At 34.8% G+C, this 72,089-nt stretch overlaps 1 protein-coding gene and 1 long non-coding RNA gene across 2 annotated transcripts; both read right to left on the bottom strand.

The window, feature by feature from the left end:
- Positions 1 to 27,810: 27,810 nt before the first annotated feature.
- On the bottom strand, positions 27,811 to 41,297 carry LOC150107677 (uncharacterized). The gene is made up of 2 exons (XR_016548210.1): positions 41,272 to 41,297; positions 27,811 to 28,211 (listed from the first exon to the last, which is right to left on the bottom strand). It is a non-coding gene; the product is annotated as an uncharacterized LOC150107677 (long non-coding RNA).
- A 10,509-nt stretch (positions 41,298 to 51,806) lies between these two features.
- LOC150107676 (adult-specific rigid cuticular protein 11.9-like) lies at positions 51,807 to 54,716 on the bottom strand. Its single transcript, XM_090391461.1, has 2 exons — positions 54,691 to 54,716; positions 51,807 to 52,286 (listed from the first exon to the last, which is right to left on the bottom strand). Exons 1-2 carry the CDS (start codon positions 54,697 to 54,699, stop codon positions 51,852 to 51,854), a joined length of 444 nt encoding a protein of 147 aa, XP_090247587.1. The 5' UTR covers positions 54,700 to 54,716; the 3' UTR covers positions 51,807 to 51,851.
- Between the last annotated feature and the right edge of the window lie 17,373 nt (positions 54,717 to 72,089).

Below are 72,089 nucleotides of genomic sequence, written 5' to 3'. Positions count from 1 at the left end.
CTGTTTCAGTTGAAACCATAAATAATATCAAAGGTGGGGGGGATAAAGGTCATAAATTCACGTATTTCTCAGTGAACAATTCTTACCTATAAAATATAATATTTTGGTAAATCATTACAATGTCTATCCGTAAACTGGAGAAACTATGCTTTTTATTTTAGAATCTGTCGATTTTAAATTACAATGAAAAAGCATTTTGCATTATTTTATTTATTATTTTCCTAAGGTCTAGTTTAATAAATAGATTTATTTCAGGAAAATTTTAAAACGTGATCTGATATAATAATTAAAAAAAAAAACAAATAATATATACACGCGTGAGTGTGTGGTGTGTGTGTGTGAGTGAGATAAGATAATGACAACAAGAGATACTGCAAGAAATGACATTTAATTGGTCAAATCTACTATAACAGCACATCAAAATTCTCTATTTTGATTGTTCGTAGGCTAATATTGATTATGTCGTCTCCTGTGGTAATAAACATATGCATGACTTAAGTTTTTAGATAAAGATCCAAACAAGAGACTACAATTCGAACAGAAAATAGGAAGTTTATTTACTTTACGTAAGTATTTGTTTCAATAATTCCAACCAGTCCTATCAAAATATGATCATAAATAATAACACTATCTTATCTGCGTATTCTGTTCACTTGGACTAAATTCAATCTGCAATGTTCGTTTTTTTGTTCTTAATATAAGTCGAGCAAAGATTTAATTACAAATGGATTGATTTTGCGCTACCTTTAAGGTGAATAGATTTCGCATGTCCTGCATGATGAACTCCGGTAGAATAACTGAAGGATTTGAAAGCAGGGCCTTCGATGACAGCACTATTAGCACCGCTCACTGCAGCTGCTTCCACTACACCAACGGGAGCATCGATTGCCACTGGACCTCCAGAAAAAACAGCTGCTGGACCAGCATGCCTTACTTCTGAAGAATAGGAAATAGATTTGGCTGGAACACCGGCTACAACTTCCACTGCGGGAGACCCAGCAAAGACACCTACAGCAGCTGGACCACCGTGCACAACTTCAGAAGAGTATGAAACAGACTTAACAGGGGCACCAGCTACTACACCAACTGCAGGAGCTCCGGCAACAACACCTACGGCAGAAGGACCGCCGTGCACTACCTGAGAAGAATACGAAACTGACTTGCCTGGGCCACCGGCTAGCACTTCAAGAGCAGGAGCTCCAGCAACAACTCCTACAGCAGGACCACCGTGTACTACCTCAGAAGAATAGGAAACAGATTTTGCAGGTGCACCAGCTACTACTCCAAATGCTGGAGCTCCAACAACTCCTACACCTGGACCACCGTGTACTACTCCAGAAGAATAGGAAACAGATTTTGCAGGTGCACCAGCTACTACTCCAAATGCTGGAGCTCCAACAACTCCTACACCTGGACCACCGTGTACTACCTCAGAAGAATAGGAAACAGATTTTGCAGGTGCACCAGCTACTACTCCAAATGCTGGAGCTCCAACAACTCCTACACCTGGACCACCGTGTACTACTCCAGAAGAATAGGACACAGATTTTGCAGGTGCACCAGCTACTACTCCAAATGCTGGAGCTCCAACAACTCCTACACCTGGACCACCGTGTAATACCTCAGAAGAATAGGAAACAGATTTTGCAGGTGCACCAGCTACTACTCCAAATGCTGGAGCTCCAACAACTCCTACACCTGGACCACCGTGTACTACCTCAGAAGAATAGGAAACAGATTTTGCAGGTGCACCAGCTACCACTCCAAATGCTGGAGCTGCAAAAACTCCTACACCTGGACCACCGTGTACAACCTCAGAAGAATACGAAATAGACTTTGCAGGTGCACCAGCTACTACTCCAAGTGCAGGAGCTCCAGCAACAACATCTACACCAGCAAATCCATCATCTACAACCCCCGAGGAATAAGAAATAGACTTGGCAGGACCACCAGCTACGAATCCAACTGCAGCAGGTGCACCATGATGTACCTGAGAAGAGTATGAAAAAGCTTTTCCAACAGGTCCTTCGGCAACATCAACAGTAGCAGGACCACTATGCACAAATTCAGAAGTGTACCCAACAGCAGGTGCTCCACCTAATACTCCAACTGCCGGAGCTCCAGCAACTACACCTACAGCAGGACCGCCATGAACCACTTGAGAGGAATATGCAATAGATTTTGCTGGAGCACCACCTACTACTCCCACTGCAGGTACACCTGCAACAACACCTACACCAAAAGCGCCATCATGTACTACCTCTGAAGAATAAGCAATTGACTTGGAGCCAGGAACTCCAGCAACTACTCCCACTCCTGGAGCTACTACACCAACGGCAGGAGCTGCAGCATGATTTACTTGGGAGGCATATGAAAAGGCTTTGATTTCTGAGCCGTCATCAAGAGCATCTACAGCAACAGGTGCTTCAGCAGGACCACCATGAACAACTTCGGAAGAATATGCAACCGATTTACCAGGAGATCCAGCTACAAAGCCAAGTGCAGGTGCCCCAGCCAAAACACCTACAGCAGCAGGACCTCCATGTACCACCTGAGAAGAGTATGAAACAGATTTGGCAGGTGCACCAGCGATAACTCCAAGTGTAGGAGCTCCAGCAACAAAGCCCACACCAGCAGGACCTCCCTGAACCACTTCAGAAGAATAAGAAATTGACCTGGCAGGAGCACCTGCTACCACTCCAACTGCGGGACCGCCGACAACACCTACAGCTGCAGGACCACCGTGTATCACCTCAGAACTGTATGAAATTGATTTTGCAGGAGCGCCAGCTACAACTCCTACTGCAGGGGTTCCAGCAACGACGCCTACAGCAGCAGGACCATGTACCACCTCAGAAGAATAAGAAACGGACTTAGCAGGTCCACCAGCTACCACTCCCACTGCAGGCACTCCAGCGACCACTCCTACAGCAGCAGGTCCTCCATGTATTACCTCAGAAGAGTATGAAACAGATTTGGCAGGAGCACCAGCCACTAATCCCACTGCAGGCACTCCAGCAGCAAAACCTAAAGCGGCAGGACCACCGTGTACAACTTCAGAGGAATAAGCAACTGACTTAACGGGGGCTCCAGCTACAACACCAACACCCGCAGGACCTGCTACAGGAACAGCACCATGCAGGAGTCCTGAAGAATAAGTGATGGATTTGGGGGGTCCAACAGCTACCCCTACTGCGGGAGCTGCGGCATGGCTCACTGATGATGAATAAGAACCGTACTTCGCAGGAGCGCCAACAATGCTTGGGCCAGCATGCCTAACTTCAGATGAATAGGAGACAGACTGTACGGCAGGACCGACAACTCCCAGAGCTGCAGGAGCTGCAACACCAAATGCAGGAGCGACGACCCCGTTGTGAGCTACTTGAGAAGAATAGGAGTGGGCGGTGTATCCTTTGACATTGCTATGGTGATCAGTAGAGAGAACGGATAAGCCGTCGAAGTGGGTAGGGGCTGAGGTACATAGCCCACAAAACAAGACGATCAGACCCTGAAAGGGAAATGGAAATGAGTTATATGACAAACTGAGGAACGTGATGTTGATCTAATTTCATATTATGAACCTTTAATTCGTTTTGCTAATGCCATTTTCAAACATAAAACTTAAATATTTGTTGTTTTTTTTATGATGACTATAATTTTCGTAATAACTTTCGTAATAACTTTAGTTTCTGATTTTTGGCATTCTTCTACATAATAAAAACGAGAAGTATAATATCCAATCTGATGTATTTAAACAACAGATTTCAAAATGTCTAAATGTGTTTTAAATTTTTAATAAAAATGTAGAGCTCAAAATGTAAATGCCAAATCCGAAAACAAATACTGTTCCCAACAGACGAATAAAACTCAAGTCGAAGATTCTAAAAAATAAATGAAAGTGGAAGGAAAATAAATAATTTACTAATTACATTAATTATATACAAGCCGACGTTTCACCAGCTGAAAAGATAGCATTATCAAGGGCAGCTTAAAAATGCATACTCGGCAAAGACTGACACTGAAATGACCTCTAGAACTATAACACCACATGCATGAAGGTGGTAGTGGCGCTCTGTGTAGTACGTTTCTGTAATAATAATAATAATAATAATAATAATCGTATGATGATACACGGCCGTGAGTCCCCTTTACGGGGAGGAATGGCACCATCTCAGTCCCCCCAAATTTTATCCAGGCTCCGGAACTGGCATAGCTAACGAATCAGACCTATGGCTGGGTCAGTATTCCTGACTGTAATTCGTGTGTGTTCACTGGACCGGTTTGCCTGTTTGCGGGATGAAAACCCCCAGATAAACCGGTGGAAAAACCCTGCTGTCCACGCCCAAGACCGGCTATCTTGGCTATGGCTGAGGAAGATCCTCAAGCTCCTGGCGTCGTCGACAGGAATCGAACCTAGGACACTCCTTCCCCAGGCATATGATTGCGAAGCGCAGAGCCACTAGACTAACCGCGCGGACTACGTTTCTGTGATTATTGCTGACGGAAAGGCAATGAAGTGTCTAAAAATGTTGCGAAGGATAACCATCAGTTCTATTGAAGGTAATCGTTATTCCTTAAACCAAACTATACATACACTACATCTCTAACTTACATCAAAGATAGAATTTACTCATTCGTTCTTAAAACAACATAGAATTAGAATAGTCTACAAACCGCGGAACAAAGTTTCCATCGTCCTCAGAAAATCAAGGATTGCCAGAATCTCTTCCTTTCAGGTATTTTTTTTTTTACAGCATCACCTGCTAATATAGGACTCAGTATTTAGACAGACAAGAAGGTAACTTGGTCAGAAAAAATAGACATACCTTGGATGAAGACATTTATTCAGGTATTAGAAAGCCACAATTTAAATCACAAGACGGTTTCGAAAGTTGGATCGAACTGGTTAACTGCAATAGAACTGATGGCGCGATCCTACACAAATTTTATCTCACCATCATATCTTCTCTTCTCGTCAATAATCATAAGGATACCACGAAGAGCTCCACTGTCATCACTTTCCATGCACTTCACACCTCTTAAAGAAAAGGACTTGACTGTCCTTGTTTTTTAGAGATCATTTCATTCTCAATCTTCGCTAATTATGTATCTTTAAAGTGCCCTTGATAATGTCACCTTAAGCTGGCGAAACGTCGGTTTAATTTAATTGGTAATTTATTAATAACTTTGTTGATTTATTTTCACTCCAGTTTCACATAGTTTCGGTTCAATAAAATGCACCAATGACGTAACTGATCAATTACAGCTATATAGAAATAAACCTTTTTTTATTACTTCATATTAAATATGATATATTTATATTTAATATAACCATTGTAATAGTAAATTCATTTTCAACGTTTACTGAATAACTTATTTCATTAAGCTAATTAAGTTGAATCCTATGAAATACAGAGATTATTGTTTCATTAGTTTTATTCAGAAAATCTAATCAATATTTGTTTCGTTCGTAAATTCTAATTAAATTATTTTAAGCAGCACAGTGCATTGCTAAATAAATTTTAGAAAAATAAAATTGGCAACATGAAATGAATGACACTCTTTTTTTATTTTTATTTATTTTAATTTTAAATATTTTATGTGTAGAAGACTACCGATAGATAATGCTGTTCACAGTCAGATGGGTAAACAGGTGAAAATTTAACATTTATTTAAGATACAGATACAAAAGCCAGTACTTACCAATCGATACATTTCTTATTACACTCTCTGTTTGAATAAATGCGGCCGACTTTTCTTCTATGCCTCCTATTTATAGGGGCGGAGTTTATTCCATTCTGTTACGGACACAAATGAATGGAAAGGGAAAAAAAAACAAAAACGAACGAACTTCTACCATCAGCCTTTTCCAGATTGTCGAAAGGTCGACCGCGAGAGGGACATAATTGGACTACGATCTGGGTCAAGAACAGGCCATTTCCCCGCCCGCCCTGCTAGTCCGATGCAGCAGACACCCCACGTCTTCCGTAAATCGCCTATTGTAGTGTAAAAATCTTCGGTGAAACCACAGATCTGTCATATGGGTCAAAGCCACTAGAGAAAGGAACGAAACTTGCACCCCCCCCACTCTTCCCCCGCCTTCTCACAATTGTCGCCACACCCCAAAAAAATCCTACACCGATATCTTGTCTGAGTGATCCGCTAGCGAACCTGTTACAGTTACAGATAACAACACCGTGATGTCATTTGGAGCATCGATTGCAGTATTCAGATATTTTGATGGCTGGATAAACTTGTTACAGTTAGGAAAGTGAATTCCGTATGCAATTATAGTAGAACGTTTTCGATGGGTGGTGTCTGGTGAAATTGCTCACTATCTCTATTGTTATTATTTTTAAAAATTTTTTTTATTTAAATAATCGAGATCTAATAAGTATTGATCTAAAATGCCAGAATTTGTTCTTGTAGGCTCCTGCCCCTTCGAAGTGGCTTCTAGAGTTGGAATACCGGATTATCTAAATAACGGAACTCCTGTGTTACCAGTTTACAATCTCAAACTTTCATGTGAAGGATTGACTTAAAAATTATTTCATAAAGGACCAAATGAAAAATATTTCATTGGAAGTAATCGAGTGAGAATATATAAGCCATAATTATGATATTTCGGATTATATTATCACTAAGACAACGAATTATTATTTATTCATTAATATATATAAAGAATTATTTATTTATTTATTTTCAAGTACAATACAATATTTAGTATGATCATGGAAACATTATCTCAAATTTTTGTATTATATACTGAAACATATTTTTTAATTAGATATTTTGATAAAATATAACTTCCTTATATTTTCATAAAATATATTTAACTAATTTCTATTATTACATGATATCTCCAAGGAATCTAAGGAGTCACTAATGGGAGGGCACTCCACTCCATCCACTCCATGTCTCCACTACTCAAATTGTTCATTTACACACTATTGCGCTGCCCACTATCAACACACACATCACGCTATCTATAATCTAACAATCATCGCTCACTAATAATTTGTATGTAAATTGTGTGAGTTCTCTGGTCGATTTCCCTGTATGCTTGATAAAAATATCTGAGTTTCCGGGAAGGAGAAGCTCTGCTACTTCCATATGAGATGGGCTTACTCGCCTTAAGTGGAAAACACTCATATAAAGATTCCTCTCGTCACTACAAGTATCAAAATTGGGCCTCTTCCAATCGAAGGGCATGTAATCCGTTGTTTCTTCCAGTTGCACGCTAAGGAGAGGCACTAAGTCACTTTTATGTAAACAGTTTCTGTTATTTTCATCTTTCATAAATATATTTAATAAAATATCATTTTAATCAATAAACTTACAAAATGTATTTTGTTATGTTTTCGATGTTTTATTTTGCATTCCAGGGGTGAATGCTGGTCTTGAAATTCACGCTTGCTCTTGTTATCATTCAGGGAATGATAACAAGAGAAGATTCATTAGCAGAATAATGAATTACTGACCATTTAAAACTATGTACTGTATTTAGAAATTTATGTACATTTTATCATACAAATACAACGTTTATTTTACAAATGATATTCTATCTTTTTTCAATTTAGCTACTTGAATACAAATTCTACCCAACGGTTCTTCTTTATGAACTGGTCAATAACATCGTCATAAAAAGTTGATTGTAACTTAATTTTCCCAAGCAACACGCACACTTGTAAAGGCTGGCTGAAGCTCACTGGCTACAGCTACGTTGACTGCGTATGGCTTGTGGTTTAAGCAACAGAGTGAGATGACGTGAGGGAGCGGAAATAGCTATGCGCGCGCATGAAATCACAGTGCTGAAGCAAGGACCGGGAGCATCCTGGTCCTTGCTGAAGCAAGGACCAGGATGCTCCCACAACCGAGCAAGCCAAAGTAGCTTGACTAGCGTCGGCCTTCGATACACAACGCAAAACTCAATTATTGCCGCTCAAGCTTAAAACGTCTTCTGTCTACAAAAATAAAAGCCTAAATGGAATGCTTATAAAATCATGCATTTATTAACAAATAAATATTATTTCTTTCTCAATTAATGAGCTTGCGCAGCAAGCATAGCAAGCATGGAGAATTCGCCACTGTTGCATTCTGATTAAATTATGGATATAAAACGAGGCACATTTTTTTAAATTAAGTAGAAAATTATTTCATGTTTTTTTTTTTTTTGTTTTCAAATAATATAATAGATATAAGTAAGGGTCTAAAATCGAAGTTTAAAATTATTAGAATAAATCGATAAAATAAAAAAAAAAAACTATTTTCTATGTTGGTTTAGATCAGTGGTTCTCAATCACAGATAACAAAAATCTACATCATAGTACAATGTGCAGATAAAACAGGTAGAACGGAAAAACTGATGGCAAAAAATAGAAATAAAATGAAATAAAATAAAATAATATAATATAATATAAATACAATAAAATAGAATTAAATAAAAATAAAATAAAATAAATAATTAATTAATTAAAACAGAAAAAAAAACATTGTTTGAAATATCCCGCAGGGGAGTTGGAGGAGTGGTCAACTTATCCACTCTCCAAGCAAGAGCCGGAGATGGACTTCATCGCTCGCTATCCCTGCTTATCTGAGGTCTGACTTGGCTTGATCTCTACAGAAGGATTTCAAAATAATAATTAAATAAATAAATCGGTCTTATAAACAGCAAAATTTTGATTTTTTTTTTCTTATTTACTTCATGTATTAAAATCATTTTATAGTAAATTCATTTCAGCAATTACTCGAAAGACAATCGATTATTAAATCGTCTTAGATTCACAATATTAAGTCGATGCATAAGGGGGAAAAAAGTATTATATTGGCACGTGTGTCCTGCTCTCAAAAAAAGGTCTAGTGAAGCTCTGTTAGTAACATGTATCACTTTCCTAGATCCGAGGGACAGTACAGAGCAAGGCACAGATTGATACCTATTTTAATCAGATGACCTTCATTTCAAAGGCGAAAAAAAAAATGAAAACTAAGCCACCTGTTCCGCCTAGGTCTTCGTAGACATTTGGAGGTTACGGTTTTTAGCGACGCTTTCCTTTTAAGATTGACTAATTATTTCAGACTTAAACATGTAGATTATAACTATTGCACTAATAAGGATTTTTTCCCGTAGAAAAATACGATATTAAGCTTACATAAAAAATTCAAAAATGTATAAAGATATATGTAGAATTTGCACAAAAAATTTATTCCAAGTAATTTTCTATTTTTTCTGAAGGAAACTATTTCAGGATTAATTTGAATATCGCATGGCAGCTCTGTCAATGCTAAATAAAGAAATTTGATTTGAAGTGATATATGTTACTGTATAACAATAGCAAATACTACAACAATTTTTTTTTTGGGGGGGGGGGGAGATGGACTGAGTCCTTGACTCTTTATCCCTTCATCTGATTGAAGAAAATGTGTCGATGGGGTGTTATTTAGCTATTTGATTCGAAGTGTATATGTTACTGTATAACAATAGCAAATGCTACAACATTTTTTTTTGGGGGGGGGGGATGGACTGAGTCCTTGATTCTTTATCCCATCATTTGATTGAAGAAAAAAAAAAGTTTTTTTTTTTGGGGGGGGAGGGAGATAGACTGAGTCCGTGACTCTTTATCCCTTCATTTGATTGAAGAAAATGTGTGTGTTTGTGGATGTGGTGTTTGGCTACGGCATTGCCATCCGTTACCCTGGATTATCTTGTACTTCTACAATACCGCTACAAAATTATTCTAATAACATAGTTTAAATAATAAAAGAATGGTAAAAAGAAATAAGGTGTTTGAATTTATTTCTATTTATCATACTTAATGAATTAGATTTTTAAATTTAAATTCAATTTTAAGATTTAATTTATAAATTGCTATTGTTTTCATAAGAATTTATGTATTATTTATTTAAAAATTAAGGTATTATTTTGCATTTTTCCTTTTCCGTTTCATTACCGAATTTCGTGCCTTTGTGAATTCATATCAATTAATAATATGAAATTATGTTTGTCAGTGTGCAGTGCGTTTACTCACTGCACACTGACATTTAGATACATGACTATGAGGTTTTGATTTTGTTCTACTCCTTGTCATCAATAACACTAAGTAGTCCACTCAGCCGTCACTGTTGGAAAAACCAGTTAAATTTCTAGAAGTTCGCTGCTGGTATGCGAAAGAGAATACGAACTGAAATACCTATGACTCATAGAACTAATGCTGTACGAAAGACGGATGGCGAGAAGTCGAAGTGGACGACAGGATAGTTAATCAAGTATGCTGCACTAATTGTCAAAAGTAACTGAACACCTGTGCATAAGTACATACGTATGCAAAATATCGACTTCAGTAATGACGGAAGGGAAATCTGCAATCGCTTGGGTATAAATGAGGGTACACCATGCACCCCATTCATTTTATATTGAAAATAACACGAGATAGTGGGAGTTTAGCGAATTCAACAAATATAAAATAAATGCATGGCTAAAGAACGAATCTTCCCTACGTACACTTGAATATACTTTGGATACACACAGCGATAAATGCGTTATATGAAGATAATTTCCATGGAATTTGAATTGCTGTTTTGGTTGATGGCATAATAACAATCATACATTTTACATACATACGAACATCTATCGCAAATGCTTCTCTTTTCTCCATATTAATGCCACCAGTGAAGTATTTTCCTAACACGCTGAAAATGGCCTCTCTGAGTTTTCTCGATAAACCATTAAATCTTCGAATAGACGTTCGAATAGTTAATTAATGAATTAAAATAACATATATTAAAATCTGCCTCTCGAAACGAATAGTTGTACAGGTTTTCTACTTGATAATTAAGTACAAAAACCGGGACTTGATGATTTCAAGGCTTAAATAAAAAACCATGTTTGCCCTATACAGTAGTTCCGGATTACTAACTTTTATTACAGCCATGTAACGTGGGTGTAATAAGAATTAGTAATCTAGTAAGTTCGAAATGTGACTAGCAGCTTCTTTTGTGAGCAAGACTCGTCTAAAAAAAAAAAAAAGAAATGGGATCCTTATTTGCATAGTTTGCAGCCATGTTATATAACAAGATCTAATGCTTCCGGGATCATGGTTAACTATCCGTTCCCATCAGTTAAACAATAATTTTAAAAAGGCAATTAAATGTTTGAAGAATAAAGAATTACAGAATACAAACTGGGATCATAACAAACATTAAGGGTATTAATAATAAACAATGAAATCTTTCCCACTCCTTTCTTTTTCCTTCTCTAACACACGTAGGAACTTTCAGTTCGGATTAGAGTGACGACACAAAGCATTCTTTTACTTGCGGAAATTGTCCTTGAGGATTAGCCTGATGCAAATACTTGATAACGTCGGATAAAGACATTGTTTTAAGTAAAGTAAACGATGTGTTTGTCCTTGTTTTCTAGGCTCAAATAAAAGCTGAGCTTCTCGGGATGCCATGTATTGATGTATGAAAATTGTCTTTACCTTCTGGTGAAAGAGTGTTACAGTTATTGTTAATGGAGACCGGTTTTACAACTATAGGAGACATTACAAATTGCATGTGTCACTTGCGTAATAAACTTTTAAGAGATGTGAAGAAAATCGAAGCTACGAAACTATGAATTCCTGTTCTTAAACCAGTTTACGGAATTTTGTTCGAGAAATGGGGAGGATAACAGTAAAAGTAATAAATAATGTAAAAGCAGGAAATTCACATGAATTCCAAGAACCCGACTTTTTGAGTTGTGAAATAAAAAATAGATTTTTTATGAAATTAAAATAGGTCGATCCAAGCTGAGTCTGACGTTTACTTGTAGATAATGTATGAAAACTAAGGGATACAACTGCAATATAGTTAAGGCAGTGAACATTGTAAACTAATTTTTGATTCCAGTAATGGCAATAGCATTTTCTGAATGTTATGTTTCTGAAGAAATTACGTTTCCATGGTAACTATAGTCGCATAATTTGAAAGTCAATATTATGTCCGTTCTTTGCCGCAGGACAATATACACTACTTGCAGTCTCTCTTTCATTTATTCATACACGCCTTGTAAATTAAATAAATATTTAGGTTAAATTTTAAGTTAATATATTTTAGGAAATTAAAAATTAAGGTTTATAATTATTTATGAAAGTTATTTAATGAAAAGATTCCTAACAGAAAAAGTCCCTATATAAAGTTTGGAAACCAATGGCTACAGTGTTATCTACACACCTAGTACGTTTGCTAAGACGAATACCTAAAATGTGTATTTTTTACTATATGCACGGTGAAAATCGACCGTGAGATGCGGTGATTAATACCCTTGGAGGGTAATGGATGGCAATGCTGTTGCCAATGAAGTTTTAAATGAGGTTCGGCTATTGCTGTTACCCTCCTGCCATGATCAGAGCTTTAATAGCTCAATAACACCTTATCCCTACACTGTCCTCTACAGATAACGGGGAAGATGAAAAGCATTCTTGCTTCGCCCCTTTAAGCCAGTCCTTATAAGGATGCACCAGGCTGAGGAATAGAGTCTTTGATCATTTCGAATAGATCTTTATCGAGCTAATACCAAACCAATCATCATCTGATCATAAATAAGTTCGTAGTGAAAATTTAGTGGGGTTTAAAGCTTACAACCACACGTTTGTCATCACACCAGTAATTGTTAGTAACATCTGCACAGTCACTGATAAATTCTTACATAAATTATTAATAGATCAAAACGCAAATAGATTATTAAATCAACAATCCAGTGAATTCCAACATTCCGGTTTCATTCGATAGTCGAATCACAGAAAATATTCACGCAGCTGAAATTTATCACAAACATATCAGTAATTAATGCCTGTATTTCAATGATCAATAAGCAAGTGATTTGTTACCCGAGCCGTTTGTTGATATACATTAGCTAAAGGGCAAAGCACGATTGTCAGTGTCCCTCTGGTCTTGATTAAGTCAATGATTGATTATCAACTTTACTCGAAATGGCGCCAGGAACACAGACAAAAAAATAGAGAATATGTGGTGTCAGAAAAATAGCGACAGTTTATGTTATTTGATGATGATAATAAAGAATTCAGAATGTATAAACACACACCATCCATCTCACTGGTGGTCTACCTCTTTTTCAGGAATTTATCTTCTATTACTGTTTTGAGAATTTCTCCTTCCATTCTTTCAATGCCAGTTTATTTGAGCTTTCTTATCTCAATATCCTTAAGGAATCTTAAAGTTTTACCAAGCTTTTCTAGCACCCATCTGTTTGTCCTCCTTTCAATTGATGAGATCCTCAACAGTCTTCTGTAACACCACATCTCAAATGCAGCTTTTTTAGGTTTCAAGTTTCACATCCGTAAGTAGTTATTGGGAAAACAGCTGCATCCAGGATCCTTAGCTTTGTTCCTGTTGATCTATATTTCCAGATTTTAGATAAGTCCCTGACTTTTTTCATTCCAAATCTTCTTCTGATGTCTCTGAAAAGTAATTCCTCATATTAATGATGGATCTTAGATACACGAATTTGCTTTCTTCCTCAGTTATTTCTCCGTTAAGGTATACTCAGGAGCTTCCCAGTCTATATTTCCTTCAAAAACAATAATCTTTATCTTGCTAGTGTTGAGTTTTTTTGTCTTCTGTTGGTGTCGATTCTCATTAATTCTGTTAAGGATTTGTCCTAGTTCTTTCTTGTCATTAAAAAGGAGTACTGTATGATCAGCGTACTTCAGATTTCTGACGAACCTGCCACCTATACTAATACCTTAAGCTCATTCAATGCATCATGATGTCCTCAGCATACTAAACAGGTGAGGAGAGTAGCATCCCCTGCCTACCTGAAGCCAATCAGTTAATCCAACATCTGTTCTTACCGCGGCTTCTCGCTCACTATAAAGTTAGCTATGAACCTGATGACGTGTTGAGGAAAACCTATTATTTCATTATCTCCCAGTTTCACACGCTGAACATAGTCGAAAGCTTTGGAATAGTCTATTTGGAGAAACCACATTACCAGAAGGTGTCTAAACTCATTATACTTCTCAATCGCAAATGATCTGATCTCTGGTACCCTTGTCTTTCCTGAAACCTGTTTTGTCTTCAGTTATCTCCGCCACGATTTTGGTCTCAATCCCATTTAGAATTATCTTTAATAAAATCTTGCTTGCATGACAGATTAAATTAATAGTTCTATACTTCTTGCTATCCTTCATATCTCTCTTCTTGTGCAGTGGTATGAATACCAACCTCTTCCAGTCTCTAGGCCATAATCCTATCTTCCATATCCTTATAATGAATCTATGAAACTCACTTATCTCTCCATCCCTGTGGCCTTTCTTAATTCTATCAGGACACTATCTTCCCCTGGAGCCTTATTATTGTTAAGCTCTTAACTGCTCTTTCAAGAGATTTTCGGAGATTTTCTTTATCCTCTCTCTCCTGTGCTGTTTTCCTCAGAATGCTCTTTCTCTGTTTTTGATTTTCATTTCTTCTGTTAGTACTGCAACATTCAATTTGGACTTAAGCTAAAGATCACTAATCCAAACATACTTTTATAATTGTGCCTCCTTATCTAGAACCTATTTCCCTTTGTTTCTTCACTACCTCCTTTGATCTGATCCCCATGTTGAATCAAAGATCCATAGTAGGTCTTGGTTTTCTAATTGGGACTAGTTTCTTCTTGGCTGTATCCTTGTACCTTGACTCCTTCCCAGAACATTTCAGGTGCGTATTCCTCACGAGTCTCCAAAAGATCACGTAATTTTGATTTTGTGTTTTCTGTGAATCCACTAGGGATTACTCTGATATCCAGATGACTAGTGGGATGGGTCTGACTTGGAAGGTTTCAGAGTCTCAGTCTTACTTTGGCTCTTATTAGCTGATGGTCTGTGCCACAGTCTACTGCGGGACAAACATGCCCATCAAAGATGCTTGACTTCCATCGTTGGAGTGTCAAGATGTAATCAGTCTCGTGCCTTGACATATCAATATTTGATGTCAAAGTATAGGTGAGCCCTGGCCTGGGTGTTTCTGAATAAAAACTAATCTGTTAATATGGACATTTCTAACAGTCTTTCACTACAGACGTTACGTTCCCGCAGAGAAACCTTGTCACATTCAGGCCTAACTGTCATACTCTTTCCCACTTTTGAATTTAGATTCCCTGAGATGAAAAGAACATCTTTCCGTAAGCAGTCCAAAACAGTATGTAGGTTTTCATAGAACTCCTCACTCTCTTCATTCGGTCTATCAGTGTGGGATGTATAAACAACCACGATTGCAACATTTGTAGGATAAGCCTTAAGTCTAATAAAAAGTATCCCGTCATAAACGGTATATATAACGAAGAAAAACTCTCTAGATCTTTCCTCAGTATCATAGCTACCCCTTTACGGTTTGAATCACTTTCTGAATAAACAGAATCTCTGTAAGGATCAATTCTATACCTCTCAATCCATGTGGTTATGTAAAGTTGAACTTTAAGATAAATTCCATCTCTGCCGTGTTGTGTTGTATACCGTAATGTACTTCTCGTACAGAACCATCTGCCTACCTGAACGACTTAAGTTATTTTGCGCGACGGATGATACAGCATAAGATTCGTAATAAGGCACAACCACTGCAAGAAAAAAGTGGTAGGATTGCAAAGGCTCTTTTCCCGTAATGGATAGAACACCCATTGATCCCATTACGTTCTACGCCAGTAAAAATCTCTAGTTAAGTAACTCGCTTTCGTGAACAATCTAGAACTTAATGATAAGAAATAGTTTCCTACAAATGCCTACTTGGTTGGCCGAAGAAATGACGTCTTCAATCTACAGGCAGCGCATTTGAAGCCACCATCTGTGAGATGGATCCTTGGGAATGTTTTTTTTTTAAGTAGAAAACTGCGTTCATAATACTTGAGGCTCCTTATTGGAAATCTGTTGAGGTTTCCAACTGTTCAGAAAAATATTTAGTTTCTGTTGTGTGCCAATTATCCGACAGTTAGCCCATTCGGAGTAGAATTATGATAAAAATATTATGCATGTTAAGGAAAAGAAAATTAGAATACTTATTTCAAATATACAGGGAACTACCCAAAAGTTCTGGATTGTCCACAAAGGTGAGTATGCTACTAGATATTGTTGTACTACTTCATTTTAGGTACATTTGTTGAGTGTCGTCATTACAGCGTGCTCTGTTTTCATGTAAATGCAATTTAATTGCTTGACTGTTTTCAGTGTTCTGAAATTTTCGAAATGTATGAATAAAAGAACAGAAAGTGATGAGTTTTATTTTAGGCTCAGTCAAACTGCTTCAGGAGCCTTTCCAAATGTAGCGAACAGTCATCATCACTGCATCCAAAGAAAGTTAATCTGGTTTTATCAAATACAAGAGCATGATGAGATTGATTTTCTTTAGCTCTGAAGTTATACATTGGGAACTTGTTCCAGAAGGCCAAACGGTCACAATCAAAGTAGTCTTTAAGAATCCTTAGTTGTTTTAGGGAAGATATTTCCCTAAATCGTCTAGAAAAGTAGCACACTCAGAGCTGGTTGCTTCGTTACGAAATGTCCCAACTTACACTGTGTTGTGTGCCAAAGTTTTTGGCTAAAAATATTATGGAGGGCATAATATTTTTACTTTGTCCTCCACCCAGCTTTTATGAAGCACTTACTTCGTATTTAAATGAGTTTTAGAAGTACAAACGGGTTCGAAAGGCATTACTTCTCTCATCTCCATTAAAATGGAGAAACCTAAGGAGATCCCTTAACGTTTTAACCTGCTTTATCTGCCTTTGTGTTATCTTCAAACAATATGACACAATGCAGCTTTGGTTTTCATCCTGCAAAACAAACTAGCCAGAACACGCGCAACTTAAAAGAAATAATACTTTAGCCTCATTGCATTAGTTGATTAGGCCTGAATTCCTAAGAATGCAACCTAACGAAACTTGAGACTACTGTAGGTTCTCAGTTGCTACAGAAATGTGGGGGTATTGATCACAATAACATCATTAGTTATCTCAACTATATATGAAACTCACACTTGCTTTTACCTTCAGTAAAACTATTACAAAAACGTTTTATTAAAAAATAATAAATAAAGAAACTAACGGAGTAGGGTCCTTGCTGCTTAACAGCAAAAAAATCCCCTTATTATTTATACTGACTGCAACACGGTACAAAAAGAACAAGCAAAAGTAGTATTGTAGTTGTTTCATTCTCCAACTTTGGCCAGTTTCCATTATTTCTTGTAGGATGTTGGCCAACAGGATGTTGGCAGCCCAAAGCTTCACGTTTGTTTACGGGCGTTGTCTCACAAATCAACTGAAAATCTATCAGTAGATATAAAGAGATCCTGGATTGTTCTCTGATAACCAGGATTCAAAATAGCCGAATGCCGTTCCATTTCGTCATACGAATCGATAACATCGTTTCTTCTTTTCACAAATTTAGTTTAAACTCTTTAAACTGTTATTATTCGTTATGTTAATAAAACGATTGCCTTCCGATTCCTGCATGGATGAAAGCCAATTACGTTGGCCCAGAATAACTTAATGTTATCCTAAAAAACACGCAAGCTTGTAATCAGTTGATGATGTGAAAGTTATAATTTAAAAGGACACCATTTATGAATGATTGTAGAAATGAGTCTAAACTTAAATTTTATAGAAATATGCACGCACTTCATCAATTATTTCTATACATATTTTTAACACATTAAAAGTATCTAATAAAAGTAACTGTGATTACTGCTATCCAATTATATTCTTATGTTATGATATTTACAAATTTTTTTTTTTTTTTTCATTTTTAGACTTGATAAATAGTTAACTTACGAAAGAACTCAATATATATTGTGGGGCTGCAGCCCCACTGTAGCCCATGCATGTCGTACGAAGCGACTAAAATGGGTACCCAGGGAGGGTAATGGATGGCAGTGTTGTAGCCAATGAGGTTTTAACTGAGGCTCGGTTATTGCTGTTACTCTCTTGCCATGATCAGAGCTTATAGCTCTATATTACTCTATCCATACATTTTCCTCTACAGATAACGGGGAATATGAAAATCATTCTTGCTTCACCTAACTAAATATATATATTTAACAACATTAAAATAAGATTTTGGATTGTTTCAATGAACCAAGTTTATTATTAGTTTCAGTGATTAGTTTTGAGAATATTTTGCAAAGTTTGCGGCATATGCGGCACTTGTACGCAGCTGTACGACAGGACAGCTGCGTACAAGTCTTTCCAGCCTCTGTATTTCATGCTAATCATTAAGAAATCCGTTAAAAATGATAACTGTTGGAATGAATTCCTCATTTTCAGATATCTTCCACCTGTTGTCACTCTCCAAATATTTAGAGCACTTAGTAGAAGATGGACGATTTTTCAGTGATGTCATCTGTCTGATTATTAGCACTACTCCCGGTTAGTCATCAAACCACTTTCGTAGGAGTTCCGTAACATAAGATTATAACAGTTAATTATTATTCTAGTGAGAGGAGTACCTAAAGGCTCATGATAACCGGAATTGGATGTATCAGCAGAATAATAAGGGTGTGGATCACGATAGATGTTTTTTTACTTCACTTGGCCGGTGAAGGTCGCCACATTTGCAAGGAGTTGTACAAGGATGCCTGTTCGTTAGGCAACAGAAGAGGGAGGGGAATACAAGGATGGAAGAAATGAAAGTATCAGGTGTTATCTTCCTGCTCCTGTCCCTCCGCTCGCCTTTCGGACATAGAAAAGTGGGTCAAGAACGCCACGAAGCGGAGCTTCCCCCCCATCCCTTTTCGACTTGTTTTGGGTGGAGACGACATCCTTGCTATTTTTCTGAGTGATCAGACGGAAAAGGGAATTCAAACTTCAACTCATATAAAGAATGGACGACTAAACTACACGTAGTTAGTTAAATAGTTCGACGTTGAACAGATTAACATTTCGATATGCGAAAGACAATGGCAGCTTAAGACAGACAGGTTTTTGTTTGTTCGATGGTTTGTCCGTGGAGTTAGCATACCTAAACAAAACAAAACAAAGGAAAATTCTGTATATGGAATAAGAGATTACTAAAGAGAATTTTAATTCATATTCATAACAGTGTACTGAAGATTAACAGAATGTTAATCTTCAGTACATTTAGTTTAATTTATTTGGATATTCATTTGTAAATACCAAACTGCCATTGCTATTTTTTTAAAAGGATGACGCATCGAAAGATATTGAAATATTCAGAGCTTAAATAATTTCATTGTTTTAATATTTTAAAATTGTTTACAAAATAACAGTCCATTTTAGGAAAGTGTTTTTGAACACATAGCGTCTTTTTCCTCAACAACGATTTATAAATATTAATAATAGTAAGTGAACATTGCATATTGTGTCTACTGAGTAACTCCTTGTGTTTTAAGAACAAAACGAAAAGATTTCTCTGTGGCTTGACTGTCGCAGAAAGATACCGCAACAGACAGGAGTTGTCTTCACCTAGATGATCTATCCCGAGTACATAAACAGTTAACAATTCGATGCCTGGGGAAATTTTTCTATCTGGAGTCAGTCTATCGTCTCCACCCCAAAACGAGTGATATTTCAATGAAATAACCTTCTTTGGTCAACTCTGCCCAAAAGGGCAAAGGTAACCAGTCAGTCTTCAAGCCCACCCACCAGCTGAAAGCTAAAATCACGTATTTCGTGTGGTAGTGCGATCATAAACCATCAACATGCTGAACTTCAGTCCCTCAAAATAAGCACAAACAAGGCCACATGATCTTTTTCAGCAAATGTCGTAGCCACATGAGTTACACGTAAATCACCAAGCTCTAGGAAATTAGAGCATTTTTCGGGTATACTTCGCAGAAACAACACCTTACATTCTTAAAGTGAAAGAAAGAAAAAGAAAAACAAAATAGAGCAAAGTCACGAGACACGCTTCACTCATCGTATGTATTCACTCATCGTGACAAACAAAAATAATATATAAAACCCGTTATATTATTGATGTAATGTATGACGCGTGCACATCCGGATTCCCTATCCAGAAGAGAATCCGGATACAGTTAAACAAGCACTTATCTATTCATTAAATGAGTGTTTAAGACAAATGTCATTGGAATAAGAATTTTGCGTTCCTTAAAACAGAAAAAAAAGTACTCTTTCTTTCTTTTCTTTTTTTTTTCCGTTTTTTTTTCTTTTCTAATTACTCTCGCATATTCATTATTATAACCATTCAAAAGATATTCTCGTTCTCTTGAAATATTATATTAAAATCTATGGCACCATTCACAGATATATTTATTTTTACTATTATTTATTTAATATTTGTTTTTATTTTTGTTCCCATAAACAGGAGACATTTTTCACACACAAGTAGACGGTAATCATATAAATGATGTATTCCTAATAGGATAAGACTAATAGTAGCCGAAAAGCAACACCAGATTTTTTTTTTCCACCAGAGGGTTTAGCATCTTAAACCCTATTTCGAAATGTTCCTGTTGTTTACTAAAAAAACTCTGATGGAATAAATTTCTAAAAGAAATTTAATTTAATGTAATAAAATCTTCTGCGAAAGTGCAGTTTTCTTCAGATTAGTTCGAAAATTTAATTATAATTTTTGGAATTTTAAAAAAATCTTTATTTTATATTCTACACCTTTTTTAGTTTTGTATTTAATTATTCATAAAACAATGTGGTAGCTTGTATAGAGTTGTAATTCTAAGATCGCAGATAGCAGTCAATTCGTAAGTCAATTCGTATGTTGACTTACTTATATCCACTTCTGCGTGTTGGTAAGGCTTCAGATCTAAAACGTTTGCTGAATCAAGGTCTTTTTTTTTGCAACATTCTCTTTAATGTCTTGAATTTTTTTTTTTTTTTAATATAAGGGGAAATACAGCAGGACCCATTTGCGCTTATCTTTACTTTTCAACTCGACAACTTATTCTGTGGAATAATAATTATCCTATGAAATCGCCAACCAAATATTTTTTTCCGCATGCCTAGTAACCAGAAGACTCCATCGACAGAATGATGATTCTGAACTATATATAAGATTGCAGTCTGTGGTCCACGAGATATCCTGTTTTCACTAAAAATTCCTGATCTCGTAGAGTAATTCTTGAATTTCTTAAATTTCAGTGCGCTGATTAAAGTCATATGTTTATATCAAGAGAGTAGAGTTGATGTTCTGATGCATCATAATTTGTTAATTCAGAGTAGTCTGGCGTATCGAACACATAACTTAAGTTGTCATGTAGTTTATGTCGCCAATGGTCTTGATGTAATAAGAAGAAATGATATGCAGTATTTCTGTGCACTGCTATGAAAAAGCACGCGGAAGAATTTCTTGCGGCCTCTTTGACAGAGTGGTCAACGTACATATCCATTCGCCAAAACAACAGGCAGGGGATTCGAACCAATTGTGAGGATAAATGTTTGTGAATATCTTTAGGTTTTGTCGCTAGAGCAGTTTTTGGATTCTTTAGCACTTACATTTATATAATTATATAGAAAATTTAAATAGAATGTCAGTGTAAATTTGCACATTTTCTATAATACCTGCTAATATCTAGTTTATTTTTTCAAAGTGTGGCATCACAGGGGAGCAGCCTAAGGTGCTCTTAGGCTGCCGTCCGAATTATGTGATTCTGTGTTTACTCGTTTGCTTACTCTCCTCTCGCTCACTGGATGAAATTCAATAATTTGTTATGTAGTGGCTGCTGTGGTCATCACTATTCAGTCTTTATTTCAATGATAAATGGATGTACTAAGGTTCAGTTGTTTGCAGAATATGAGAACCTTGGAAAGGATATTTGGAGCACTGATAGTGGCTTCTCTTCCTGAGGATTTGAATAGACTGAAAAAGATGGAAAAATGTGTAAGAGAAGGTACATTAATGTAGCTTAGTATAAGGTTTGAAACTTTGGGATCCAGAGATGTAAAACTCTATATTCGTTGGTGATTATATTGCAGAAAGTAAGAGATGTTGAGATGATAACAGATAGGTAGTTGACATTCAGAATATACACTGAAAACTTAGTTAAGCTCTTCAAGAAAATAGCTCATCATTCTTTAAATAACTAGAGAATAGCTTCAGTAGGGAAAAGGACATTGGCCAGAAGAGATAATCTTGGTGGTTCACTCCTGATATAGATCCCTGAAATCACATTTGTGAAAGGCTCTGTGCACAGATTTTGTTGCGATAGATTTCTAGTGAGAAACATCAGAGGAGTGTCGCCGATATGACTGGAACGATCATTCTAAGGACAGAATGAGAGCATATAATCAGCAAAGTCTGGTAAAGAAAAAAAATGATACACGATATTTTATGTGAATATCATCCAGGAAATGTTGCAAACTCATGCATCAGTAACATGGATGAATAAGAGATAGATAATCCGGATATCTTGCTCTAGAGATGAAACATGGAATTTTTTCAAGCCACTTCAGGTCATAAACACGCTGTTCTCACACAGAGCGATGAAAATCATCTTCATCCTGAACACATTCCAAGTCATCCATGTACACAATGGAATTCGATCGTACAGTGAAAACGCTGTCCACTCCGAATGAATGAAATATAAATTAGTGAGACGTATTTACTTGATTTACATCTAGGAAGATATTCCAAAGGAGAGAATAAGAGGCCATCCCTGAATTTTTGCAAAGAAATGAGAAGAAAGTTCTTTGTATTATGAGTGGCAGAATCGTAAAGTGCATTATTGGAGAGGGTGACTTAATACAGACAGTGAAGAAAATAAACGGTGCAGTAGACGATGTACTGCCTAGACGACCTCGCGATGTTCTTGACTCCACAGAAGTCAGATATAATATTTTTTTTTAATATAATATATTTTATTGATTGCTAAAATATTTATACATACAATAAACATCTTGTGTGACATTGCACCTTATAATTTTACAGAGTTCAGCACTGAGTGCTGCAATTCCTACATTGGATTTCAATTAAAATTTTTAATAATACTTTTTTGACTTTATATTATGTATTTACAACACATGTTCTTCTAATATTAACAATGAAGATTATACAGAATTTTTTGTATAATTTTTTTATTTTTTTATTTTATTTTTATTTTATTTTATTTTTTTTTTAAGTTTGAGAAAGAATGATTATACATACAAATTTCTGCATTTTCTTATAAAGATTATTTGTAGATGAGTGAGGCAAGTTAATCCCACCTACTTCGAAGCTTGGGCTAGCTTTTATGAAGAGAGTGGGATTTAGCCTTCACTATTTGTGTTGTTGCTACTGTTTATATATAATTGTATTGCATATTGCTGTTACTCGTGAAAGCCCTGGGTCCTTTTCCTATTAGTGTTTCGAAGTGCTACATTGTAAACGCTTTGAATAACAACATTGACAAGTGCCATCTTTAAATTTTGAAGCTATTGCTTACTTCTGTGCATATCATCTGCAAACGGCGAGGGAGAAAAAAAACTATCTCGTATAAAGAAGCAAGAAGGCTGATCTGTTATAAATGATAATATCAAACTTACAGAAGTGTGCTGAGAAATTCTCCATCTGTAGGATCCGGACCATTATAACGTTTCATTCGTTTGAATGATTAATTCCTCGAATTGCTTCGTCATCCAATGCAGTTTTTTAAAGCGATGTTTTCAACCGGCATCGTTTATAATCAAATGTTTCACAATTTATCATCATTTCTTTTATCGTGAATTTTAATTGGTAATTTTTTTTAATCGTTTGACAAAAATAACTTTAAACTAACTCCAAGATTTCAAGTCATATAGAGTTGATTTTCTGAAAGCTCTTTAATAAACTTTTTCTGAAAGAAAGAAAAAAAAAAGGGAATAAACAGGATAATTTCTTTCCAGTTTCTTTTAAATAAGGAAATGATTTGATAGCATCATATCCAAAGTGCCTTTCATAACTAACGTTCATCCTATTTAGTGACTCAGCATTAAGAACCGTATTGATGAATCCATAACCTTGACAGCAAATACACACAGGGAATCCCCGTACTCTATTTTGACGTCACTATGGAAGGGAAACGTCATTGAAGCCCATGAAAAACATCACTATAAATCATGACGTCATTTTAGACGTCGTGTAAGATATTCCTGAGTAAATTAAAGTAATAATACCTTTGTTTGATGCATTTGTCGGGTGCATTTTTCGTATTCGTATAAAGAGATACACAGAAACTGGATGAATTTTGGTGAAATTTGCTAGGTATCAATTTCTTTAAAATTGCACCTTTTTTTTAATGTGAATAAATATGAAAGAATTCGACACTGATTTTGTTGGCTTTTATACTTACGTATTATGGAAAAAAACGCAATCACCCTTCCCCTTTTTACAGGGGCATATAATTTTCGCTTCGCACTGAAAGTTTTGTGGGTGTGTTTTATTGCCGACTAGCCGGCGTATCTGTTCTCCAAATAATGGCTATCGGTTCAAATCACGGCGTGATTATGGATGTTAGGGAATGTCTTTAGGTGGAAGATGAATTTAAACCCCTCCCCCGCTCCACTGGTGGCAGATCATCATCCTACTTATTGGAGCCTGAAATGGTCTGATTACAGTTATATGTTTTGTATGTAGAGCATGGTTTCCAGATTATGTAAAAAACATAAAATTAATAAAATTAAAAAGTATTTACCCACTGGTTTTAGAGTTTCTGAGGAGTTGATATTGATCCAGTCATTGTCATCGTCATCATCATTTTCTGATATGTACACCAAAGACGTGTAGGATATTATAATAGTATTGCATAATTAAGTTTGCATTATTCTTAGCTATAATACGATGCATTTATAATTTGAATGTACTGATTTTGCAGCAGATATAACAGAAAAATAAAATCGCTATGTGATGGATAAATGCTAAAGACTAAATAGTTTGGTTATTAAGTACAATACATAAAAAATGTTTATATATCGTTTAAATAAAATTACCAATAAAAAAAAATGAAAAGCATCCTGCTTCATTTTTTTAAAGTGTCAAATGACATATAATATAAACATAAATTATCTGATTTTAATAATTTTATCTATATTTTCTAAATAAAAATTTTGTTGAAAAATTCTATTACTTTATAATAATTTGAATACTTAATTTAATAAATATTTAATTATACAAATTAAAATATTTTTATATATTTTAATAAAATAAAATTAATTATGAAAAAATAAATATTAATTTCATTATATTCACATTCTTAAAACTTATAATAAAAATATTTTGTTATATTAATTTTGCAAAAAAAAAAAATCTAATATCTTTAATGATAACTATGTAGAAAATAAAACCTCATTATTTTATTTATTGTATTTTATATTTATTCCGCATAAATTTCAGAGTTGAGTATCCTGGAAAGATTTTTTTAAGTATTTCAGGAAATTATGTTATAATTACCAGCATGTTATTACTATTGTCATTTATGAATTATGTAAATAAGGGTCAAACACGTGTGCAGAAATTATAAAAAAAAAAAAAAAAAAACAGCTAACGCCTTTTTATTCCCGTATACGGGGAGTAGGCGAGGCCATTTAGCCCTATCTAACTTTTGGAGACTGAGTGGGCAGTTCAATCTCCACTGGTACCAATCAGAGATAGATGGCCCAAGGCTATCACTAATTAAGCGGTACTCAGTGAAGAGAGACGGCTCAAATGTGCCGTCATCTCGTGGTGCCTAACCCTAACACAATATATTTAATGTCTGAAATAATGTGGGTTCTACGGTCGATTTTCTTGAGTTTACAGGACGAAAAACTCGAGTTTCCGGGAGGAAAAACCTGCTTGCCCATGCCAGAGATCGACTAACTCGGGAACCGGTCGAAAAAAGGCTTAGAAAAATTTCCTCTAGTCGCCGACTAGACTCGAAACCAAGTCTTCCTTCGTGCGACCAAGCGCCGTGGTTGGCAAACGCCACATCCACTGAGCTACACAGGCTCGTGCAGAAATTATAAGATTTTTAAATCAGTAAAGGATATAATATGCCAATTAACAATTGGACTTATCATGTGCTTAAAACTTCCCAAAGATTCATATAATTCTTAATCATTGCATTTGAACAATAAAACCATAAATATGCGAAATGGAGAAACTTTATTATACCATTTGATTTGTTTGAGAAGACTATTTTTTGAATTTTTCTCCTTAAATTCTTACATTAAGTTATCACTACTACCATAAAAGAAGTTTCCAAGTAAATTATAATTGAAAATTGCTATTTGTTATGCTGTTGCAGAAATATTGATACATAGAGAAACGCGTGAAATCTGTCTGCTCAATTTCATAATACTTTTTGTTTTATACTGGAACTTCCGGTATAAATTAATACATACACATTGCGCATGTGCAGCTATTAAATGACAATCAATTTTATTTGTTTTGTCATTAAATATGTTGTAAGGAACATGTTTATGAAGTGATCAATTCGCATTTATTTTGACTTCCAATTCCGTTTTTTTTTTTTTTTAAATTAGAATTCAACCAAAACAACTATAGCTTCAAGGCCAGTGTATTATATTTGTTAATTGTCTGTGTTCGTCTGACTGGTGTACCTGTTTTGTAGAATTAAAAATTCGGTTTCCGACGGGGAAAAAACTGTTTCACCTTTGTATGAGATGGAGGGGTTTCTACCCATCTCTTTCAAACAAATGATACAGATACAGACTGAGCTACGAAGCGTTTACTTATGGAGTGTCGGATGTTCATGTTTTCGGAATTCGAAAAATTTATCACCGTAACTCAAATTACTGTAGATAATAAAGTCGATTTGGCAAATATAGGGAACAAACCCCAAATATTATTTTCAAACATGATTTTGAATGTTATTTACTTGTTGGTTAATTAAGATTATTTCGAAGACTCTGGTTATGTATGAGCTGAGTGTAGTATATCTGTTAATTGCTTATCCGTGAGTTAACCCGCTAGTTTATCTGACACCTGCGTATCAGATTAAAAAAAATGCAAATCAAGAAATATTTTGAAATTTCATTGGAGCTATTAGTCAATTCCGTTGAAGATCCCCATTCAAACATCAGAAAACGATGTGCCTACAGAGAAACCAAAATATTGTCTGCCACTATTTAATTACTTAAAATAAATTCTTATTAAATATAAATTATATAATTTTCATGTAAAATAAGATTGATTTTTATTTCTTTAATAATTTAAAATTATTTTCTATAAAACTCAGAAATCTGCAGTAAGAAAAAATACACCTATTTTTATTTATCATGTTTAAAATATAATTGATTGTTGAAGCAACTTTTAATTTGTTTTGTTAATTAATTTATTATCATTTCATCTGGATTCATATTTTAATTCGTTTTGTTAATTTATTATCATTTCATCTGGACTCATAGTTCGTAATGCTGCTGAGATTATGGCTCTGCTTGGTGGTGTGGTGAGCCTACCACTGGGTAGAACCAATGCTGAGAAGTTCTTCTCGGTGAGACGTTGTTCCACTCAGTGACAAGTGGGCCTGTCACTGAGTGGAAGATCTAGAACTTTGACTCCTACATGGAACTTTTAAGCTCCTTAACCTGATGATGCATTTCCATTCGGAGATCTAAAATACTCGTAGAAGCAGCATCATGCTTATATGATGTGCGTCACGATATTGTGGTTTGCTTTGTAGATGCTTATTGTATTCCACTTTTATATCTTGTAAGTCGAGGTCACAGGAACATTAAAATGTCCAGAAATTTGTTATTTTCTTTTCTTTATATTTCTGCAATACATATAATCACGAACTTTTTTGATTTTGTCTCTTTTATTATTTTCAGTACCTTGAAGTTTTTACAAATTAGAAGTGAGAACGTATTTCATCTCAGTAACCATCTACTAAAACGTGTCCAATAAGTTTATTTCATTACATGGGTAATAATTACATTAGTGCAATGTAAATAATAAAACTACGATATCTGATTGCAGTGACAATGCATGTAAGTGAATCTCATTTAATTAAAATTAAAAATCAAGAGCGATCTACTCCTTCTTCTCTTCCTTCTTTTCTTCTGCCTTCTCTTCAGTCTTCAGACCAACTACTGTAGTGAAAGGATGGAAACCGTAGTTATAAAATTGAAGACCAAGTGGATGACGGTGGTAACTGGGAATGATATAATATGGCACCACATTGTCGATCTTTTCCACTTTGTCAACATTGGCAATTTTGATAGTTGGAACGTGAGGAGAGAATAGTAGAGGCATCAGCTGAGCCGAAGCCACAGCCACAAGGAGAGCAAGAACGATCTGAAACAATAATAAGATATTTTAGTTCATATCCTCACGAAACAAAGTCAATATGTGTAAACCGGTTAAAATATATTATTATCACTTTATGAAATTTGTAATAACATGATACTTTCATATATTAAAAAAATAAATAATTAAATTAGCATTATTTTCGGAAAGTCCTCGTAGTTGAGGCACTTGAGAGTTCAACCTAATTTGTTCACCTTGTAATTTAATAAAAATCATATAATTACAACTGAATCCCTGGGATCGAATCTCGTCTAAGACTCCAAGGAACTTTATAATGGCTTTTCAACTGACGTTTCAACTGAGTTAACCGATATCATAGGGATGAGGTAGGATTTTCTTCCCGAAAGTAGACAACAAGCAATTTTCTGACATCATATACGCCTCATGGCCTTCATTGTTTGGTGCGTAATTCCATCCAAACTAAACCAAGCAGTTAACACCATAGTCTTTGTGCTTTTCTGCTAAAGTGTTTTAGCAGTTGTTTGACCTCAAATACGGTATCATCCATTAAAAACATAGATAATATTCTACACCAGTCTCTTCTTTTTTTCGTATTGAAGAAGCATCCTCTCTTCACATGCCATTTCTGTATGTATACTGGATGACGGAGAAGTTCAATGTACAGTTTCTTGATTTTTTTTTCGAGTTTAATCTTCATTATCGATGCCTTCTTTTGGAATAAATTCCTTGGTGGATTCCGAATGACTAGTGATCGGTAGGATGCATGCAGAAAAGTATGCGCACACACCGTAAGTTAAAATAGATGTCGGAGTTGATGGCACGCCCTTCTGAAATCGAAAGCGGTTACGCCTATGAAACTACACTGGAAGCATATCATAACCTAGTACCGGAGATGATTTTTAATTGGAATCAGAAATGCTGCTTCACCCAGGTACTCAACTGATTTTTGGGCGTTGGAATTGTTGGTCCACTTTTCATTGTAAGGTAACAAACAGTTCTGGTATTAAAAATCAGGTGACTATGTCTATAAATGATCACTGGATAATCCTTTGAAATCTGCACGTGATGTTGTGCTGATCGGAATCGTTTTGCATATTTATTTTCACTAATTCCAATTAGCGGAGATGATGTTAGAGTTTCCCTTGGATTACTGAGTTTGGTGTGTCATTCACAAAAGCGTATGGCCAAATTGGATTCGATGGCTTTAAGTAGTGTCTCAAAGTATTATCAGTTATTGTTTTAAAATTCACATACAGTATCTGATTTTATCCATATAACCTTTGGCTAGTAAGAGGAAACTGTTTAATGGTGTATATACGACCAATATTATAATTACTTATCATTACACAACACCAAACGAGAAAATGCATTATAAAGATATAAATTTCGAGAAAACGTTTGGATCATCCTTGTAAAACCAACTTTTAAATGCACAGTAAGAAATAAAATTACTTGATACAGAACAAACCTCAGTGATACACACATTCCCAGGTTCTAACAAGTGTGTATCATTGGGTAATCAATGTTTCTGAACTCAGAAACATTACTAACAAATGTTTATTTATTTTTTAACTTTTACCACCGGATATAATTCTACGAATTATATTACTAGAACATAAACAGTTAATGATTTGTATCTTACAAATCATTAACTGTTTTGTTATCTTTAGTATTGTTCATCTAGTTGAACTTTTCTCTACTTATTAACAGAACAAAATAAAAATAAAAAAACTTTCCATATACGAGATATTTTCTTTTTTAGTTTGTCATAGCTTTGAGTTAATGTAATGAATATAGCAATAAAATTGGTTTTGAGAAGGCATTTAATTGCCCACCGATCGGCAATTGAGAAAGACTGCTCCACATAGGAGTTTCTCAATAGCTAGCCTGGGGATTATTGTTAGCCTCAGACAGTTAATATGATGCCTCTCGCAATTGGCTTGAAGCTAAGAACAATCACGTGTATCGCTATTCTCAACATATTAGTAGCTAAAATTCAACAAAAAAAAGCAAACACGTGCAGATTAATTTTTTAAATTATTTCTACTGTTCCTTGAAAGAAATAAAATGCTACACATATGTGTAGCGTTTTATTTCATATACAAAATAATTTTCACACCTTGAAATGGTGTTTACTGTTGACAGTCATTCCTTTAATGTAGTGAATGTCTGAAGGCTATTTTTTGTATCCAAATCTTTAAGATAAGTGTATGTTTTGACTATAGCCCTGCAGCATTTTATTGCAAGGTCAGACTGTGATAAAAATAAATAATAATTTAGTAAAAATAAAATTTGTGATGTTTACTTTCCGATAATTAAACTGACGTTACTGTAGATAAATAATCCCTAGAGCTACATGATTAAGGATTAATCAACTCGCCGCCTGGATTAAGTATTGTGGAAATATTCAAAACGACGTCTATTAACCATATTTTTAAAACAATACTGAATTTATTAAATAAAAATACACCGCACACATTTCTTTAAGTAATCTTTTAGATAAAATGTAGAACCCATACTCAATAAATTATGCTAACTTAATCTATTGATGGATTCGAACTTACTGTGCATTGGATTTGAACCCTTGACAAGGACGGTTATAAGAACACCACGTGCTTATTGGATGCCTGAAGTAGCTACAGACATGTTTAGTCACTGTATTAGATTTCTGGATTATCATATACTTGGATAAGTTACTGTGCTAATGTACTACAGGTTAACATCCTTTTGAGTGGAATGTACATTAATAAACAAAAATCTACAGTCAGTGCAATAATGAGAACTATACGCCGTTTCTTGGATGGAATTAACATAAAAATTAAATATATAAAAATGTACAGAGTTAAAGGAAACAAATATATATATATATTTCATCCTTTCATTTAACATATATAATCTAGAACAGCGATTACCGATCGACTCGGAACCATTGCAGTGGAATGTTTCATTCTTTCTGCATGGGCATAACTCGTTTGGGATCCAATGAATGAAGGAACGCCTACGTAGTACACTAATCATTTTGTCAACTCTCCCAAGTTTGAACCAATGAATTACTTCAATAAATCTTCGGTCCTCACTGCCTCAAGTGGAAAATTGGTTCGCAAGTATCTTTCGCTTCTCCCCTCCAATAGAAGTAACTTTTCTCTGCGTTCTATATGACTGGTCTCTCTCCCTCTCTCTCTCTCTCTCTCTCTCTCTCTCTCTCTCTCTCTCTCTCTCTCTCTCTCTCTCTCTCTCTCTCTCTCTCTCGCTCTTTCTTTCTCGCCAATCTGATCGGTGTTAACTACTAATTTGATGGTCATGTGCTATGTGAATTTTCAAGGCTTATCAAGAAAGCAAAATCTATTAATACAGTGGTTCTCATCCACAAAACTTGAAAAAAACATCTTCCAATTTGTCAGTAAGCTTGTCAGAAAAACTACAGGATTCGTTTTCGCGAAAGGCCGATGTTCAAATCTCATCTTGGATACAAAGAAAATTTATAAGAGAGTTACAGTTGAAAGTGAGTTAACCAGTTTTTATATTTCAGGAACATTTTTCCCTCTCTAGATACATAAGAAACGACTGTAGAACATACTCAGTTAACATACACAATAACTGTGAGTTGTTGGGTGTCCAATTTGGTAGCTTAATTCAAGAAAGATAGAAATAAGTAAAAAGACGAGACGTTGCTCTGTGGATACGGTATTCCAGAGGCAAATGTATTCATATTTTTCATAGAGAGGCAAATATATCCTTGCCTAAAAGCACAAATATTACGTATAAATATACCAATGGCTATACAAAGGGCTCATAGCTGGGAGCTAAAGGTTTAAGGGACGAAGAATTTTATTTCTATCCTCTGGAGATAGAAATAAAAATCTTGTTGAATCAGCATAATAACTTAATACCATCTTGCTACGATTTCTTTATTATCTTCCTTGTTTCTGAATACCTAAAATGAAGTTCGTTTCTAGGGATTGGAAGGGAATAGTTACAGTATTTGATCCGTTATCATGGTATGTTCAAGATACTAGAGAGCTTGTCTCATGAATATCAAGCTGATGGACTTGTGCTGTTTAATTGCAACATGAGAAAGAACGCAATCTCATGTTGCAATTAAACAGCACAAGTTAAAGTATTTGTTTTGCTAGTGTGTGTGTGTGTGTGTGTGTGTGCGCGTGCGTTGCTATCCGGACCCATTTAACTAAATCCCTGCATGGTCTGCCAAAAATGGCCTCTTTGTGACGGATAGCATATGTATCACAAAGGGGATGCTCGTGCATAGGCACTGCGGAACAGCAGCACGCCCAATTTTTCTCGACATATAAATATATTTATTAATTTATTTATATTTGTTGTAATATTTAATTTCATCATCAACTATCCTATGCAATTCTCTTATTATGTATAAAAAATAATAAAAATCCATCTTGTACCACTTAGGAGGGCGAAGGACGCTAGCAGCATTTTGTTTACCACAGTGTCATATTGCTACGCGCGCAAGCATATGCACGTCATAGTGAGACAGGAGCTATTACCGTAATGTGGCACTATCCGTCGCGCAGTTCCACTGTTGTGTATATACAGTTTGCGGAAGTAGTAGAGTGTTCGTAGTGCTTATCGTGTTTACTCCGTCGCTTTAAATATTTGGACATTACAATTAAACACATAACATTTGTTATAAGTTTTTATTTTAGAAACATTATTAGGATTATGATAATGGATTTTATTTTTAAGTAATTTTGAATGAAACCAAACTGTATAATTTTAACGATAATTAACAATATTTTTTCATGTTTAATTTTTTTAAATTTTACCATAATTTTGATATTTTATCCAAACACGTATACACTGTACTTACAGTGTGTATGTACATTTCGAAAGTTGCAGCACCCCCACGATTTCAAGCCACGAGCCGTCACTGGTACCACAGTAAATTCCTGAAACACTCTGTTTGTTGTACCAAACTAAATACTTTAAAATTAATGATGTTATTAACCATATTGCAGTCAGTAGTTGCTACTTCATTCTTGTAAGAATGAAAAAGCCTGCTACCGTCGTGAGGTAGCACGCTGGATGTAATCATCTATCCCTTACAACGGCAAAAAAAAACTTAATAAAAAGATATGGGATTTGGATTTGTCTGTTTTTATTTGTATGGTTTTTACAATTTTGCAGGAAATAAAATTATGGAACGGATAGTTCGTGTCCTCTCTTGCAACGATGGAAGTTAGAGGAAATCTGGAATTCCCCCCCCCCCCCCCTGCTACTGACATCGCCAAACAGTACTGTAAAGGCTGTGCAGAGAGCTTTCTCTCCTGACCGAATCGGTATTGATTTTATGATGCTGATGACATATAAATATGTTAAATGGAGAACTGTGCGTAGCACTGTTGCTTTACTTAAATATAATTTCATTTAGATTTGAAAATCCTGCAAAATTTCCAAATCTTTCTTCTTGAAAGAGTTTGTGTTTGGGAATTAGAATGAAAACTTGAATGAGAGTAGAGTAGAGGTTCTCTTAAGGACCTGAAGCCAAATAGAATAACCTTATTGTATCAGTGTTCATGGTCTTAGTTTCAAGAAATTTTTCAGTCCGATGGTTGCTGCGTTCTAACTACCTATCCACCATTATCAGCTGATGTCTATCGCAATGCTGCTTTCATATACACCAACATGCTATCACATCATATCAAACTTAATTTTTTATAGAGTTACTATGTAATAAGTCCTGGAATCAAGGCCAGCTACATCTTTTACGATCATTTATTTCCGCCAACACCCTTTATTCCCTTATAGGAAGTAGACAAGGTCATTTAGCCCTTGTAAGTTGAGGGAGAGGTTCAATCCATCGGTAGGCAACCAGAGATAGCTAGCCCAAGATTATCACTAACTATAAACAGCATCCGGCAGACAATGCTGTCATCTTGTGAACCTTAACCCTAACACAATATATTTATTGTTAGAAATAGTGTGGAGTCTACGCTAGATTTCGTTGAGTTTATAAGACAAAAAACACCCCTTGCCCATGCCACAGATCGACTAACTAGGGAACCAGTCGAAGGAACGATAAGAAAAAGTTCTTCTAGTCAGAGACTAGATTTGAACTGAGAACCTGCTTTCTTTGGGCGGCCTAGCACTAGGTGCAAACGCGGGCCTTATCATTTATTTTTACCTCTTAGTTATTTAATAAATTTACATTACTTCACAACTAACTTATATTTAGATAGATTTTTTATAGTTAAAAATCTGTCAATCCATATAGAAGGAAATTATTGCGATAAAGGAACAGTTTAGTTTTTTTTTTTTTTACACTTTTCTGTTGAATAGAATAACTTTGTGAATTGGACTGGGAAAAAATCATCTGGAAAAAACGCAAAAAAAAAGAAAAGAAAATGGAAAAAAAAATTGTGCTGGACAAGAAATTTTCTTGTCTAGCACAATCTGAGTCGCGTTCCTCTCTAAACAAAGAAGCTGGTTATTAAGGAAGTTTTAAAATTTAGCTTCTTTTTCAAAGAGAAAATTTTTATTTTAGTGTTCGTGAAAAGTTTATTTATTTTTTTTAGTCGCCTCATTCCAATTATTTGTATACGAGTTTTAAGGATGACGATTACAAAACATATTAAAAGTTAAAGAGTCATTTAATTTGTGGTTTGAGCGAAGTAAGTAGAGAATTCGATATATTGGCCTTTCACTAAAAACTATTCGACGTATATGAATTTCGGACTTTATGAACATTTTAAAAATCTTCTCATGTTTAATGGCAACCATAACTCCCTTGCAACAGATATTTTCCTTATAAGAGATTCCGTTATCCTTAGAAACTTACCCGAGACTTTTTTTGGCATGTTTTCGCCAGTTTCTATAATTCCAATGCTGTTTCGAATTTTCAAGAGGTTTTCTAGAACGAATTTTATTCTTTGATGTAAGTTGAAAATCACTTTTAACGCAGCCCACACACACACACATGCGCGCCTGTGCGGGATGTTTTCATATCCCTGTAATCAATTTTTAAGGCCAATTCTACATATCAAAACTGATTAAATGATCTCAATAAACATAGATCGAAAAACCTCACATTTCCGAAATATAGCCCTTTGTAGTTTTAAGGACGAATAGGACGAATGCGAACAGTCTGTAGTGCAGATAGTAGGCAAAATATAAAGAAATAAGGGCATAAATCTCTCGGTAAACTGGCAAAAAAAAAGAAAGCACAGTAGGATAATCGTACTTAGTTGGCATTCAAAATGATCATCTCCGTTTCTAGAAATGCAGCTGCTGAGACACCCCACCATTAGCCAGACTTGCTCAGAAGTTTCTTCCTATGACAATCAATTCATATTCAACACGCTCACAGTTCATACTCTGAAGTACTCCAAAGGTTTCAAATAATCCCGTAAATAAAATTCACAGGGTTTGGAAAAGGTGACAGAGAAAGTCACGTAAATTAGCCTATCTAAGTAAATTCTTCTTTGAGATGATCTTTGATCGTACTCTCGGGCCTTACGATTGTAGTGTGTTGCAGCTCCATCCTGCAGGAATTACGTTTCACCTCTACGCCAAAAAGAAATTCATTGAGAATAATGGAAAAAAGTTTCTACCAGATTTTGGCCTGGTTGGCAAAATATGACGCCTTGTCAATTAAGACATAAACAGAATTGCTGCTGATGTGTAAATGAATAACTGCATGTGGATTTTGATTGACCCGCATGGGACTCGCGTGATTATTATAAAAATTACCATCTTCGGTGAACACCGCGTGTCTTTTAAAAACACACAAGAGAAAATTGTTGGTTTGACTGTTGCAGAACTATAACAAAGCACTAATCTTGAGCAAAAATGTTGAACTGGCTAGAAATGGGTCTTTTAAGCCAGTTGCAGAAACTTTCACATAGAAATGGGTCTTTTAAGCCAGTTGCAGAAATTTTCACATAACTGCTCGGGTGTCATCCTCTTGCTGCAGTCCCCCGTGTGCTAGAGAATGTATTTCGAGTGCAGCGAGACACATGTTTTATTCAGTTTCCGGTAGTACCCTATAGATCTTTGTACCACTTCTTCATTTCGTGGTGCAGAAATTATGCCAAGTTCACAAAGGCCATGGAATCTGATAACTTCACAAAGTCTTTCGATAAAGCCGTCGCTTCATGTGCTATTCGTTGGAACATCCATAATAAAGGTGTATTAGTCAATTCAGTAAACTTGACCTCGTTTTCCATTGCAAAACACTGATGTTTGAACCTAGAAACACTGAAACAAATTCTTCTCTACGCTCGTCTTTCAGAGTCTGGTTGTTTACAATAAAGTGATTCATTGAGTTGCTTCTGTCTGCTTTCATGTTGTTGTACATGTATACATATTAGCTGTATAACTATATACAGAACACATAGGCAGTAGTCTATATGATAGTAGTCTTCTACTACCTGAAGACTGTCACCAACGTCTTATGTTCGGATTCGAGCCAAAGATGTGTACTATCCACTAATGCAAATTGGTTGGTAGATGGTTTAATATTCAGAGTTTAAAAATTAAATGTAGCTAATAAATAATTAAATATTTAAAGTTGGAAAATCCAAAATAGGTAATGAATAATCATCTAACATTCAGAGTTGGAACGATGAAAATCAATTTTTATTTTCATTTACACAAGAAACGTGTAAATATTAACGAATTTTTACTCAAAGAATCTCGCTGATTTCTTCCTGAACTTTTCAAAGCATAAATCTAAAATTTATGAGTTTAACCCTTTCAGAAAACAATAAATAAACACACATCGTGCTCATTTCCCAGATCATTAGATATAATATTAAAGATTAATCTTCTAAATTAATGTAAACTCAAATAACTTTAAAAGAAATAGTGTATGAATCCAATACTAATATTTTCGAAGTAATTACCAATTAAAAATAAAAGTTTAATTAAAAATCATAACTTATTTATAAAGCTTGAATTTTTATAATAAAGAGATAAAATATTGAATAAATTTATATTTTATAAGTTTTATTTTTATTTTTTAATCATTAAAAGTATTCCCTAGGTTTATACATTATAGATTTAGTGTCATGATACCGAAGTCTATGAAACATGGGGTTTTGATGATCAATAGTGTCTACCTGAGAATGATTGGTTGGTTTACATTACACCAAAGCAACTAGGACTGTGATACAAGTATGGTATAATTTCTATAATATGTGTGTATGTACGAGTATATTCTCTGGTCAGTTGCAGTTTAAAAAACCAGTACATGTATGCATAGATCCATTTCCCTCCATTGAAAATCTTGTAGCAATCCAAGTCGTGTCTATCAAAAAATAAAATAAAATAAAGGCTTCGCTGAAATCGACTCAACTACTCACTGTCTTTATTATTAGGCTCTCTCATTGAAGTGAGTGATATATTTTGCCAAAGCAGACAAGAATAAGATTTATTTTTGCCGTTATGTTTTAGACATATCGTTTATATAATGAAAGGTCATCTATTAGCTTTACTTCGAATATCAAGAACAGTCGTAAATTTAAGAGTATATCGAAAATAAATAATAAATACGTTGTATAAAGTCTTCCTTCTACTGTTTTCCTTCTACAAGTTCCTTCTTTCTTCTTAACAACTTTCTCATGCACATCACTGATGTGCTAGACGTTTGCAATTTCTTGTCTAGGTCTTTGTTTCATGTTTCGTTGATGCGGAGTATTTCGGTATTCTTTATCTGTGCCTTGATAACAGCATCGTACCTGTGTCATATTTCCTTTATTTTCACTCACTTGACAGATTTTGATGCAACCTTTTAAGGTGAATTCTTACTAAAATTTATTTTTCAAGCTGAATATTGATTTAAATTTCAATTTGATATTCTATATCACAGAATCCCATTATATATATATATATATATATATATATATATATATATATATATATATATATATATATATATATATATATATATATATATATATATATATATATATATATATATATATATATATATATATATATATAGCGTTTTCATTATTGATTAAATGCAATGCAATTTTTTACTTTTAGATGTATTTACTCAGTTTTCTAGCTTGGTAACTTAGTGTTAATGGTTAAAATGAATAATTTATTGAAATAGGACAGTTTCATCTTTCTGTTTCACTCAAATATTACGAAGGTGCCACTGCTATTTTTTTGAAAACTGAAATTTTTGCACTTTTATTGCCAGATAGACTTGCTCGTATTTCAAGCCGAGCCACAATTGTCCTTATAAGGACTGGCTTGAAGGAGCGAAGCAAGAATGCTTTTCATCTTCCCCGTTATCTGTAGAGGACAGTGTAGGTATAAGGTGTTATTGGGCTATTAAAGCTCTGATCATGGCAACAGGAGTATAACAGCAATAACCTAGCCTCAGTTAGAACTTCATTGGCTACAACATTGCTATCCATTACCCTCCAAGGATATTAATCACCGCATCTCACGGTCGATCTCCCTCTCCAATCCCAACTCAAGAGTCACAATTGTTTGAAGATAGTGAAACTTAATGCCTTCTAAATCGAGAAAATAAATGGTGCGAGAAAGATATACTCGTGTTTCTCTTTGTGAGTTTTTTGATTTTACAGTCTTGTTTTTTTTTTTAAAAAAACAGTGATTATATTATGCGGACATAATATATACATACTTTTAGATGATGTTATTGTAATGACGATTGGAGATTGTCTATGCTCTCTTCATAGAGGAAAAATTATAGTTTATCGCTCCACCAATAGATGACATAGAGGATTTCGCATTGACATAGAATGGATTCTCCTCCCATTTTTAATTTATATCTTAAAAAAATACTTTTCTACGTATTTTTCCATTATATCGAGACTTTGACAGATATTTTATGTCCGCATTAACTACTGTAAAAGCACCTGCCAACCTTTCAACAATAATTTCACTCCCATATGCTGGACAATCGAAAATATGCTTAGATTCGAATTGATTTTGAAACTATCTTAACCGAATCCGTTATCAATTTCAATATAATGATATATTTATGCATCTGATAGCAATACGCTGTGCTATCAGGTGAATAAAATCTTATTTTTAAACTATCGAACGATTATTTTTAAAGTCAAAATTCATAAATAAAAAAAAATAAATAAAAACAAAATCCGATTACTTTGCATGTAAACGTTTCTCACTCGTACACAAGTCTCAGAAAACTTTTCCATTATTTTTGATGTATGTTTTTAATAGCAAAGAAGCATTAAAATATCAGTATTGCTTGTTTTTGATATTTATTCTAAGTTATTTTCTTTAATATAACTTTAATTACTATACAGTAATGTACACAAATCAGTCAAAATATTATGATTAGTCCCAGTAGTTGGTAGACTACACTCTTGCTTTTAGAACTATCGCCATGCTGCATGGAATGGAATCTATTAACACCTTTGAACGTTAGAGGTACCATGTCATTAGAATTACTTCCTCTAGATCTTCGATAGTGGAGGACGTTTGAATCCTCCACAATCGGGGTGGAGGATTCAAACGTCCTGTGGGAACACATTCGTACCATCAAGAATGTATTACCTGATCAACCACCACAGATAGGTCGTAACTTTGTGGTATTCATAGTATAGTCTACGGGTATTAGTACTCTAACATAATCCAGGAAAACATTACCCGATCCATCTGCTGTGCCGTGAAATCAGGGAGATTCGTTCCGCCAGGTTTTCGCCTACTCCCCTCTTGAAACTATCTACCTATCTGCGAAAGTATCAACAAAGTTCTTGGATTTTTTTTTCTCCTAATGATTGCGTTATACACCGGGTTGTGTCTATTCCACGTCTTTTGTTTGTTAAATGGTTCGATAGTTTTTCACGAAATTTAATACAGGATACTTATAAGAATGAAAATTATTCATCAGAAGGTTACTTTCTATTTTTATTATATATTTCATTCAGTTTTTCTTGTGCCATTGTAACAATGTCAGAAGAAAAGGGATTGAGGAGCGCATTTATTTCTCGCAAAATGCGTGAAATTTTGCGAGAAAGAAATTCCATTTTGCGTAGCACCACCCAAAATGCTCATTTTGCGAGAAAGAAATGCGTAGAAAAGCTGCACCTTCGATAAATCACTACGTTGGTTGGCTGTTTCAGGTGGATGCCACTGAGAGCATACCCACTGACAGTTTAGATTTCAGTTGTGTTTGGCAATGAATACCGAATACCCTAATTGCTGTACCGGTAACATAAACAGATCTGCGGATGAATCCACAGGAGAGGAAGGAGGAGCTGTTGGCTATATCCTCACAATGAAATCATAACAAACTATAAATGTTCAATTGTATAACACAAAACAAAGCCAAAGTATGTGTTTTACTCGATAAACAGCTCGAAATTTAAAAATAGGTTGTTCATTATTATGAAAAGTAGAAATAAATTGCATATTAGTTAAATAATAGACGTTTCAAAATAATAATAATAAAAGTAATTCTCGGTTTCCGCCATTAATATTCATGAATCTTTCTCTCTCCTTTCCAAGATTCAACTAGTGATTTGTCACTGACGTGATATTGAACCGATTAAGATTGTCAACAAAGGAAATACAGTTGTTTCTTAATTTCTGAGGAAATCTCTAAGAATTTCTGAGAACTTCTTCAGCTTCATCATCTGAACAAGTAAAGTCGACCACGAGATGTCGCAGAAAGTACTCTCCAGATCCGTATCGAGATATTTTATCAACCTTGAAAAAACAATGTTTGAGCGACAAAGGGAAGTGCTTAGAATTTGACCGTTTGTGCCATAGTGAAGAACATTTTTGGCTCGCCGAAAAATAAATAAATAAATAAAGCTTCCATAATGTTTAAATCAAATTCCTCTGTTTCAAGTGTCCAATATTGAAATTTATGCTCAGGTTGTTTAAAATTAGAATAAATATTTGGCTTGTGATTATACGTTCTTAAGTATAGAAAAAACAATAACTAGTGAGGAACTGAACAACCCTATTTAACATATGGAAGACTCAGCTTTACAACATAAGCATCACTAAGAAATAGCAAAATCGATATGGGTCTCGCATAAACTATATTAAACAAGACAAAAATCTATTGATGAGAACAGCAAAAATCAACATTGATACTCACGAAGTGCTTCATAATTAAGTTGAGTTCGGTTGTCAACCTTCTACAATTACTTGACGCTCATCTGTTTTATATACTACTTTAGATTTTTATTATTTTTTTCTTGTATCCCATTCACGTGCACATTCTTCTTTCTAAGGAGGGAGGCGATGATTTATTCTAAAGTTCCTGTTTGCTACAATCATCTGATCATCTCACTTAAGATGGATCTAGGTCAAGTACAAAGATGATCCTCGAGACTTCCAAATTAGATATATTAAACCCAGATGCGAATGCGGGAAACAAATGTCTGTAGATATTTAAATATGTTAGTGAATAATTATATGAAATACATGTCCTTAATTAAATACTACTAAATATTGTAATTTTTTTATAAGTTTTCTTATACGCTCCCTTCAATTTTTCTTAAATAACAAACTCCACGCCCTTCAGAAGTGACTCCACCCAGTTTGGCGGATTTCCCACTGCTCGGTATGAACATCACTCTCATCTCCGTTCTCTGATGTGGCCACACCCCTCTGTATCCTTACATAGCTTATTGTGCGAACAATAACAAATATATTAGCACAATGGGAATGATGGTAAGTGATATCACTGAAATTATTGAAATAGAAACTTTCAGCTTTTAATTCTTTCTAAATTGACATATGCAGTGCAGAAACACTGTAGGTGCCGGTTTCATTAAGTTTATGATGAAAAAATGTAACATATTATTCCAAAAACAAGTCGCAAGCAGCAAAGACTTTGTTGATCATCTGTACAATTTTTATAATGATCCACGACTGAAAATATTGTTGAAATTGTGATGTATTATGGTTGAGATGAAAGAAAAAAAATAATATTAGTAAATAGCTAATATTATAACGGAGTATGAAAAATATTTTCCATAGCTTTTCAAAATAAAAATTTCCCTTTATTCGCAATAGAAATTTCTATTTTGTATGTGAATCTCACCAACTAAAGATAATAAACCTATTATAATACATTAGTATGAGTAGCGTGGGTGGGCTAATAATTAGATCATCCGAGAACTTTACGCTAGAGAATAACGCTGAAATTTTCAATCCACTTTTAGGTCCATGAAATTCATCTACACCCTAAATATATTCACACAAACATCCATGTTACGATGGGATTCGAACCACACCTATCGTAGAGGGGGGGGGGACTCTATCCACTCTGCCAAACCACACTCTCTCTCACTCTCTCTCTCTCTCTTTCTTTCTTCCCCTCTCTCTCTCCTTCTCTTTCTTTCTTTCTTCCTCTGTCTCTCTCTCTCTCTCTCTCTCTCTTTCTTTCTTCCCCTCTCTCTCTCTCTCTCTCTCTCTCTCTTTCTTTCTTTCTTCCTCTCTCTCTCTCTCTCTCTCTCTCTCTCTCTCTCTCTCTCTGAGATTGAATGCATCTGCGTTACTGCAGATGAATTACTAAAATATGTATAGCTATGAAGGGATGATCATATCATCGGTAATTGGGTTCTAAAGTGTATTTGGCGTGGAGAAAAATCGACTTGCACGGACAGAGAGTCTTTTCCTAATTCCTCTTCACCTAGAAATGTCCTAATCAATGTTCCTCTAATCTTAGATGGAATTTGAACGTAGGGCTTTCGAACTAAAGGATGTCATCGCTACCTATGGAACTACAAAAGAGCATCCGAGATGTTGAATAAACTATTCTTCTGATATGCTAAGAAATATTAAAATCGTTTTTAATAAAGTAATGTCATATGGTTTAAAATCTGGGTATTGTTAATTTTTGTTGCTAATATCGCATTTCATCTTTGCAAAATAAAATACAAAAATTAGTTGTGATGTCGGCATTTATGGAACTGGAAGTAAAGAAACTTGAAGATATGTTGTGAGTAGTTCGAAGTTTTTCAAATGAAAATAAGTGTATGGTAATATAGCGACATCACCAAAATTATGAATTCGCGTTCTAGTCATTTAGGGATAACCAGTGCTAAACAGATCTAAGAAATTAGTTGAAAGAAATCTGAATCCAGAACTCTAGAAAGCAAATGTTGTTAGAACTTGCTCTAGCGTTAGAAAGCAAATTTCGAACCACTTTTAAGAAGCAGAAGATAGGAAATAATAATTTTTTTTTAAATTTACAATGGCGAAGGTTTATTATTCTCATCACAAATTATTTCCAAATATATAACGAGTAGCGTGGGTGGGCTAATGATTAGATCATTCGATAATTTTTTTTTTTTTAATTTACAATGGCAAAGTTTATTATTCTCATCACAAATTATTTACGAATATATAACTGAAGTATTACTATCACATTTTCGGTTTCCTACAAATATTCATTACAGAGTGTTAAGTAAATAATGTTAGATAAATACTACTACTGGGATGTAATGTCTCAACTGCATCCTCGAAGCTTTGTAATTAGCTTATCTGAGGATGACACTGGTTATATATATATATATATATATATATATATATATATATCTGAGATTTTCTGTAGGTGCCGTTTCAGGAAGACCGTTTATGACAAGATCTTCTTTATGTTGTTGCTGATTTAAACGTTCGTATTGTAGTTTTAGAGACTGATGTTCTTGGCGGAGTTCGGATGTCTCTTTCATCAAATTGTGTTGCCTGTCAGTTAGTGCGTTCATTTTAATGTCTTTTACCATTTTCAACACTTCTATCAAAACTACCATTTCAAAACTGCTAAGTTATTATGTTTGACCAAATCTTCATATTCGCTAGATTTCTTTGTTATTTGTTCGTTCTGTTTATCAAAGAGTTCTTTCACAAGATCTACTAAGCTGGCTTTTATGGTCTCTAGACCTTTTCCTATTAGTATATTTAAAGAGTTAAAATTATAGGACTCACCTGCATTTTTTTGTCTGTTCCGTTTGTCGTCTGATTTTGCCCCCGGTATAATCGGCTGCGTCGTAGGTGGCTGCTTTAGGCGCGTTTCTTTGTTCTTCCTACAGAGTACGCACTTCCATTCCTCGCGTGTTACATCGGATTTATATTTATGTTGCCCGGTTGTTTCTGAAAAGCCCGCACATTTTAAGTGTAGAATCCTACTGCATTTCGTATATTATTTCCGTCGGACGATAAATCCTCCAGGCATTTGATACACTTCATGACTCACCTTTCTTTCCCTGGGCAGTTATGGCGGGATTGTAAAGATGGCGACGTCCTTTGTTCTTCGCTCGTTGTTGACCATGGTCCTCTCTGTTCACTTTTCAACAGTTGAAAATTTGGTTTCTTCTTAACCGATCTCGTTGAATTTTATATCACTGTCTTCGGCGTGATAAGTAGGGTTACTTGGGAACACTTTCAACTTAAAACAGGAGTTGGAACGACTTTAAAACAATAAAAAACTAGGGCAGCGATAGCATCGTGCGCCGGTTCGTATGCCTACGAATAATAATAATAATAATAATAATAATAATAATAATAATAATTTATCAGGCCTTTGCGTCAATCCCGATTAGATATCACAGAAATATCACGAGAAAGGTGCACACTTAAGTTTCTAACTTTCTCACAGCATTTATTCAAATAGGAATAATGTAAATTACAGGATAAATAATTTTTAGAATGGAAAATTAAAGCCGTAGGATTTAAACCAGCTCATTTCGAAAGAGATTGTTACATTTGACTTACCAACAAAGTGATTAAGGTTCCTAGTTGGTGTATTAGACATGTCGATGTTTTTCTCAAAAGAAAACTTGAGGATGATCTGTTTCTTCCCACTAAATTTATTGACATATTTAGCTATTGTTTTAACAATCTAAGATTTATATTTAATTGCTTTTCTGCCAATTACGCATATTTAGATTTTTCAAATGTCTTGTTCTTCTCAAGAGATACGAATGAATTTTGATACATCGAGGCGAACATAGTTTCCCTTCTTGACTTTGTTTTCCATAAAAATATATTTCATTTCATCTTGTTGTTGTTGTTATTATTATTATTATTATTATTATTATTATTATTATTATTACGAATAATGTTCCCAAATTAATGACTCCATTATTTTAAAAAAGATAATTTGATGTCTCGGCTTTATTTCCATGCAGTATTCTCAATAAATCTTTTTTTCTCTCTCTTTCGGTACATTTCTTCATTCCTTCCCAAGTTTATCAAAGTTGTATTAAAACCCTTTGGGTTGTTTTCGGAACAATTTTACTCACCTCTACTTTGGCTTGTTCGTCATTCTTAAAACGCATCCCCTTGAGGTGTATTCAGTTCAAAACTTCAACTCCGACAGAGCCAAATTCGTTTTGCATAGACAGTATAGTCCACAACTTCAAATCTCTTTTATAGTGTTACGACTTGGTTGAGTCTTGCTAATTCATCAATTTCAGTGCCTAATTAGTCAATTTGCATTGAATAACTACTCAGATTTCTTCTTGTGGAACCATCGAGAAAACATCAGTTGCGTTTCTGCAGCTCATCCCCCCCCCCCCATAGTATGAACTGAAGAAACGCATGCACTACCATCAGACATCAGCAAGGAACCTCTGTGTGCATGTGGTAGTCAATGATGAGATGTCTCAAAAGGCCTCGGCTATCAATGGAGGTTATTCTGAAACACCTGCAGTGATGCGCATTTTTTTTTTTTTCCATTCTTTCTTTTGCCACTTTCCCAGGGATTTGTGCTTATTTCTTGATATTTTGGCTTCTCATTGTCGGCGTTTATCTTATACAAATGGGTGTATCTCGGAAATGCGAAGTTTCCAGTTCCCATGGTCATTGGAATCATTTTTGGTTTACAGGTGTAGAATACGCCTTTAAAACTTATTACAGAGGGTACGGAACCATTCTGTATATTTAATGAATATAAAAAGCTAATCCGTCCCTTGTACTAAATACAGAAGAGGAGAAGATAAATTAGCTAACGTTATCTTTAAAATTATGAAATATCTCAAGTATAGAGTATACCTGCAATAAGAATGCAGACCAGTAATGCGGATTATTTTTCCACTGATTAAACACCTGGGATATCTCACCTTTTGAGAAATCAGTCAGCTTTGCTGTTGTCAAAATCGTGGCGCTAGCCAGACGGGCACCCACAATAAGCCCTTCATTGAATTCCGAAAAATCCTTTGTTTTTCCCGTTATGATTAACACTGTTGACAATTACTGACCAGACCAGCAGCATTCTTTAATAGTTGTCTAGAACAAGCGGTGAAGCACATGACCAAGTATTTTAGATATACGCGTATCGCATAAAGATGTCTAATTCAGTGGCAATCTGAAAATTATAAATAACATTATTCTGTAATATGGATAACAATGGACATCGCAAAAAAAAAAAATGACATGGAACCGTACATGCATGAAATGAAGAAAAACCCGAGTACAGTTTGAGAGTGAAAGATAGAACTGCAGAGTTTGATGATGTCCAAAGAGAACCATGGATAATTCGTATGGGGGGGGCATTAATGAATATCTTAGTTTCTTAATAGAATCTCTCGGCAGAATGTATCACAGAATCTGGAATGACTGATAAAACACACACACACACACACACACACACACACACACACACACACACACACACACACACACACACACACACACACACACACACACACACACACACACACACACACACACACAAAATCGAATTTAACCAAAGAAACTAAAGACGTACCAAAAAAGAGTGATACATATATAGTGATGTCTACTTTCTGCACATTTTATTACAATTTTCTAAAAATAAGAATACAAGGGATCCAGAATTGAAGGAAATGTATCAATAATATAACAATCAGATTCTATTGCTATAACATGAGATAAAAAAGAATAAATATAAATAATAATAAATCCTATGATGCTTTTTATTTTATTTTATTTTTTAAAGAGAAGGCTTAGTTCTTTAAATCTTAACTGTCTTCATTAAATATACATTGGCAACTGGTCTCAACACTTTGACTATGATTAACAGCTGAGCTCAAGGCTATAAACGAATTAAAACTTTCGGGTTCTAAATCATAACAGTATACAGTATATTATGTATGGAACAGTATCAACTCTATAGTATTTTCTTTCAGCTTCGGAGTTAAAAATGCAAGTTTCAGGGAGGAAGTTCGAGTTTTTTTTTAACCCCAACACGCTACTTGTTTGTGCAAAAGATCAATTGGAAACTCTCTCCCCCCCCCCAAAAAAAAAGGCCTAAAAAGCTCTGGTCAGCGACTAGAATAGAGTCTATAATGGTGTTTCTTCCGCTCCCAGGTGCCATGGAGGAAAACATAATTTCTATGATTACATTGAACTTCATTTGCCGAACATATCGTGGGGAAATTGGTTTTAACGCAAGGAAAAAAAAGAAACAAAAGAAAGAAACATTTCAAATAAACCAGAGAACGGGTTCATGAATTAAAATATTACGATACTTCACTGAATGACATCTTGAAGTATATCAATACGAAACACAAGATAGCCGGAGATAACTATGGTAAAACAAAAATATATGAAAACCACGCACTTGTAAAAGAGCTGAAAATCGAGCTATACTAATATAATTCGATAATAATATTAACCGAGTTGAAAGTTAGATCATGAATAATAATGATAAAAAAAAAGAATTCTACAATTCCAGGCAAAGTGTCTAAGGTGGATTAAAGGCACAAAAATAGACAGAATAATTGAAAAAGAACTGAATTTCAAAATTAAGATCTTGAAAACTCAAAGAAAGACAGCTTAGATGGTTGAAATTAGGAGATCGAAAAATCTATTATTATATGCAATTCTGAATGCGAAATGCATGTAGGGAAAGATTGAGCAGGAGGTAACACTTGTAACAATACAGCATACGAGTAGGAATGACATTAGCAAACAATATTTGAGTTTGCAAAATAGGAGCACGCACAAAAATATATTTCGTAAGTCCTAGGAATACGAGACACTGCCCTAAACCGGTTCAAAAATTACTTCAATGTTAGATCACAAATTGTAAAAATAAACAACAGCTATTGCATCTCCAAAACGGTAGGCTGTGGTGTACCACGAGGATCTGTCTTGGGATCAATTTTATTTAGTATTTATAGCAAAGACTTCTGCAATCTTGAACTAAACAGTAAAATAAACGCTTTTGCAGATGACGCCATCCTAATTTTCTCTACGGACACAGCCGAACAGATGCAAACAATAGCGAATGCTGATTTTTTAAAAGTAACAATTAAACACACACACACACACACACACACACACACACACACACACACACACACACAATGAGTCGTGTAGACGTGTTTCATAAGGACTATACGTTTCTCTTATCCTGCATTTAAATTACGCCTCGAGTGTTGTTTTCTAACCGGTGATTACGTATTAAGTGCCAGTTGAAGAGAGTGAGCGAGAGGAAGAGAAAGAGAAAAAATAACTGAAGTGCAATTAAATGCACGGCTCGAATCACAAAACAAGCTGTTGGCTTCTAATAATAACGATGTCGAGGCAGCAATTTAACTGATGTGTCAATCGTCATTGCCAACAGCTTACTTCCCAAACACGTGTTTCAAGTGGTAGTTAGTTTCCTTGGAGTAGAGATTTCAAAATTGTTTCAGTTCCAAAAATGCATTTTTACGCTTCATTACGTCTTGCTAAACTTTGTGTGTGATAAGAGGAAACGTCAACTAGTTGGCTGGATGTCAAACATTTCGCGATTATTCGTTTTCCATTCGATTTTTCACTCGTTTTCATAAATTAGACGCAAACATTTCATTTCCCTCATGCGGATTTTATTTAGTAATCTTCTGTTTTGGTTTACAATATCATGATCTTTATTTTGTAATTGTTTCGGTCCAACCTAATCCGCAACCTCTTTTTTAGATCATCACATCTCACCCAGCAAAGCAACCTTTTTTTCTATCACTTTTTCAATACTCCAAGTTCCCAAAGTCAACATAAACACAGGAAGGGCATAAGCAAGTTAACAGTCGCATTCTACTATTTATGTCAAGTTTTCTTTTATTATTTATTTCCTATAAAGAGCCATTTTGGCTATTTGTACGAAATAAATCTTTTTTTTCCCAAGATGTATAAATCAGTCTACTTATTCCCTTAAAAGTTATGTCGTAAATTTTATTCATCTCATTATTATTAATTTTGTTTTCTGCGTATTTATTTTTAGACCAGATTTATCACAAATTTTTTAATTAATTTCTAGTTCCAACTTATCTGTTAGTTTCTGAAATATATCACTCAAATCACTCAGAATATATATATATATATATATATATATATATATATATATATATATATATATATATATATATATATATATATATATATATATATATATATATATATATATATATATACTGTATATTATATATATACTGCATATTATATATATATATATATATATATATAATATACAGTAATGATGTTAAACCTCAGCATGATGTGTGAAAGACTAGTCGTTGTATAAAAATATACTCGTATTTACCTATGTTTCATGGAAAATGTGCCCATCACATAAAGCTTATTGGATCTTCAAAAATATTGGACTGTAGTCAAAATATTTAAGATGAATAAAAATCAAAGTTTAATATCGTATCTTTGTGCCTTTTCGCCGAGTTCTGGGTAGACTTGAGGGTACAGTTGTTGTTCTATAATGCTAGATAGCAAGAACAAAAGACTGTAATACTCGTAGGTTCGACGTGGTACAAGAGGAACTTTCTTTAGGCAATTTTTCAGACTGTTTTCGAGTTAGTTGGCATCTCTGACACAGGAGAATAGGTTTCCTCCTCCCCCTCTCTTTATAAAGGTTTTTAACTCCGCATCTAAAAACAAATCGCCCATAGAACTCATGCTCTTCAAACAACAATAATTTAAGGTTTACGATCAGTGATCAGTGGATCGAGATAGTTGCCTGCCTATTCTAGTCCGGATTATTTAAAAATCATCGATAGCCATAATAGCATTGAAGAAACTGGCTGCCGACCGATTTCCAAAAGTTTGTTAGGGCTAAATGAGCTCTGCCTGCTTTGCTGAACAAAAAGGGGTTAACGATGTTTTCTTCTAAATTTGAACCTGGTACTTAATGTTTCTTTGTCTTTTAGTCCCCTCTTTCACCTTTTACGGCGTCGAGGTGGGTATTGTTGCAACCGTAAGAATACCTACGAGGATAAGGTGGTTAATAAAATTAGCCTATGTCTGTAGATGCGTGTGTTCACGAGACCGGTTTGCCTGTTCTAGGGGACAAAAAAAAAACCTAGTTTCCGGATGAAGAAACACTCTACCACCGTAGGAGACCGGCTAACTCACCTTTAATCGAAAGAGACCAGATATAAAGGTTCCTCACGTCATGGACGGGAATCGAAACCAGGTCTTTCCGATTGAGCTACGGAAGAGCTTGTTTTTAGTACTTTTCTTATTTCTTCAGTTAGCATTGAACGATCATCTATTTCTTTTCATTACAGCAATACCTTACATAGTACGGTTTTCAACAGCGATTGTTTCGCTATAGTCCGGTTTATAATTTTGAACAATTAAAAAATAATGAATGGTAATATGGTATTGTATTGTATTACTGACATTCTAACCCTACTAGAAAGGTATCGCAGTTTTTTAGCATACCGCATCTGTATTGAAGCATGCTTTAGTATTATTTCAGATTTTGATGCAGCAAAATCGTGGTCGCTCTACATTTTTTTTATTAATTACAAACGAGTATCCTTTTATAGGCACTCATGAGGGGAAAAAGAAATGCAACGAAGCTTGTGAATCTAACAAACGTCAATCGTTAACACTAGAACGAAAACTTGAAGGTATAGAGTTCTGAAGAAGGAGGAACATCGTATGCTAAAAGAGCACGTGACAAAGGAATAACCACATCATTTTACATGACAAAAGTGGTCGTTAAATATAATGAAGCATACATTATGCCATTCGATGTTTCAAAGACATGCATGCAGAGAAATTAATAATAATAATAACAATAATAATAATAATAATAATAATAATAATAATAAACTGTGCAAACTAGATTGTTTAAATACAGTTTTTTTTTAAAAAAAAAACTCGTGTTCAGTTATTAACAATAAAAATCTTTCTATTTTTTTCGTTGTAATTTTTCTGTGCACATTAATTTGCATTTTCGGCGAGCTTGCAGTAAAGATGATTCGGTTTCTCTATGCTAATGACATCTCTAAAAGTAGAAAATCATTGCAGTTTTCAGAGATTTAATTTTCTTTTTTCGTTGCCATGGAACAAATGCATAAGTACATGCATTAAAGTCAACTTACGTATCATACATGTATTTATGTCAGCATCAAGAAGTAGATGAAAATCTACTTCTTGATGCTTTTTTTTATTAATTAAAATATTTTTTTATTAATTAAAACTTATAATCCGGAAAAAAGCAGTGTAAATTTTTTCTTAAAGGTTCTTCTAAAAAATTTTTTTTTAAATTAATGAATCATCAAAGTCAATTTCCAGGGAGAGTGTAGCGATTCATATTAAACTGAATAATTAATTTTCAACACATTGAAAAATTATTGTCCTACGATCTCGATAGCTGAGTAATGATTACAGATAGAATGGAAATAAAAAGAAAAACAAAAATTAAAATTGTCTTAAAGTTTATTAATACATCAAATTAAATGGGATTTAATAAGCAACTCGATAGGCGAATGCTCCAAGAGGGTGGTGAGCCTGGTACACATTAGGGACTGGAATTCCAGAATAGAAGGGGTGGACGAATGGTGCAGTGTATGTGAAGGGATGGGCATATGGTAAAACGGGTTCTGGAACCTTGGGAGCTAGGGCTGCAATAGCTGCTGCATCTTCAGCAGTCTTCTTGTCTACGCTAATGTCGCCTTCGGGTTTGAATCCACCGTCGTCAGCCTTGTAACGGATTTCACGGAGGTGTCCGTTTGGATCGATGTAGCTGAATTTTCCTACCACGGCACCTCCAGCACCACTCTCCTCCCGGATATGTGCCCCAGCATCTTCAGTGTTGTATTTGAATTTGTAGTCTTTACCGCTGAGGTCCATGGCCATGTCGGCGACACAGGCCACGAACAGCAGAGGAACGAAAAGTACCTGGAATAAAAACAAATTTCGTTAGTTAATGAGAACAAAAAATATTGGGGAACTTTATTGAAACCAATTATTTGGCATATTATAATTAGATAAAGAAATAGTGAAGTTGAGTGAAACTAAAAGTGCATATATTTCAAACAGCTTATCGAAAAGGACACCATTTGGTGCGTGCGTTATAGCTTTCTGTAAGATTTGTCGCTTAATGTTTATGTAGTTGCCCAAACGCTAAATATCTTTTATGGGAATTGAATCACCATCGGAATGATGAAAAAAATCAGAAGGGTATCACGGCATTTCGTACAACTGCTTTTGGTGATTTAAACTGGTGCAGATGGGGTCTCAATCTGCGAACCACCCATCCAGCCCATAAAATGTTTCGTACATCACATGATTAGCTTGCTTCAATTATCAGTATATACAGGATTTTGCTACAATCTCATACGAATGTATAGGTGAATAGATGAATTCACCTATCACATTCATCTAGAAATTGAGTAGATCAATTTGTAGATGAATAAACTGGACTCAAAGGGTGCCATTACTAGAATTTAAGTAACACTAAAATTCTAGTCTTGGTAACCCTCAATTAATATATATATATATATATTAATTCGAGGGATGCCATGCCGAAATTAATATTAATATAATAAATAAATCAGAAGTAAGCAGCTATACATAATAAATATCATATAACCAATTTCTGATGAATAATAAACATGTTCGAAATTTTTGAAATTTGTAAACTTAGAAATCCTTTTAAATGCATAACGTACTTTAAATAATTCTGCGGGGGGGGATTAAATAAAATATTATCCAAAATATAACACATTTTGTTGTGTTTCGTGAATTTTCTGTAACCGTGGAATCTGTGCAGGAAGGATTTTTATTTTTATTTTTAATACAGGCCATAAATAAAACAGATTCGGAACACTGATATAAGCTTTAAATATTATATCGGCGGTAGGAGGTCTTCCATTTATCGACGACCAATGAATAATAATTCTCAGGAAGTTAATGCCTGCTGGCTTGCGCATTCATAAATGAACAATCATCATTGTTGAATGTTTCATATGGAAGTTGGCAGGTGCATCGCCGATGATGTATACACGAGTAGTGGCCAACCAAATTATAAGCATACTGTAGATAAAATAATAGAAACTTGGTCGCTTAAGATTATATGATTAAAGACACCTTTATCTCTGTGATTTCTGCTCTTCCCAGAAATGAAATATTCATCCATTTAATCCATAATATTCGTTGAATCAACCATGTTTAGTCCTATTGCAGGGAATGCCATTTGGGATATTTCGAAAGGTAGCTTCCAATCTTTTTTTTTCAAACTCATATTATTGCAATCGAAAATTAAGTGAATGCTGACGCGAAATGAATTAAAAGATGACCCCCTCCCCCTTTTGTCCTGGACACATGACGGCCTTCCAAATAACACGGACTAATTTGTACTGCGAGAAACTGTGAACAATATGTAAATATTTGGTGATTAGCATTGAATTAGGATGAGTGGCTGTTGCACGGGGGGGGGGGGTCCCTCACTCCACACAATATATGAGTATGTTGTTTAATGTCCAAATATCACGCAGTAAATCAAAATTAATTACTTTTGTGTCCAGTTTTACAGCTTTCAAATAATACACGTTATTATTATTATTATTATTATTATTATTATTATTATTATTATTATTATTATTATTATTATTGTTACATGTCATCTCCATGGAGTCAAAAGTCATAGCATAGCGATAAACCGCTCTACACGGAACAACAACAACACTAAACGATTCTTCACACTGTATAAACCACTGTTTGCACTACTACACTGCTCTATACATTTTTTTTTTTCCTATTAATGGTGCGCTGTCTGATCCATTTGCGTGCTCTGCAGGAAGAAAATTCCGATACTTTCGTATGAAATTGGCTAATTCGTTTTCATTTTAAAAATGCCCATATTGAGATTTTTAGAAACATGACGAGAATATATTTTATTTTCAGTAGAAGGACGCATACCCAATCGTTCTTTCAACTGCCCCGCGGAAGTGCAGTTGGTGAAGGTAGGTTAATAATGCTTAACAAATAATTCATCTCTAAAAAGAAAGAAAAATTGCTCGGAAACTGAAGAATGTGTCCGATTGTTTCGTTTTCTATTTGTTTGTAACTGTAGATTGGGTCGCGAATAGTATGTCCAAGTCTGATCGCATGGTGCATTTTCAGATTTATTGTTTCCCATATTCAATAAAAAAAAAACATTTCAGAAACTTTTCGAATCTGCTTACTCGGTTAATTTCTATTTGCTACACTGGATTGCTATACTAATATCTTAGTCTAGAAAAAAAAAAAATCTCAAACTTCAGAAAACTCAAAAGTAAGGAAAAAAAAACTTCGTACTTACGAACTTCATGGTGAGAAAGCAACTAGATGAACTCAGACAGCTCGAGGATGAAGCATTCAATTGGAGACTATTTATAGGTGAACGAGATTCACAACTCGATCATCCCGACTCACGTCATTACCTATCAGATGTCCAAAGGCGTGGTACTTGGCAAGGTCGAAGCTCCCGACCTTGCCCTTTTATTGTATCCATCGGTGATTCAGACCTTGAAATCTGTATCTTGTCTTATAAGAGGGTGCTCCATTTCGGATTCATTTTGAGAATTTAGGTCATCGGTGTAATCTCAGGACACCTCTGAACGAAATATTGAATTAGATACAGATGGAAGTAAATTATATTGACAGTCCAAGGATAACTAAGAAATATACGCCTGCACAGAAATTTTTAAGACAGGAATTCAACAGATTTAGTTTCGATGCGTTCTGAGAATATATTTTTTTTTTTCTTTTTAAATTTTAGATGTGTTCTTTAATTCCTATAGAGTGGATATTCTCTTTCTTTCCCAGCATGACTTCTAAATATGATATATTTTAGAAACGTTAATTATAACCGTTACTCTTGTATTATTACAACTAATGAGGAATAATAATCAGTCGGTCGCTTTTAATCTTCAATAACATTGAGTTTTGGATTCAGACTTTTTAATCAACAGAAAGCCTTACAGAACATACTCATCGTAATTTAGAATTGATGTCCGAGCTGTGTGTTTTTTTTTTTATTTAATACCTGTGAAGAGTTCTTATAATAATGAACAAGAACTGATTTGAATTTTTAATAATTTGAATTTTTCTTTTTTGTTTGCGAATACCTTTTTTTCACTCCCCCCCCCAAAAGGTTAGCATGCGACAAAACATATGAAAAAATCCTATGATCAGTTAAATGTCTGTTTTCGCAGTCTCGTTTTTTTTTTTTTTTTTTTGTCGCATAACTCCGTGTGAAACTTTAGAAATGACCAGAACATAATAGCGAAATTATGTAAAAGATATGCGCATAAGTCGACCATCAGGTAGCGAACAATTTTTACTTTCATTTGTGATTCAGAAGTCAAGGCCTTTTAGAGTTTCTTCTGAAAAAATAAATGATTATGGAAAGAGGGGAATGGGAGAATCAAGAAATTTCATTTTAAATACGCATACAAAAGACACTCACATCATAATGCTTCACCATACAGATAATTATTTATGACTTCGTTCCTTGTCAGCATAAAGAAGATGGTGCATATTTGGAACAACTCTCCACAGACATTTCACTCTGCTATTGTTCCTCAAAAAATAAAGTCTCATTTTCGGCGATGTTCATCAGTGGAAAACATTAAGTGTGTGTGTGTGGGGGGGGGTACTATAGATTTGATTTAATGGAGTATAGAAAGGCCAAGCATCCAAAATTATTTGGCAATCATAATATGAAAATGTTCACAATTTTCCTCTGAGTATCAAAATATAATATTTTGGCAGAACTCATTATCTGTAAAAAAAAACAAAAAAAAACAGCTAAGGTTATCCAATTACTTTGTGAACTGATATGACCTTCATTGATCAACGCTCTGCAAGCCATATTGCGTTTTCAAAGTACTGGAACTTTTAAGAAACTACAGATTTATTTATAACACTCATCGGATGTTAAAGTAGTGCATGCTTTGAAATGCAAGTACACAATACTCTGAAAATGTTACGCTGGGAAGAACTCATCGAGTTCAAACACAGACAGGAAGGGTTTGGTTGTTTTGATTTACAGGCAGCTTAGACCATGAAACTACCCGATTGAAATGTTCGAAGAATTTCGGAAATTTTCTACTTACCAGATTATTATTCTGTGAAAAGCCATATAATTTGTACTGAAAACCAACTAACGCCTTGCACGCACGCACACACAAAGCTAAACTTGCATTCATATTTCTAGAGGCATTAACATCCAACCATCCATTTTATAGGCTGCTGTAACTAACTGAAATCCCTTACGGTGCTCTGTTCTGCGGATGATAGGTACTGTGTGTTGCCTTTCGGTCTTGTACATTTGTGTATGTGACACCTGTTGCAGTACAATGGCGAAAAAAACTGCATTCTAGACGAGCGATGAATCTCGTAACTTTGACTATTTCTTTAAGATAGAAGTTCACATCAGCCATCTAGCTGACTTAATCAATAATTAGATAACTTCAAATATATATAAAAAAATAGAACTTAGAAGTAGCTAAAAATGTCCAGATGGGTGATAGTAATGCACGTTTTAAAAATTATGAATAGGAAACAAAAAATCTAATTTCCTCCCAAGAATTCATGTTTTTTGTTTATTTTTTTTATTTCATTATCTAGAATCCATTCGTTAATTCATTGGACGGGCTTATGTCTATCTACTGAACAATTTCCTTCTTGAGGTGAAATTCGCTGAACAAAATGTCTCCAGTTGGATATATATTCGATTTATCTTTAAAACAGTGTACAGTTTATAATGAGAGGAAGAAATGTTCCTTTTTCATAATATAACATTTGTAATAAAAGCTTTTCTGAAATCCAAATAAATCATCATATCCATTACACTATACTAATGTACCATTAGTTCATAACCTCTCGGTGTATTCTTCATACCAGTTTCTGATTTTGAGGATAAAAACCCGACTTTTGGGAAGGAAGAATCCTTTTCATACCTAATAAGAAATAAGATCAGCTATCTCACCTTCACTTGAAAAGTTCTTATAAAAATCCTTCGATTCCCAGGATTCGAAACCATGTCTTTTCAACAAGCGTTTTCAGCAAAACAAAATGTTATGTCTCGTATTTATTAGTCATAAACAGAGTTATGTTTTAAATAAAAGCTTTTCCATCACATCAAATTTATCAGAAGAACTATGGCTCGATAGTGTTCTTTCGAATAACGTAAATTTGCACAAATTTTCGTTCTTCGAATTACATATAAACAATTACATTGAATTATAAGTTTGACTCAAAGAGCCTCCATAGATCAGCCGATATAGAAAATGCCATTTGTCTCGAAAGAACTTGTTTCGAAACTTGTCTAGGACGAGAAGAGCCTTTATCGGAATGGAAGAAGATATTTACCCTCCTGGTTGACGGAGTGGTTTGCATGCTCGTTTTCCTGGGTGAGGAGTGGAATCTTGTAGGCTTTTCGTTTTATTAAGTTTCTTTTATTAATTTATAATAAAAATATAATATAATATTTATAATGTTTATAATATAATTGTATATAAATTATATTATATTAAACATTATATAATATAATGTTTATAATTATAATTATAATATTTATAATGCGTATTTTGCTCTGCCTATTAAGAATGAGATACTGAAAGACAATCTAGCAATAATAATTCAATCATATTACTCGTAAGGTTTTGTTCAGTGTGTTAGATACCAAATGAATTTCCCTTTTTGTTTGTGATGGAAATATTATCATTTATTATTAATATCAATACTAATATCAGAGGTGCTTAAGGATCAAAGCTATATAACTGAGAGGAGACTTTCACATAGCCTTTAAAGGACACCGATCAGGGCTTCTGACCTATATCCAATCCTCACCTTCTTGTGGTGCACCCTGTTGAGTATCTACCTGGACACTGAACGAACGAGCATGGTGTAGTAATTTGACATTTAGCCAACCAAATCGTATTCTTATTGGCTTAAACCACAATTTAAAATGATGGTACAAGATGACAGAATTTCATGCTGGTTGGGGAGTCGCCCGATAAACAAGGCCCCTGTTGTTTTCGACAGGATGAACAGCGAAAAGTCAGCTATTGGAACAAATATGCTGAAACACACTCCAACTCAACATTACCAGAGTTTTTTGCCATTCAGGCTTCGTATGTTGATACGAAGTCTGAATGGCAAAGTACTATCAACATACGAAGCCTGAATGGCAAAGAACTGGAGCTGGCTGAGGAATTGGATAAGCACCAGATCAACATAATAGGGCTGACTGAAACAAAAAAGACAAAAACTGGTGAGATCTTTCTAAGCAATAAATACAAAATGTTATATTCAGGCAATAACAATCAGGTAAAAGGAGTAGCTATAGAATTGAATACTATAAGTATTAAATACGAGGCTAATCTTCCTAAATGGCAGGCAGTCTCAAGCAGAGTGATGTGAGTAAATATCAGAATGGGGGAACTGGACAATGAGACTTATTTGTGCCTATGGTCCCACAGAAGGTTCTACTAAGGTAGAAGTGGAGGAATTTTTTGAGGCTTTAGAGAAAGCAACTGACACAATGAAAAAGGAAAACTTGGTCCTTGTTGGGGATCTAAATAGCAGAGAAGGAAATGTTTGTCAGACATACAAAAATATTTTGGGAAAATTTGGAGACAAGAAAAGCAAATGATAATGGCAAATACCTGTTGGATTTCAGAAATCAAACAGGATTTCTGCTCAGGTTAGTAATAACTGGACTGGTTATTATTAACACAATGTTGTTCCAACATAAAAATGCGCATAAATTTACATGGAGACAAGAGCAGGGAATAAGAAAAGTCTGATTGACTATTTTTATTGTTGATAGTGATGTTTTCTCCCTGGTACAAGACACTAGCGTGTATAGAGGATTTGAATGTGGAAGTGATCACCATTTAGTCTTGAGAAGAATAAATAATTTCATATTGAAAAGAAGAAGATATAAGAAAGTTTTAAAGCGAATAAAAGCTGAGCAGCTCTCAGATTTGAACTGTAGATTAAAATATACAAACATTATTCAACAAAAAAATGAAAGAGTTTGAGAACAGGAATTAAATCTTGGAGATTCAGTGGCCATCACTGAAGAAAACATTGACTGATTCAGGTAGAGCATATAGTGAGGTTGTCTGCAAGGATAGAAAAATCAGAACTCCCTGGTGGACACTGGAAGTTAAAGACGCAGTGAAGGAAAAGAAGAAAGCATATCAAATGTTCCTGGCGAATAAGCCAGCTTGTGCTCTTAGAGAATACAGATACAAATGTGAGAAAGCTAAACACTGTGTAAATCTAACTAAACAAAAATCATGGAAAGACGAAAGAACATAGAAAATAAATATCAGGAAGTGGCAAATATTCTGGAGGTTATCGAAAAAGCTCCGAAATGAAGGAAGGAGTGTTGTAAAAGGAATTAGAGATGATAAAGGTGACATAAAAACTGGAGAAGAAGAGATCCTTGATGTATGGAGCAAATGTATTCGAAAAATTGCTTAATGAAACAACCAGTGACAGCACAGTAGTAAAAGACACTCAACAAGACACGCAACCAGGAATACATATCCATAATTGAAGTAGAAAAAGTCTGAAATGTGGAAAGGCAACAGGAGTAGATGATATTCGACCAGAAATACAGAAGTATGGTGGTATAAAAGTCTTACAGTGGCTGCACTGCATAGTTCAGAATGCCTGGACAGAGGGACGAATTCCAGATGATTGCAGTAGAGCTCTCATAGTACCCATATACAAAAAGGGAAATAAAGCTGAATGTGAGAATTACAGAAGTATTTACCTACTGAGTGTTTCCTGGTAAGATTTATGCAAGTATATGTGAGAACGGTTTTGTTGATCTGGAAAAGGCATATGCCAAGGTGCCAAGAGAGAAGCTATTCAATAGGCTACAGTTATATGGTGTCAATGGGGCTTTATATCAAGCAATACTTAGTCTTTATTTGAGTTGTAAGTCAGCAGTTAGAATTGAAAGAAGTACAGGAAGATTGTTTAATGTTAAATCTGGTGTAAGATGTACATTATCCCCTCTGTTATTCATTATCTATATGGATCACATTACGAAGTATAACATTACGATGTTACACTTCTAAATAAACCCGCTACAAGTCTGCAAAATTCCCTGACTAAATTGAATAACTGTTGTAATAAATTTGGTATGAAAATCAGCAATAACAAGACAAAGACAATGAAAATAGGAAGAAACATTGAAAATATCAACTGCATTGTGAATAGAGAACCTGTGGAACAAGAAAAACATTTCATCTACTTAGGCACAATTTTTAGTGAAGACGGTAAATTAAATACGGAAATAGACAACAGAATCAACAAAGCTGGTATAGTAGGAAGTCAACTGAATAAATTTATATGGAATAAGAGAGAAGTTAGTCAAAACATTAAATTTGCTGTATGCAGGTTCAACTAATTTTAACTTATGGACCTGAGAGCTGTGTTAGAAATAAACACATGACCAAAGACTAGAGACTGCAGATATGAGAGTCCTGAGAAAGATTAGAGGCGTGAACAGATGGCATCAATGGCAATATCATATTAAAAATGAGGATATTAAGAAAGAATTTGCCATTGTTAACATTCAGCAACTAGTTAGTAGAGCCAATCTTAGGTGGTATGGTCACTTGAACAGAATGGAAGAGGAAAGATTAGCAAAACAAGTGTTCTCTGCCAGGTTGGTAGGAAAAAGATCCAGAGGATGATATATCTGGATTAATGCAGTGAAAAGTGCTTTAGAAGATAGAAAGAAAAGTTTTGATAATATTGGAATCTTGAACAAATTGATATGGAGGAAATTTGTAGATAGGAAGTTAGTAATTATGTAAGTTTTTCATGTAGTACTATCATAATATCCTGTACGCTCCTTGAGGGTTATTTATTCATTCGTATGGCATAAATAAAACATGCAGTACAATTCACTGTGATTTTAAAAACCAATAAAATTAAAAGGTTATATCTATATTAGTCAAATAGTTCATAGTTTCCGGGAGTAGCACTTAAAAAGTTCGATTTGTCTTTTGAATATGCTGTAAGATAACATTGGGTCACAATATGGTCCACGGCTTGTCTTTGAACTCCACAGTCACAATGTGGGGACAGTTTACCCCATGTAAAAAGCAAAAAAAGCAGATCGGCACATACACAATGACCAGTTCATTTTCTGTTAAGCTGAGTCCAGGATTTTCGTGGAAGGTTTGAGCAAGCATTAAAACTTTCTTGTAATTTGCTAAAAATTATAAGAAGAAATATTGTAATATCATCTGTGGGGCTCTCCATGGAGACATCCACTCATCTGTGGATGTCTCGATCTCAATCGTTGTATACACTAAAGTCTGGGAGATCTAAGTGTATTGGTAGGGCTGTGTTCTCCGAGATTTTCTTATACTCCTGTAAGAGAGATTTAGTTCTGCGCAGATTTGGTGGAACAATGCTGCTAAAAGCCCGAAGCCAGTGTGTGTGTGGGCGTTGATTTAATTGTGCCAGAAATCAGTCTCATTGTATTTTTAGTTGGTTATCAACAAGTTTAACATGTGTGCTATTTAGCCACGCTGGTGAGCAATATTTGGCAACAGAGAAAACTAGTCGGAGAGCTGTAATCCGTAGATTATCGGCTGTTGCTCCCCATGTCGTGCCTATTGGTTTTTGTATTATGTTGTTACGGGTTCTGAACTTAGCATAAACGTTTGTTAGATGTTGCTTATAAGAGAGCGTGCGGTCCAAGGTAGCGCCCAAGTACTTTGGAAACTTATTGTGTCGTAGTAAGCATCCTTCAAAGCAGATATGCAAAGTGGCATCTGCCATGTGATTATTAAGTTGAAAGCTTCTGTTTTGTCTGGATTGAGCTGGAACCTCCATTTTTTGTAATATTCACCTATTGTTTTCAGATCTTTTGTAAGTACCTCTTCAGCCTGATTCATGTTTTTGTGTCAAATGACAATTACAATGTCATCAGCATAATAGAACTTGTTGAGATGGTGGGTGGCGAGCAAGTAGTATGTGTATAGATTATAAAGTAGGGGCGCCAATACTGACCCTTGTGGAAGGCCATTATTAAGTTTTCGTTGTCGGGACATTTTATGTACTAATATAACTTGAAAGAAACGTTCCTTGAGCATGGAGGAAATTAAGCGCGCAGTCCTTGAGGGTGCATGTCAGGAATTTGATGATGATGATATTAATATCAAACATTAATATTATCACTCGTCTTCTGGGTAGGCAGTAGTAATAATAGACAAATAGAAGTTTATTTTCCCGTCTCACTATATATACACTGTCCTATCAAAAGTCATAAGACAAGTGCACATATAAACAAAATACACTCACGAGACAAAAACATGGGGACCACCCAGCATGCTTCCGGCCAAGCAGACTGCACTAATGGCCAGAAACTGGCCGTTACTTGTGGCAGTATCTTGGTAGGGGGATTGTTCTCATGGTTATCACTGAGTCCTCTCATACTCAGAAAACAGGTCAGGGTGTGATCAGGATTGGGGATTGTTTCGGACCAGGTATTGCTTTACATGGTGACAATCTGGCCCTTTGAATCTTCCAACAAGACAACGCCCCTTGTCACAAAGCTCGCATTTTGCAAGCATGGTTCGAAGAGTATATCCAAACATTCCGTGTGCTACCCTGGCTGCCTAATTCTCCCAGTTTGAATGCCATCGAACATTTCTAGAGATCATAAGGAACGTAGCATATGTCGGTTGATGCCAGTGCTTCGCTCGGTCGCTGACCTCCGGAACATTATTCTGTCTGGTTGGTCCAGAATACATAAGTAAACCTTAGGTGTCCTTAGGCCCGTAGTATAGTGGAGTCGGTGCTAAGACGGATGCAAGCGATTATCTCAGTCCAAGGAGACCTAATACGCTAATAGGTAGTCATAATATTTTGGCTGATGAATGTATGTGTTTATCGAGAGAAATTAATAACTTATTGCCCAATCTTCGAACGCAATAAAGCTGTTTAATACATCAAACAATATTTAAAATATGTTAAAGAATATGTTTGCAAATTATTCATAGAAAATTGACGATAATGTGTTACACTTCGTCTTTCACTGTATTCTATATATATGTTTCAAGTCGAAACATATATGGAATGGAAATCTGTGTTGGACACTGTAACGTTTTGTTGTTATTCTCTTCTGACCTCTTATTAAAATCGTTGCTTATTCTCTTGTAAGATCAAAGATTAATACCGTAAAATTGTGATAATTTTGAAATCGCAAAATTATCCAGAATATGTGTGGAGCCTAGCAGCAATGAATAGATCTAAAACCAGTAGTTCTAATAATCTGCATCACAAGAAATACTCCACATCTTTACACTGCTACCTCCAAATTTCATCACAACACACTTATTGAGAAAACGATTCGCAGGCATTCTCTGTACCAAAACATAACCATGAAAGTATAGAAGAGAATATTGCACGATTCGTGGCTATATTGGACCGATTTTCATCGATCCATAGCAAGGGTCTTCGCGCTCGATGATGTGCATCTTCAGTGTAAATTTATAGGAACACTTATAATGTTGCCTGCATCTACCACAAAGAACCTTTATAAGGAATTTTTAAATGAAGGTGAGTTAAACAACTCATACGGAGTTGAAAGAGTTTTTTTCCCAGAAACTAGGTTATTTTTTTCTTCCATTAAAATAGTCAGACTGACCAGAGAACAGAATGTGGTTAACAGAGATTGTACTCGATCATCAGAGCTTTAAATACTTCTTGATAATTCCAAATAACCACTTTGCTCTGATCATATCTCCAAACAGAATTTCTCGAATCTGATGAAGAAATTATGTAACCAGCCTCAGTAAGCATCGACTCCAGTTAGTATTTAGAAGTGTTTCATAATATCTTAGTCTCGGTGTCACTTGTAAACTCTCATTTGCTCTTCACGTTATCAGCTGTAGCGTTTACTTCTGAGCATTAGCACAGGTATTTGCTCTTAAGGAAGTCAGATTATCCTAATCTTTCTGAGATGCTGTTACCTCTTTCGGTGTATACTTATTGATGAAGCGAATATTCAAATGTATATTTAATTCATAAAATAAAATGTATATTTTATTTTATTCATTTAGACATAAGCATTTCACTGTAATTTTGAATTAGATTGTTACAACAGGCTATATGACTATAAGAACCATATCCAAAGACAAAAATATGTTAAAGTGCGTGGATACCTCTCCAAAAACTCTGAGTTATCTACAACATCACTTTAAATCTCAGTGAATGACCCCAAAGGATCACTACTAAACTCATTACTCCAGGACAGGAAAGTCAGCGGTGGCTCCACTCAGTGACAAGCAAAAAACTAGCCACCGAACAGAACCTCTCTACTCTCTCCTGGAAATCAGATCCAACGACTCAAATAGAGGTGTTCAAGTACCAGGATATCTCTGCAAAAAATCCAAGCGATCCCTCAGATCACCCAATGATGAGTCATCTGAAGGATTATTTCGCTCATTACTCAGTGACAGGCTCATCCTGCCACTAAACAGAGCCGCTCATATCCTAAAGAAAAGTATCCATCGAACTAGCAACAAGACCACTTCAGCAAACTTCCCACATCAACAGTAATAAAGATCCAACGAAGACAATGAATTCACTAGCGGACGATACATGTCTGATATCGGCTAGTCCTTATGCTTATGACTGGCTTAAAGGGGCGAAGCAAAAATGCTTTTCATCTTCCCCGTTATCTGTAGAGGAACAGTATAGGGATAAGGTGTTATTGAGCTATTAAAGCTCTGATCATGGCAAGAGGGTAACAGCAATAGCCGAGCCTCAGTTAAACTTCATCAGCTACAGCATTGCCATTCATTACCCTCCAAGGATATTAATCAATCACCGCATCTCACGGTCGATTCTCTGCCCAGGCCCAGATATCGGCTAAAAAAAAAAATAAGCACTGGCTTAAAGGGGCGAAGCAAGAATGCTTTTCATCTTCCCCGTTATCTGTAGAGGACAGTGTAGGGATAAGGTGTTATGGCTATTAAAGCTCTGATCTTGGCAGGAAGGTAACAGCAATAATAACCATGCCTCAGTTAGAACTTCATTGGCTACAGCATTGCCATCCATTACCCTCCATGGCTATTAATCATTAATCACCGCATCTCACGGTCGATTAACCTGCATTCCCTGATATCGGCTACTCTTTTCTATAAATTTCTATACTAACATTTATAATTTTAATTGGTGTCAAGAGATTTTCCTAAATATTTTAAGAAATCTAGGAATATTTAGAGAAATATTTCGAATATTTAGAGATATTTATAAAAACATTTTTGTTATATTTTGTTTAATCTTATATAATTAGATTTATTAATATTCTTAATAATTGGGATAATCAAATTGATATTTTTTATTTCTTCATGAAGAGGGAGAAAGAAATTTTGATCAATTTCTAGTGCTATATGCAAATATTAATTTGAAATTGAATTATCACTATTTTTTTCAGGAATCAAAATTACATATTGATATATTACTTATATTTCACATGAAATGAACTTGTAGTACATGTTTACGAGAATTTAAGAACAGTTTAAAAACTCTCCCGTTCAATCTCGACTTCGATAAGCATTGGGTTTCTACTTTTCTCGGGGAGGTTCTTTAATTTATTTTGTTTTATTTTTTATTTATGTGTGACTCTCATCCATGAAAGAAAAAAAAATAGAAAAAATTTCTTAATTTTTTAACATTTTTTAATTACATATATTGCAAGAGTCACTTCAGCCCTCCAATAAGCAATAACATTTCGTGAAAAACTTACATGGTCATTAAAAGGGCTTGTATTCACCGCATTACTACGGTGAATACACCTGATGATATGGTGATTACCCTGATGAGTACAAAATGAATAATCGTTATGGGTGATTAAATATCCGAATATTGACTGGGTAGCAGAGAAATCCTATGATAAGAATGAAAAAGAAGTTATTGAGTTGTTGCCAGACAACTTCCTGAAGTAGCAAGTGAGAGAAGGAACTTCAAATCAAAGCATGTTAGATTTGATCGTAGCATCAAAAGATGTCTCAATTAATAATGTGACTACTTTATCATGCTGTACTGACATGCAAAATAGGTAACCATATGGATGGATCTTCTAGTTTATTTATTTATTCGTATGGAGTTTTCTCCACCGTCTCTATTAGGGCGAGTTGAGCCCTCTCATGGCGGGGGGGGGGGGGAATTAAGTATTTATTGTAGATTCGAATGTGTTCATGGGGGCCAGTTTGCTTGTTCTATTGGGGACGAAAAACCCGAGTTTCCTGGTGAAAAAAACTCTCTTACCTCCGTATGAGATCGGCTACCTCACCTTTAGTCGAAAGAGACCAGATAAAAATTCCTCACATCAAGGACGAGAATCGAATCCAGGTCTTTCCGACCAAAGAGTTCGTGTATAGCGACTGAGCTACGGAGACGCTCATCTTCCAGTGAGAATAAGAGAGAAAGGAGTATATATATATATATATATATATATATATATATATATATATACTTGGGAAATGGAGTAAAACCAGGTTTAAAATTGCTTGGTATCTTTAACATATTTATATTTATACCCAAGGTAAAAATACTTTCTACATTTATATCTCCTCCAGAGATTTTTATTATGGTAACTTGTTTTGGCGAAATACTTACAAGCTCTGTATTGCTAAATCTTGGTATTTCTAGCCTAGCTCCCACTGACGAGACCTCAATAAAGGTCGAAACCGGTCTGGGTAGTGGCCCCTTGCCTTTAATACAAAACATCATACATCCCCTTCTTGGAGATGTGTTTTGGCATTAAGGGTAAATATTAAGATTAGTGATCGGAGCTTGTTCCACCTTTGCCACGAGTTGCCCTGCTCCTGCACTACCTGTGGGATCAGTTAGACTTGCATCAATTGCAGGCGCAAACTTGACTTTTAGTCTGTTTGTTACTTGGGAAATGGAGTAAAACCAGGTTTAAAATTGCTTGGTATCTTTAACATATTTATATTTATACCCAAGGTAAAAATACTTTCTACATATATATTTATATTTATTTATTATGAAATATACTTTCTACATATATATATATATATATATATATATATATATATATATATATATATATATATATATATATATATATATATATATATATATATATATATATTTATTTATTTATTTATTATGAAATATAGGCTTATACATAGTATTTTGAACAATTATATTATTACTTAAAAATTTAATTTTAATACTTTTCACAAGAATGAACTTTTCTTTTTTTTTTTTTTTTTAGTAAATCAGGTTTGTGTTTAAAAAATTCATAAAACTGTATACAATTCACATCAAAGTTGCGTTTTGTATAAATGTGCTTTTAATGTTTCGATTTTTAATTGTTTTTTTTACACTGGTCCACATATTGTTCACTAATTAAAATACTCTTTCAGTGGGGGGTATTAGATCCAAGGAGACATCAGCAAAATTCAAAGATTTTTAAAACGTTTTTAAAAGATATTTAAAAATTTCCACCCATCTGTGTTGGCAGAAGTCGTCATTTTGTCGCCATTCTTCGATCTTTTCACTGGTGACATAACTTTTAATTCATGAAACTTCATCCAATAGCTCGCTGTCATTTATATTTAAATTGCAGTGACTGGAAATGAACAAAACGCTTTCCACGATCTTCGCCCACAGAGAGATTTCTCGTAGTAGGACCCATTCAAGTACTTCCATTTCCATGAAAGAGCTGTCCCAGGTATTTAAGTAATCAATGCAGGTTTAGGAAAATTTTGAACTGTATCTATAAATATGTTGGCATCAATATTCAGTTTGCTATTTCATTTCACAAAATAAAGGACAAAATGGCCATTTTAGAAAAAAAAATCTAAAGGACAGAGCAGTGAAATAAAGGACTGCCCTCTTAAATAAAGGACGTATGGTCACGTAGTTTCGAGCCCTACCCAAGGGCCTATGAGTTGTGGAAATACCTTCAGAATATGAATGCTGTGGCGAACAAAGCGGCCTTTTGCAGCTGCCTATGTTTAATTCAACTAACTCGAGTGCTTCTAGATGTTTTTTCAATGTTTTAGTGATGGCGCCTAAAGCACTTGTTATTATGGGAACAACTTTTGTTTTCTTTTGCCAGATTCGTTCAACTTCGACTTGCAACTCACGATACTTTGTAATTTTTTAATTTCTTTGTCATCAATCCGACTATCTCCTGGTACTGATATTTCGATAAACTGAACACCCTTATTTTTTTTTTTTTTTTTTTACCCACTGTGATATCAGGTGTATTACGTTCCAAGCTTTTGTCAGTCTCGATTTTGAAATCGCACAGTATTTTAGCTTTTATCATTCTCAATCACTTTTTGGTAAACTTTATGCTTCCAATAGTCTTTAGATAATTTAAACCCGTACTTTTTACATAAATACCAGTGAATTAGCTTAACCGCATTATCGTGCCTTTTAAGGCACTCAATTTGTGCGATTTTGTTGCACCCACTTATAATAATGTAGTCTACCATTTCTTCATTTACTGTCTTGAATATTTTGTATTTTTGCCTTCATAACATTGGTTTTAATGGCCTGTTCTTGAGCTGCAAAAATTACCGATTCCGTTTCTTTCTTTAGTGCTCATTTCTCAACCATTGCCAGGTCAAGTTGCTCTCAGCGCTGTCCTCTATGCTGTGGAGGTATTTTCCGCGCAATGCCTTATTTTTCCATCTTTCAGTTCTCACTTTTACTTGGTTGGTCTTGTATTCCAATTTGGTCTCCATGGGTTTAAATAAACCCTCTTTCCTTACCTCAATTGGAAATTTCTCCGTTGTTTGCTGCAGATAATCATTCAAATTTCGTTTTCTTCTTCATAAACTTGCTTTACTTGTAATAATCCTCTGCGTCCTTTTTTGCGTGATAGATAGGCACTGCGAGGACTGAGGGCATGGTGCATTGTCATTAATGTTCGGGTTTTTCGGTCTAAATCCTCTACCTCAAGCTGGATCCATTCAACAATGCCTGCCGAATATCTCAGAAGGTATGGTCCAAATGTTAATTGCTTTTATCAAATTTTTAGCATTAAGCATTGACTTAAGGAATTTCCTTAGTCACCTTATGTATTCGTCTCTAATTTTTTCTTTGAACTTATTGTGGAGAATTTCTGATGCTTCTAAAATTCCCAAATATTTGTAGCTGTGTTTGAATTTTATTGCCTTGATTTTTTTCATCATTGAGCAGCTCAATTTCGTTCAGATCTTCAATTGAAATCCTTGATAAAGCAAGCATTTTTTTAGTTGGGGGGGGGGGAGGTGTAATTAGTGCTGGAGTTACGAGAAAATATAACATACATACATGGGAGTGATAGCGGTTTTTCCCTTTCAGTCGTTTTTGATCTCAGGTGAGATTCTTACAGGGTAGTTCATCATTGCTCTTTTCCTCCTAAAAAAAAAATTATCCGGGCTCAAGACCAGCGTATGGTTGGAGCGTATTCATTACTAAATTCACTTGGCCGCCCTGCTCTTGGAGTGGGGGGGGGAGGACAGGCTAACTCACCTTTAGTCGAAGGTGACCAGATAAGGTTCCTCGCGTCTTGAACGGGAATCGAAACCCAGGTCTTCCCGACTGAGCTACGGAGGCTCATACATGCATACATACATATAAATGATCACTTCATGTTTCATCACTAGAACGGCGTTTTCTGAATTATGTAAGAAAACAATAAAAATATATAAAAATTAATAAAAAAAATCAAAAAGAGTATTACTGTTGTATTGATAAAATTTTTTGCTCATGGTTTCGTAAACATTTCACTTAAACGATGGTAGAACGTAAATAGCAGAAGGAGTATTAATGTACATGCGAAATCGCGGTTTGAAGCAGCGTAGCAAAGTCTTAAACTAGTCGTCGTCGTCGTGGTCTGAGCAATTCAGGTATAGGCTTTTTTATGTCCTGTTCCTATTCTGCAGATGAAGTTGATCTTTCCTCCTTGATCTTGAATGTCCGCAGTCTCTTCGTCCCGTAGGTTTATATTTATATGCTAATTTAGGAATCCTGTTGTTATTCATCCTTTCTATGCGTTGTAGCCAATTTTGCTGATATTCTTCTATTTCTTGTATGACATTTTTTATATCTAATCGTTCTCTTATTTCTGTGTTTTTCTTTCTATCTAACCTAGTGAGTTCCAGGAGGAGTCTTAGACATTTCATCTGTGCTGCTTCCAGTCTGTTTGTTTCTTTGTTTTAGAATCCAAGTTTCACTTCCAAATTTCAGAGATGGTTTAGAGGTCATTGTTATGTAATCTTAATTGAATTTCTTTAGTCATGTGTTTTCCAAAATTTCTTTTAATTATGCCATTCATTCTATTGTAAATTTGTAGTCCTGCTTCCAATTGTGAATCAGTATTGTATTGCGAGATTATATTTCCTAATATTTGAATTCTGTAACTTGTTCTATTATTTTATTGTTAAGCACATAATTTTTACTTTTTAAGTGGTATTTCCACACATTGCCATAGTTTTTGTTTTTGTTTAAGAGATTTTAATTTAATTTAATTTTTTTTTTTTGCTATTTCATTTAGATGGTTAGTTGCAATTTGGAGTTTATCTTCTGAATTTGAAATTAGTACCTGATCATCTGCATAAAGTATTGTATTTAGTTGTATATTATTTGTTACTTTAACTCCATCTTTGACAGTTGTTTTCCATTCTTTTAGGATTCTGTTTATATAAATGTTGAATAGGATTGCGGATAAGCCACACCCTTTTCTTACTCGTTTATTTATAGTTATAGGTTCTGATAATATTCCATCTGCAAAATTGACGCAAATTCTTGTTTCTCTGTATACACTTTTTATTGTATTAATTAACTGAAGAGGTATTTTGTCATCTTGTAATATTTTCAGAGTAGATATCTGTTCAAGTTATCATAAGCCTTTTCGTAGTCAATAAATAGAAGAAAAGTAGGCAGATTAAATTATTTTCTTTTTTCTATGATCTGTTGCATTGTGAAAGAGGCATCTGTGCATCCTAAAACCACACTGTTCTTCTTCTAAATAATTTTCTGTATATTTAATTAGTCTTAAATAATTTATGTTATTAATAAATAATTTATTCACTAAAATAATTAATTACACGCTGACGTTTCTCCACTTGAACTAGCATTATCAAAGGCACTTTAAAGATACGCACTCAGAGAAGACTAGGAATAAAATGACCTCGAAAGCGTCCATGGAAGGCAACAGTGACGAGCTTCATTGTGATCTGTGACTACTGCTGAGGGAATGATAGCTCGGTGCACCAAAATACGTATCGGATTACGTCATCAGTTGTTCTCTTGCAGTTAGTTGCTTTTTGTAGAAACTTAAGTCACTTCCAAGAACAGTCTCTGTGATTTAAATTCAGTAGTATAAGTAATTAAATAAGTAATGTAAGTAATGGAAAAGTTGGTATAAACTTCGATTGCATTCTAGACAGGATTCTTATCTTAAATATTTCCCGACTCGTTAGTGGGGCACATGTACGAATATATATTTTAAAATAGTCCAAATGTGGTGTTTAACGTTTGTATGTGACTGCCAGTACTATGTAACATTACTTCGGTGGATGGAACAAACATTGGTACCTTGGATTTTTTCGTTTTTTAGTATTTTACCTTTGATTTTGATTTTTATATAATTTTTCTACATAATCCAGAAAACCTAGTGTAGAGAACAAACATGGA

Source organism: Typopeltis vanoorti, chromosome 4 (genome assembly GCF_054136105.1).
Source record: "Typopeltis vanoorti isolate ZY-2024b chromosome 4, IOZ_Tvanoo_1.0, whole genome shotgun sequence".
Taxonomy (NCBI): domain Eukaryota; kingdom Metazoa; phylum Arthropoda; class Arachnida; order Uropygi; family Thelyphonidae; genus Typopeltis; species Typopeltis vanoorti.
This window is presented reverse-complemented; position numbering and strand designations above follow the sequence as displayed.